At 35.3% G+C, this 72089-nt stretch overlaps 1 pseudogene; it reads right to left on the bottom strand.

The window, feature by feature from the left end:
• Nucleotides 1-43907: 43907 nt before the first annotated feature.
• On the bottom strand, nucleotides 43908-71798 carry LOC105034112 (large ribosomal subunit protein uL29-like; annotated as a pseudogene).
• Nucleotides 71799-72089: the final 291 nt, after the last annotated feature.

The following is a 72089-nucleotide window of genomic DNA, read 5'->3' as shown; positions in this document are numbered from 1 at the left end:
CCCAACTGAATCTAATTCAATTGGACTTGATCCAAAAATAATTACTTAATCAAATTGAGTTAATTAGTGATCAAATCACTAATTAAATCTCTCATAAATACTGAGTCTAAATCTGATGGGCAATCGGGCATCAAAGTCCATCAATATGAAACCTTGATCGAAGAGTCCCAAACCAGTGGGACTCTTGACCCCGATACCCAAAATGTGTGGAACTCATGATCAGAGAATCTTGATTCTTGATCACAGAGTCTCAGACATGTAGGACTCAGAGTTCTTGAGCATTAGGACTCTTGGTTGAAGAGTTCCAGTCCAGTGGGGCTCTTCACTGGCCATCAGATCAGATAGGAACCTCTAATGTGTGTGACCCCGCAGGTTCGAACCTAAGTCGGTAGCACAGGAACCAATTTCTGTACTAATCGAAGTGATCATCTAGTAATGGTACCCGATATTCAGATAGATCGAATAGTCGCAATCGCAACACTCAGAACCTATGCGAATATGGTTACTGTAAAATTCATCCCTTTTGACCCCTGTGTATAGGACGACTCAGGGTTAAACTGTCAACCCTGATCAGATCATCCGAATTGTGCTCAACTCAAATAGTCCTGTGACTTCTCACTAAGACTACTTTGGCCAAGATTTTACTAAATTGAAATACGACTGTACACAGCTCTTGAACTGGAGTGGTCAATCTCATCTTGACACACGCACCGACAAGTCAAGTACTTGACTACACCAGCAGTCTTCCATCACTGAATTAGAAATTCACATAGTCCAGTGCCTAAGTGCAGTGAGTTGCTTGCAAGTCAATGTGGCAGTCTCAGGTTGGAGGGACAGTTATACCCATATCCCATCGGAGCAAATCTTGACAGCAGAAAATGCTCCGGAGTCAGTCACGTTCAGTGCAGATGTACTCTTACATCTCATCTGTATGCCATACCAGTGTCTCCACACTCTTTGGTTAAGAGGACAACCAACCCATATGGCACACAATGACCTATGCTTGATAAACATTGTTATCCTTGGTAACAACGTATCATTTGATCACGAACAGGTTTAAGGACTAAACAACAAATCCTCCTTTGTCGAGTCTAAATAGTCCTAAGGACTTCACCACAACACAGGAGTTCATTAGAAGATGAAACAATTTATGATGAAAAATACCAAAATAACTTTTATTAATTTATAATTTATATACTAATACAAGAAAGAGCACAACCATCAACAGACTGACGATTGGCTTTGGGATACTATTCCCAACAATCTCTCACTTGGCCTAAAGTCAATCGGTGTAGTATCTAATACCCATCTTCGATTTGAAGTCGTCGAACTCCTTCACCGCAATGGCTTTAGTGAATGGGTCGGCCAGGTTCTCCTTCCCATCGATCTTCTGAAGGTCGACGTCACCTCTATCCATGATTTTTCGGATAAGATGGTAGCGGCGCAGAATATATTTCATCCACTGGTGTGCCTTCGGTTCCTTCGCCTGAGCAATGGCTCCAGAGCTATCACAGTAGAACAGAACTGGACCAACAAGGAAGGGTGCTACTCCGAGCTCGGTGAAAAATTTTCTCAGCCACATCGCTTCGTTGGCAGCATCTGATGCAGTGACATACTCTGCCTCGCAAACTGAATCAGCCACAGTGTGCTGTTTGAAACTCTTCCAGCAGATAGTCCCACCATTAAGGGTAAAAATAAATCCCGACACACTCTTGCTGTCATCATGATCAGACTGGAAACTGGAGTTTGTAAACCCTATAAGTCTCAAGTCTGATTCACCATAAATAAGGTACTGGTCCTTAGTATTTCTTAAATACTTCATGATGGTTTTAACAACCTTCCAGTGATTTTTTCCAGGATCAGATTGGTATCTACTCACTACCCCTAGTGAGTATGCCACATCTGATTGTGTACATGTCATGATGTACATGATAGATCTCACTGTCGAAGCATATAAAATTCTATCCATATGCTCTCTCTCTTGAGGTGTTGTCGGACTATCCCTCTTCGAGAGAGAAATTTTATGGCCTATCGGTAGATAGCCTTTCTTGGAATTCTCCATGCTGAATCTCTTCAGCATAGTATCAATATACGTAAACTGGGATAAGCCAAGCAACCTTTTAAATCTATCCCTATAGATCCTCATCCCTAGGATGTAGGAAGCTTCTCCCAAATCCTTCATGGAGAACTGTGACGACAGTCAAATCTTTATTTTCTGTAATGCAGGGACATCATTCTCGATTAAGAGAATGTCATCCACATACAATACAAGAAATACCACTACTGGACCATTAGCCCACTTATAAATGCAGGGCTCTTCTCCGTTCTTAACGAAGTCATACATTTTGATCATCCTATCAAAATATATATTTCAACTCCGGGATGCCTGCTTAAGTCCATAAATGGACCTTTGTAGCCTGCACACCTTAGACTCATCTGTGGATGTGAACCCTTCAGGTTGTATCATATACACCTCTTCGTCCAGCCCTCCGTTTAGGAAGGTTTCTTCACATCCATCTGCCAGATTTCATAGTCCAGATGGACAGCTATCGCAAGCATAATCCGAATGGATTTGAGCATTGCCACGGAAGAAAATGTCTCGTTATAGTCTATACCATAACATTGATGATATCCCTTGACAACCAGACGAGCTTTATAGGTCTTCACCTTTCCATCTGTGCCCCTCGTCCTCTTGAAGACCCACTTACACCCTATGGGTTTTACTCCTTCGGGTGGGGCAACCAATGTCCACACATTGTTGACCTTTGTTGCTCCTAGATTGATTTTGATGATTACAAAGCAGATTGAAGGGATACAAACAATTGAAAAAGTCCTTATGCTCTTCAAGGGCAAAATCGTAATTTCACTAAAATCTGATTTGATAGTACCATTTGGTAGAACAAATGATTTGAAATCTATTGGTGAAAATTTATTGTGTTTGGACTTATATTTTTGAAATTATGAAGGTTTGAAGTGCATGAGTCGACTCATGAGTCAACTCATGGCACTATGAGCTGAATGGCACGCAAAAAATTCCCATGGCATACTGGATTTTTGGCTTGGCACGACCTGTGAGTCGACTCATGAGTCGACCCACAAGGCATGAGTCGACTCATGAGTCGACCTCTGCTGATTTGGGCCAAAAAATCCAGAAATCCAAGTTTCTGGTCTTTGCAACAGAAGTCGACTCATGAGTCGACTCCTGATGCATGAGTCGACTCATGAGTCGACCCCTGCGACGGGAAATGTCAGCAACGGCTATTTTTTTGCCCGTTTTAATTGCCATTTATGCTTCCTAAAAATCTCTAACGGCTCTTTATCTGCCTAAATTGTTTTCTCTTGCTACTAATGTCATAAAATGCTTAAAATGGTGAAAGGAAATTGCAGATTAAATAGCAGATCAAATTGCAAAGAAAAAGTGTGGAAATCGGGAGATCAAACGTGAGATCAAAAGAGAAGAGAGGATCCTAAATCTGAGATCAACGAAATATTCAAGAAAAAGAGAGAGGATTCACAATATTCAAGAGAGTTTGTGAAAAAGAAAAGCAAGAGCATTCAAAGAGAGAATCTTTCAAGTCGATTGTTTTCAACCTTGATCTAGAGATCGTTCAAAGCTTTCAAGAGATCTTCAATCAACAATCAACCTCTTCTCAAGCGTTCAACCGTTCATTCATCTTGAGAAAATCTGAAAAAGGGGTTCTTCATTTGAGTAAAGCTTTTATTGTTATATTTGCTCATTTAAGGAGCTGTTATTGTATTCATCTGTGCTCTAAATATTCTTACTCTTTGTGAGTTTTTGCTCTTGTTTTTGGAGGATTTCCAAAACAAGGAAAGGTTGATCCGAACCTGAAATCGGAGTGTTTTGGGTTTGCTTGTACCCGGGAAACAAGTGTTCTAGCTTGGGATAGCTAGGGTCGGAGTTTCCGACGTCTTGTATTCTAGCTTGGGATAGCTAGTGTCGGAGTTTTCGACGTTTTGTATTCGGGTTGAATACAAAGGATAGTGGATTAAAATTCCCAAGTGGGATCTTGGGGAGTGGACGTAGGTGCAAGGTTAGCACCGAACCACTATAAATCCTTGTGTTTGTGGTGTGCTTTATCGCTTTATCTTATTTCTTTATTATATCCTTGCAATACTGCTTTAGTTAATTAATATTGATTTAAAGCCATTGTTTTGTTCTTCATAAGTTATCTGTTGGGCTTAAAATTTTTAGAAACCCAATTCACCCCCCTCTTGGGTTGCATAGCTGGGCAACAAGTGGTATCAGAGCCAGTGCTCTAGCCCTTCTTTGATCTAACAATCAAAGAGCCAAAGATCTATGGCAACCCATGTTGGAACTTCTCTAGCTGAGGGGCAATCAACAAACCGACCTCCACTTTTCAATGGGTCTAATTACACCTATTGGAAAGCTCGGATGAAGATTTTATACAAGCACTCGACTATGATATGTGGATATCATAGTGAATGGTCCTCACACACCCACCAAGATTATAGATGGTGAGGAGTCAACCAAACCCGAGAAAGAATGGGATGAGGTTGACAAGAAATTGGCACAATTAAATGCCAAAGCTATGAATGTTCTTTATTGTGCACTAGATGCTAGTGAATTTAATCGCATTTCTACTTGTGCATCTGCTAAAGAAATATGAATAGGTTAGAAGTCACCCATGAGGGAACAAATCAAGTAAAAGAGTCTAAAATAAACATGCTTGTACATAAATATGAATTGTTCAAAATAGAGCATGATGAGTCCATAACTGCTATGTTTACTCGTTTTACTGATATAATCAATGGTTTAAAGAGTCTTGGCAAATCTTATACTAACAGTGAACTTGTAAGGAAGATTCTCAGGTCACTGCCAAGAACTTGGGAAGCCAAGGTGACTGCCATCCAAGAAGCAAAGGACTTGAACACTCTACCTCTAGAAGAGCTTCTTGGATCCTTGATGACTCATGAACTTAGCATGATGCAACATCAAGAGGATGAAATCAAAAAGAAAAGAACCATTGCCCTCAAATCCACAACTTCACCTGATTATGAAACAGATGACTCTGAAGATGAAGATCAGGATGAGGAGATGGCTCTCATCACCCGAAATTCAAGAAGTTTCTAAGAAAAAGGAAACAGGGGATAGAAAGAAATTTACAAAAGGGGATCAAAGCATAGAAAAGGAGAAAGATCAAACCCCTATATGCTACGAGTGCAAGAAGCCAGGACATTTCAGATCCGAATGTCCTCAATTGAAGAAAGGTCCAAAGAAATTCAAAAAGAAGGCAATGATGGCGACCTGGAGTGCGAGTGATGACTCAAGCTCCGACGAGGAAACCTCAACCGAACAAGCCAATCTGTGCCTGATGGCACATGAAAATGAGGTAACTTCTGAATCACTAGTGAATTTACTTTTGAAGAATTGCATGAAGCTTTCTATGATTCAATTGATGAATTAAAGAAACTAGGGAAGAAAAACAAAGAGCTGAAATTGAAAAATCAGTCCTTAGTGAAACAAGCTGAAATTCTTTCAATTAAAAATTCACATTGATTCAAGAAAATCAAAACTTTAAGGATGAAATTAACAGGCTGAAATCTATAGTAGATAAGTTCACCTTAAGTTCAAACAAGCTAAATATGATCCTTGATAATCAGAAAGCTATATATGATAAGGCTGGACTTGGTTATAAACCCCTGAAGAAACAAAAATTTTTGAAGATATTTATGCAAATTATTCAAGCAAAAACCTACAAATATTACTTTTTTAAATGTGGAAGAATAGGACATAAATCATACACATGTCTTATTAACAAATATGCAAACACAAAGAAAATATGGGTTCCAAAAGGAACCATTCTGACTAACCTGAAAGGACCCAAGAAAGCTTGGGTACCTAAGACAGAAACTTGATCTGTGCTTGCAGGTGTGTCTAGCATCCCAAGAAGGAAACAGGAAATGGTATCTTGACAGCGGATGCTCGAGACACATGACTGGTGATGAATCATAATTCATCACGCTTGATGCTAAGGATGGAGGGATGGTCACCTTTGGAGATAATGGCAAAGGAAAGATCATCGGGATAGGTAACATTGGTATCACTCCCTCCAAATACATTGAGAATGTTTTACTTGTTAAAGGTTTAAAGCATAACTTACTTAGCATTAGTCAATTCTGTGATAAAGGGTATAAAGTAAGTTTTGAATCATCTGTATGCATTGTGACGAGTCCTATTAACGATGACATTAAATTTATAGGACATAGGCATGGCAATGTTTATATGGTAGACTTGAATGATTTAACTAAATTAGACATGCAATGCCTAGTTTCCTTAAATGCTAAAATAAATGAGACTAGTTGGCTGTGGCATCGTAGACTTGCACATATTAGCATGCATTCTCTTTCAAAATTAATCAAAAAGGATTTAGTTCTCGGTTTGCCAAAATTGAATTTTGAAAAGAATAGAATTTGTGATGCATGCCAATTAGGTAAACAAACTAGAGTATCATTTAAATCCAAAAATACTATTTCAACTTCTAGACCTTTAGAGCTCTTACATATGGATTTATTTGGACCAACTAAAACCACTAGTCTAGGAGGAAAACGATATGGATTTGTATTAATTGATGATTACTCTCGTTTTACTTGGATTTTCTTTTTAGCTCACAAAAATGAAACTTTTCAAATTTTCACGAAATTTCATCGAAAAGTCACTAATGAAAAAGGGTTTTAATTCAAAATATTAGAAGTGATCATGGAACAGAATTTGAAAATCATGACTTTAAAATTTTTGTGATGAAAATGGAATTGGCCACAACTTCTCTGCTCCTAGGACACCCCAACAGAATGGGGTAGTTGAAAGGAAAAATAGAACCTTAGAAGAAATGGCCCGTACCATGCTCTGTGAAAGCAACCTTCCAAAATATTTTTGGGCGGAAGCTATTAACACAGCATGTTACATTTTAAATCGTGCTTTAATAAGACAATTTTTAAAGAAAACCCCCTATGAACTTTGGAAAGGAAGAAAACCAAATATTGCCTATTTTCATGTTTTTGGTTGCCGATGTTTTGTATTAAATAATGGCAAAGAAAAACTTGGTAAATTTGATGCAAAATCAGATGAAGCAATCCTTCTAGGTTACTCCTCCACTAGTAAAGCATTTAGAGTGTTCAACAAAAGAACCTTAGTAGTTGAGGAGTCCATACATGTTGTCTTTGATGAATCTAACGATCTTCCTTCAAGGAAGAATGAGGGTGTTGATGATGCAGATCCACTAATAGAAGGTATGAAGGAGATCACTCTAAAAGATTCAGCAACTCCAGAAGACAAGGATCAAGAAGATGAACAAAATGAGAAAGGTGAAGAAATTCAAGAACAACCTCAAGGTACAAATGACTTACCCAAGGAATGGAGGTATGTTCACAACCACCCTAAGGAATTAATTATCGGTGATCCTATGCATGGGGTAAAAATACGTTCTTCACTTAGAGATGTACTTAATCATTGTGCTTTTGTATCTCAACTTGAACCTAAAACTTTTGAAGAAGCTGAAAATGATCATAACTGGATTAATGCTATGCAAGAAGAACTCAGTCAATTTGAAAGAAATAATGTTTGGACCTTAGTGAAAAGACCTAAAGATTATTCAATAATTGGCACAAAATGGGTCTTTAGAAACAAATTAGATGAGCATGGAAATGTAATTAGAAATAAAGCAAGACTGGTTGCTAAGGGATATAATCAAGAAGAAGGAATTGATTTTGATGAAACCTTTGCACCTGTTGCTAGATTAGAAGCCATTAGACTTCTACTTGCCTATGCTTGCTTTATGAAATTCAAACTATTTCAAATGGATGTTAAAAGTGCATTTTTAAATGGATATATTTCTGAAGAAGTATATGTAGAACAACCCCCTGGATTTGAAAATCATGCTTTTCCCAATCATGTCTTTAGATTAAATAAAGCTTTATATGGTCTAAAACAAGCATCTAGAGCATGGTATGAAAGGCTAAGCAAATTTCTACTAAATAATGGTTTCTCAAGAGGCAATGTAGACACAACCCTATTTATTAGAAGAAACCAAAATGATATGCTAATTATACAAATTTATGTTGATGACATAATTTTTGGGTCTACTAATGAATCCCTTTGTCAAGACTTTGCTAAGCTTATGCAGGAAGAGTTCGAGATGAGCATGATGGGAGAACTCACTTTCTTTCTCGGACTCCAAATCAAACAATCAAAAGAGGGAATCTCCATCACCCAAAGCAAGTACACCAAGGAACTACTCAAAAGATTTGGAATGGAGAACTGCAAACCTATTGGCACACCAATGAGTCCCTCAAGTAAGCTTGACAAGGATGATGAAGGTAAAAGCGTAGACTTAAAATACTATAGAGGTATGATTGGCTCATTATTATATTTAACTGCAAGTAGGCCTGATATCATGTTTAGTGTTTGCTTATGTGCAAGATATCAATCTAATCCTAAGGAATCTCATTTGAATGCTGTTAAAAGAATCCTTAGATACTTAAATGGTACACAAACTATAGGGTTATGGTACTCTAAGGACTCACAAATTAATTTGTTAGGATATTCTGATGCTGATTTTGCTGGATGTAAATTAGATAGAAAAAGCACAAGTGGAACTTGCCAATTTCTTGGAGTTAACCTAATCTCATGGTTTAGCAAGAAACAAAATTCGGTGGCACTGTCTACGGCTGAGGCCGAATACATTGCAGCCGGAAGTTGTTGTGCTCAAATCTTGTGGATTAAGCAACAACTCGAAGATTTTGGAATCAAACTTAATGAAACACCAATAAAATGTGATAATACAAGTGCTATAAATCTATCTAAAAATTCAATACAATACTCAAGATCTAAACATATTGAGATAAGACATCATTTCATAAGAGAACATGTTCAAAATAAAAATATAATTCTTGAATATGTTTGCACTGAAAATCAATTAGCCGATATCTTTACAAAGGCCCTTAGTGAGGATAGATTCTGTTAAATTAGGAGAAATCTAGGAATTCTAGATCCATTTGCCTAAACTTCTCTTAATTATTATCAAATATTCTTAGAGCTCAATTTCCAACAATTATCCTGGTTCCAAAAGCTCAGTTTTATCACTCTAAAAACTTATCATTGAGCAAAATTCTTTCTCCCAAAATTTTGAATTTTTTTGGAATTTATTTGCATTTTTCCTGATTTTCTGAACTTCATGAGTCGACTCAATGGCAAACTTGTAAATCCCACCAACTTCCATCGGGTTCATTGTTTTTAAAACGGGAAACCTTGTTTATGAGACGACTCATCTTCTCGTCGTCTTCCTTCCGAAAGCCGTCCTCTCCAACTCTTTTTGCTCCAAATCCAAGGATCAATTCTGAGGCAATTCTCCCTCCTCCTCTCCACCAAAAATCGCCTCCTTGAAAAGGATTTTTCTGTGCTTTCTCGCAGTGTTAGGCGCGGGTGGAACGTGCCCTAGAACTTCACCGTTCATTCAAAATCCACTTCTTTTCTCCACCAAAATTCTTCTTTACTCTTTTGTGATCCCTCCTCCACTGAATTCAAGTCTTCTTGTCTGCTACCTTATTGGATATGGCTCCAAAGATGAAACTTCCCCAAAGAAGGAAATCAATCCGAGAGCCTGAGGAAATTGTTCGAAAGAAAAGGCATGCTCAGTCTTCCACTGTTCCCAATCCAGTTTCAGTACCTGCTCAAGGTCCCTCTCAATCCTCCATAAGCCCCAGTGTAAATCTTCTTTCTGATAGAAAAGTAGAAACCGGGAAAAATATAGATTTTCGGTTCTTTGAGAAAGAAGGCTTTACTTTTGCTACCAAGATCAAAAATCAAGGATGGGAACTTTATTGCTCTCTTAAGGAAGTCACCTATGTTGATCTAGTCAGAGAGTTCTACCAGAACCTAAATTATGGAAACGGGTCTGTGACTTCAACTGTAAAGGAGATTGACATCTGTTTGGATTCTAGGATATTGGGAGAGATACTTCAGTTGCCTAGTGAAGGATACTCATATATGGAACTCCCAATTAAAGAAGAAGGGATCAGAATTATCTTAGGAGAAGATTTTTCAGGAAGTTTAAACAAATTAGAAGCAAAGCTACTGTCCATTGAGATGAGGGTCCTGCATCAGATTGTGACAAAACTATTCTTTCCTAGGAGTGGTAGACATGACTTACTATCTGGCAGAGATGTATGTGTCATGTTTCATATCATCACTCAGACCCCCCTAAACCTCCCTACACTTATGATAGAGGCCATGAGAGAAACTTTGAACAGATCCAAGGCACACTTGCCTTATGGTATGGCCCTTACTAGAGTTTTTAGGAGGTTTGGAGTTAGCTGTGAGGGGGAGACACCTACCAAGCTCTCACATGTGGACACTTTCAACCAACACAGCCTACACCGAATGGGAATTACAAAGACTGTTGGTGGTTGGATCAAGGGCTCTGAAGAAAGAGCTGAGGAGAGAGCTGAGGAAAGAGCTGAAGACAGAACTGAAGGCAGAGTAGAAGAAGAAGAAGGTCCATCTTCTCCTGTACATGATTTCAGGGCAGCTTCACCAGATACCCAGTTCATTCATGATACTGAGGCTGGCCCTTTTGAGTTTACTAGGATGCCCACACCAGTGTATCAGCCAGAGAGCAGAGCACCTCATTCAGAGTTCAGACTGGCTGACGATCAGATCGAGCATATATCTCAGCGTGTGGCTTCTTTGTTGTCTAGCCAGTGGAGTAGTACTTCTTTTGCACCTGGAGCTACTTCTTCTGATCAGACCATTACTCCCCACATCTCCACTATATTTCAGATGATTTCAGATCAGTCCGTCAGGATACAGCAGCTTGAGGATACAGTCTGGAGACTTACTGGCAGAGTTCTTGACTTGCAGGGGCAAGTCCTTGCATTGGCCCATCCGCAGCCACAGGAGTCTACCATTGAGGTCACAGACCTCACTGCAGAGGCTGGCAGGCTCAGAGGAGCACTAGAAGGTGGATATGAGCTACTGAGGAAAGAGATCCGAGGATCGAATGAGCATGCTACCACCCAGTTCACTGCTCTACTTCAATCTGTTTCCAGAGCACTGAACGTACTTGATTCTATCAGACTCATGATATCAGCCCTAGTATCTCAGCGTTCTCAGCCTCCCAGTTCATCTCGTTCTCCTACTCGTGGCAGAGGCAGAAGGGGTAGAGGATGCACTTCTGATCCATCATCTTCTCATACTATATCTGATGACTCTGATCATTGACTTATCTAGATCTTAGGAGTTAGTATCTTGTTCTAAGATCTATACCTTGGGGCCATTTAGCTGGTTGAATTTTATGTTTTGAAACAATTATGATATTAATGGAATCATCTTTCTACCTCTTTGTAATGATTATATTTTGGTTATATTTCAATCTCCAATACATCTGTTGAAATATTATCTTCTCCTTATTGTTGTTTGCTATTGATAATTGCTATATTAAGGGGGAGCAAACATCTGTGAAAAACTCTAAAGAGGAAGAAATTAAAGAATATTTTCAGAAAAGGAAAAGAAAGAGTTAACTATGTTTGATGATGTCAAAAAGGGGGAGAAATTAAAATTAAATAAAAATTGAAATTAGACAAAAAGCAAAACCCTAAATTATGAGAAAAAGGGGGAGAAATTAAATTAAAACAAATATTGAAGAAATTAAATAAATATTGGAGAAATTAGACAAAAACAAGGATTGAAAGATTAAACAAAACTTTGAGAAATTTTGGTATCGAAATTTGGTATCAGACAGAGAAATTTGGTATCAGACAGAACTTTAATCCATCAAAAGCAAAATCATGAGTACAATGCAAATAAGTATTTTTTATATATATGCTCTGATATTCAAACTTGCTTTTGAAATTTTACTCACCTTGAGACATCAATAAGAAATTTGTTTTACTCTGATACATCCTACAATTTCTTTCAACTTGATCTGATACATGATAACATTTGATCCGATACAGTGTGAAGGTTTCTCTAAAATATTATAACATTTGCTCGGATACTGTATGAAATTTTCTCTGATACATTAAAAATTTTCTTGCTCTGATTCATTATAAAATCTTTTCTGATATCATTGTAAAAATTATTTTTGCTCTGATACATAGAAAAAGTTATTTATCTTCTCTTGCTCTGAAATATCTTGAACTCAAAATGATCTAATACCCTTTTCAAATCTTTAAGAAAATGGACAAACTATTTTTGCATTTATATTACATGCCAAAAGAATCATACTCTTTTCAAGCATATACACCCATAATGGATTCTTTTGAAATTAATGCATTAACATAAATATTTTTATTCATATGTTTTGTCATCATCAAAAAGGGGGAGATTGTTGCTCCTAGATTGATTTTGATGATTACAAAGCAGATTGAAGGGATACAAACAATTGAAAAAGTCCTTATGCTCTTCAAGGGCAAAATCATAATTTCACTAAAATCCTGATTTGATAGTACCATTTGGTAGAACAAATGATTTGAAATCTATTGGTGAAAATTTCATTGTATTTGGACTAATATTTTTGAAGTTATGAAGGTTTGAAGTGCATGAGTCGACTCATGAGTCAACTCATGGCACTATGAGCTGAATGGCACGAAAAAAAATTCCCATGGCACGCTGGATTTTTGGCTTGGCACGACCTGTGAGTCGACTCATGAGTCGACCCACAAGGCATGAGTCGACTCATGAGTCGACCTCTGCTGATTTGGGCCAAAAAATCCAGAAATCCAAGTTTCTGGTCTTTGCAACAGAAGTCGACTCATGAGTCGACTCCTGATGCATGAGTCGACTCATGAGTCGACCACTGCGACGGAAAATGTCAGCAACGGCTATTTTTTTGCCCGTTTTAATTGCCATTTATGCTTCCTAAAAATCCTCTAACGGCTCTTTATCTGCCTAAATTGTTTTCTCTTGCTACTAATGCCATAAAATGCTTAAAATGGTGAAAGGAAATTGCAGATTAAATAGCAGATCAAATTGTAAAGAAAAGGTGTGGAAATCGGGAGATCAAACGTGAGATCAAAAGAGAAGAGAGGATCCTAAATCTGAGATCAACGAAATATTCAAGAAGAAGAGAGAGGATCCACAATATTCAAGAGAGTTTGTGAAAAAGAAAAGCAAGAGCATTCAAAGAGAGAATCTTTCAAGTCGATTGTTTTCAACCTTGATCTAGAGATCGTTCAAAGCTTTCAAGAGATCTTCAATCAACAATCAACCTCTTCTCAAGCGTTCAACCGTTCATTCATCTTGAGAAAATCTGAAAAAGGGGTTCTTCATTTGAGTAAAGCTTTTATTGTTATATTTGCTCATTTAAGGAGCTGTTATTGTATTCATCTGTGCTCTAAATATTCTTACTCTTTGTGAGTTTTTGCTCTTATTTTTGGAGGATTTCCAAAACAAGGAAAGGTTGATCCGAACCTGAAATCGGAGTGTTTTGGGTTTGCTTGTACCCGGAAAATAAGTGTTCTAGCTTGGGATAGCTAGGGTCGGAGTTTCCGACATCTTGTATTCTAGCTTGGGATAGCTAGTGTCGGAGTTTCCGACATTTTGTATTCGGGTTGAATACAAAGGATAGTGGATTAAAATTCCCAAGTGGGATCTTGGGGAGTGGACGTAGGTGCAAGGTTAGCACCGAACCACTATAAATTCTTGTGTTTGTGGTGTGCTTTATCGCTTTATCTTATTTCTTTATTATATCCTTGCAATACTGCTTTAGTTAATTAATATTGATTTAAAGCCATTGTTTTGTTCTTCATAAGTTATCTGTTGGGCTTAAAATTTTTAGAAACCCAATTCACCCCCCCTCTTGGGTTGCATAGCTGGGCAACAACACTAGACTTGGACTCTATCTTTAATGAAGAATTAATTAAGTAATTAGATCACTAATTAGCTCAATTTTATTGAGCATCAAAGTCTAGATCAAGTCTGATTGAATTTGATTCAATCAGATCAAGTCTGATTAGGTTATGAGATGACCTAATCGATAAGAAAGAAATGATCCTGATTTAATCGGATCTATGACTCAATTAATTTATTAATTTAATAAAATTTAATTAAGATTATAAGAGTCTAATTAGATTAGATTCATCATATTTTATTTGGATCCAATTGGATTGGATTTGAAATAAATCCAATTAGTTAAACCCTAGAGTCCCAAATGAGTAGGACTCTATCCCTTGCGCCACCTAAATTATCTCATGCCTTTTCTCACTGCACAAAATCAGTTTGTATGTAAGAAAATTAAAAAATAATTCTTTTTTTGTCTCTCATTAAGGATAAGAATTGGTTGGTTTTGATTTCAATTCAAATTAGTTTGAATTTCAACTTAAAACCTTATCCATATCCTTCCACATGTTGGCTGCTTTTGAAGGGATCTATTGTGTATGAGAAAAGGAGGTCTTTCCAACTGATTTTTATGCCTAATTTTCTTTGGTAATTCTCTCTTTAAGTTAGATAAGGGTGAGAAAAAATTGGAGCCAAATTGAAATTCAAAAGAGTTTGAATAGTAACAAACTCCAGCCCTTATCCTGTTTTATCTGGTTTATGCGACAATCATAAAAAGGCCACAAGTTTGTGTGCCAAAAGATGAGAGCTCTTCACCATGAGATACCAAAGAGAAATAAGGTTAAAAATACTTCTTTGGGATGTAAGGATTGGGTGGGTTTCCTTCCTCCTTGGTATGAACAAAAAAGGAGACCGCTCTCCTCTTGGGTGAGAGACCTAAAACTGTTCTAGATTTTTGGGTGAAAAAAAAATCAAAGAGAAGAGAGTCTTCATCTAAATTTTCTCCATCATTCAGAATCTTTCTCTAATTTATCTTCAACATCAAAAAGATTCGAGATGTTTAAAGAAGGAGATCAAGTCAGATCTACCATCAAAAGCCGACTACGTGAGCTAGTACTCCCACGGAGGACTGATCGATCTGAGGAGCTTCATGTGGACCATCCATAGAGGTCGGATACTTGTGCAGTTGCTTGGCATTAGTGAGAGCTTCATACCATACTTACTAGTAGCAGAGATCATCAACCTATGAAAAGATGATGAGTTCTGAACTCTACTGATATAATCTAAAGGTTAGATCAAATTCAGGATATCGATGTGATCGATGTAGTTTTCTATTTTATTTCAGATTTTATATATAATTTTTTTATGTCATAAATTCTTAATGATAGTTTAGATCTGATCTAAGATATATTTAGAAGATTAAAATATTTAATCTTTTATTATTTCACTGTAAAATTTTAAAAATACATGCTTTGAACTACCCATTTTTTCTTCACCTGATGTGTATGTCTTGCTTGAGACCCGCCTCTCAAGGATGAGTCTTGTTCATGCCAGATGGTAGATTTCGATAATGTGGAGCACTTACATGGTAGAATCTAAGGGCCTATTGGGAGGGATCCTAATGATGTGGAGGTACGGTTCGATCAGGATGGATTCCTTCCACAGATGCGAGCATTAGGTGGCTCTAATCATCTCAAAGTAGATCAAAGGATCATGGCTTCTATCTGGGTGTACACAAGCACCATATTAGAAAATATGTCCTAAAGCCAATCATTGAGGTTATAGATGATTGTGCTCTATATAAGTATATGAATTATAAAATGATAAATATTATCTAACAGATTCATCATAAGAAATATATCTTCTTAGAACTCATATATTATGATGAAGTCCTTAGAACTACTATTAAAATGATAAAGAAGAATTTATCATGTGGTTCTTAAATCTTGCTCATGACCAAATGATACAATTATCACAAGGACGATAATTGTATCGAGTGTAGGTCGTTGTATGCCATATTAGTTGGTTGTCCTCTTAACCAAGATATGTGGTGACACGGGTATAGTATATGGGTGATATGTAGGAGTATATTTCACTGAGCGTGACCACTTCTGGAGCATTCTACTATCAAGGACTGCTCTGATGGGATATGGGTATATGTGTCCCTTAGATCTAAAGCTGCCTCGATGACTTGCAAGCAACTCACTGTGCTTTGATGTCAGACTATCTGAATTTTTAATTCGATGACAGAAGGTTTCTGGGTATAGTTAAGAACTTATGAAGTCTGAGTGCGAGTCAAGATGGGATTGACCACTCCAAGTAAAATTAGAGATGATGCATCATTGTATTTCAATTCAGCAAAATTTTGACCAAAGTAATCTTAGTGAGGAGTCATAGAATTTTTGAGGTTGAGACACAATGTGGACCACTCATCCTGGATTGACAGTTTAATCTAAAGTCATCTTTGAGTATTGAGTGTCAAAGGGATGAATTATATGGTAACTATATCCATATGGGATCTAGAGTATTGCTGGATATACATTTGGCCTATTCGAATATTGAGTCCCATTGCTAGATGGTTACATCAATTAGTACAGAAATTATTCTTATACTATCGATTTAAATTTGAATCTATGAGGTCACACACATATAGAAGTACCTGTCTAATCAAATAGTTGATCGACGATTATGAATCATTGAAGGATTTAATTATCAATTTGATTGATGATTAATTCTATACAAAGGTTACAATAAATATTTATTAATAATTAGTAAATTAGAAAAATAATTAATTAACATCATGATTATTAATTGGCTCAATTTGATTGAGTAATAGAGATTAGATTAGATCTAATTAAATTAGATTCAACTGATTGGCTTTGGATTAATTGGATGCAGTCTTACTGAATAACATGACTTATTCCAATTGATCTCAGAAATACATGAATTTAAAATTATTTTATATAAGCTTGGATTGAATCTAACCCTATTTGATAATAGGCTTTAATTTGATCAAATGCCATTTGATAATAGGCTTGATTGAATCAAGCCCTATTATTAAAAAACTTTCCTGATATCCATTGAAAATTAATTCTTAGATCAATGAGATTTTAATCTAACTAATTCTCAATTGAATTGGAACCTAATTAGGTTAGGATCTAATTAGTTAGTTTATTATAACTAATTCTTAAATTGGTTAGGATTGGATCCAAAAATTAGTTAGAATTTGATCAAGATCTTGAATCCTATTTGGAATAGGACTTAACCAACTTGGAACCAACCCTTGTGCTATTAATTCTCCATGCCTCAAATTCTTTTAACATGAGATCCCACACCCCAAAAGAGATGTGCGCCTCCTTATTTCTTCCATGAGAAAGAAGGATGTCTCCCCTTCTTTTCTTGTCGCCAAAACAAGGAGGGGGCGTCCAAGAGTTGGAAGCCCCAATATCCACATGCCAACCCCTCCTCTCCTTCCCATCTTGATATGTTTTGGAGATCCTTTCTTATTTATTTTTGGGTATCAAAAAGAGGCTTCTCTGTTAGTTATACAGTAGAAAATTGAAAAAGAAAAGTTCTTCCCAAAGAGAGAAAGACAAGGAAGAAGATGGGTCTTCTTTCTTGTGCGCAGCCTTGAAGAAGAAGGAGTTCTTCTTTCAGATTTTTTTTTAATTTTTTTTAAGATAAAAATTAGATTAGATCTAATTTTTAATATATGAATTTAAAAAATAAATATCAAAAAAATCTAGTTGGAGTTTGGGGCTTCTTGAAGTTTTAGATCAAGGAAGAAGATGGATCTTCTTTCTTGTGCACAGCCTTAAAGAAGGAGTTCTTCTTTCAAATTTTTTTTTATTTTTTTTCAAGATAAAATTTAGATTAGATCTAATTTTTAATATAAAAATTTAGAGAAGAAATATGAAAAAAAATTTGATTGGGTATTTGGGGATCTCTAGAGTTCTAGATCAAGAAGAAAAGGGAGATGAAGAGAGAAGAATGGTTCTTCTCTTGGATCCCTCTTTTGAATTTTTCTAGATTTCAAAATTTTATGTGATTTTTAGCATAAAAAATTAAATTAGATCTAATTTTTATCATAAAAAATTAAAAAAAAAATTCTTCTTAAGGACGTAAAAGAAAGAGAGAAAGATTCTCTCTTATGCATGAGAAATTGAGAATAAAGGGTTGTTCTCTTGATCTCTATCATATAGATCGGATGTATGGATCCAGAAAGAAAAAGAGAGGGTCTTCTTATTCTTTATTTTCAGCATATTTCTCTAAAATCAGTCAATGGATGGTGTCTTCACAAGCTAGCACTCTCGAGGAGATCGATCAATACGAGGACTTTGTGTGGATACCCATAGAGGTCGGATGCATGTGCAGCTGCCAAGCATCAAGAAGAATCATCTACTATGGATTTTGAATGCGATGATCTGCTATCCATGCTCAGGTATGAAGTTTTATATTCAATTAATATTTAGATATGATCTAAATATAGATTAGATATGTCCTGTACTTGTTGAATTTTAAATTTCAGATGTGCATACATGTATATTAGTTTATATCATAGATCCTGTATGGTGATTTAGATTTGATCTATGCATGCATTATAGATTAAATTATTTAATCTATGTATATTTTACTATAAAAATTTTTGAAAATGTATGTACATCACCCACCATGCTTCCCTTCAAATAGTATCAGAGCCAGATTTGTTATGACATAAACATATATGCATGTAGAGTTGAAATCTAGATTTAGCAATGCATAAGATGTGTTATGATCTAATTTTACATATGATCTAATATAAAATCAGATCTAATATAATTTAGATTTGATTTAAATTTTTGCATATATGATATGTGAATAAGATTAGATCTCACTACAAGAAAATAAGTTATTAGCTACGAAAAATTTTCATCGCTAATAAGTCAAATTCATCGCTAATAATAATTAGCGACAAAAATTTTATCGCTAAAATTATATCATAAAAAATATCATCATTGATAATATTTTATGATAAAAAATCTATTTTCATCATAAATAATCTTAATTTGTAATGAAATATTTTAGTCATAAAAAATAAAAAATAAAAAAAATTATTCATAAAAAAATAATTTATGATGAAAATAACAGTCGCTAATAATAATTAATAGTGATGAAAATATATTCATCATTATTATTCACTTTTAACAATGAAAATTTTCTAATATAAAAAATTTAATTTAATAAAAAAATAATAAAAAAAAACTTTAGCAACTAATATTTACGTCATAAATAAATATTTTTTCGATGAAACTTTACATCGCTAATAAGTATTTACGATAAAAAAATTTTATCACTATTAATTATATATTTTTAAAAAAATTAAATCATTTTTGTAAATTTTTTATGATGAAGATTTCATCGGTAATAATTTCATCACTATTTTTTTTTTAATTTTAGATATATTTTTTTAAGTTATATTTATAATATTTTTTATAAATTAAAAAATTTGAATAAAAAATTTACACAATAAAATGATAAATAAATTTTATTATTTTATTATATTAAATTAAAATTATAAGAGTTTTAAAAAAAATACATCAAAGAGCCGTCACATATTGGCATGTGGAGAATGAGGTGGAGATGGGAAATGTTCGATGGAGCTCAGACCGATCTGCTGCTGTCTCAGCATCTGGATCGTCTGCTCCATCTGCACCATCCGATCTATCATTTGGATCTGAAACTATGGATACTGGTCAATGCATTCAGTCAGCTCCTGAGCTCGCTGCTCAGCCTACTGTCGATTCTCGACAGTCTGCTGTCGATCCTCGACAGCCTACCTCTACACCCCCATCAATCGAGCCTGGCACATAGAATGGATCTCAGTCCTAGATGATTGTAAAGATGAAGGAGCAGTGATTCCATATCCTAAACCCCTAACATAATAGGATCTCGTACTGAGCACCTGATCACAGATCTCATCATCTATGGGTGCGGTCGAGTCCTCAGGGGTAGGCTGGGATCTCATGTCAGTCATACGATCCTGAAAATAAAAATTAAAGTTATTTTAATTTTTTAATAAAGATCAAATTATGAATAAAAAATTAATTAAAAAACTTACAAAGAGCTCCTGGCTCTCCGTCGTCCGCTCCCCCGACCGTCGTTGGTGGGTCCACTGGTAGATATCGATCCTACCAAGAAGCTCGCCACTCTCAGTATCTCTCTGTAATTTGAGAATTATTTAAAAAAATTTTAAATAATTAAAAAATATATCATAATTAAAAATTTAAAAAATATGTACTATATGCTCCTTGTGGTGAGCAAATGATCTCAAACTCCCACAATGCGGCACGATCTGTGTCGCCCGGTTCATCGTATTTTGGATACATCGTCTCTGTAAAATTAGCAACAAAATTAGTAGATAACAAATATAATTTAAGAATAAATGATTAAGTCATTAAAATCTAAAAAAAATTTAGATGTGTAACCTGATATGTCGGATCCTCGTAATGCCGGCATATGGTAGTCCAATTGTCGATGGTGATGCTGTTGTAGGGCTGCAGCTATGCTGCCTCCTGCCCATCAGCCTGCACCACCCGGTACCAATGCTGATGCATGTGACCACGATAATCTTTGAAGCACAAGGATAGATGGATATTGATCGCTCGCCTCACACGATCATCCTCAAAATCGATGATGTCAAATACACCCTGCCAATAACAAACATTAAAAGAATACTATGCAAATTAAATATTCGTAATATAATTTATTTTATCTGTAAGTGGGTGTAAAAAATCTGTCTTTGAGCTGGGACAACATGATGCCAATCGAAGAGCATCATCAGGGCATAGTTGCGGCATATGATGCCCAGCTCGGTCTATCATGGCTCACACCATCCCCTAATGGGTCTGGTGTAGCTGGCCGGTATCTCTATCCGAAGATGCTGTCCTGGGTGCTCACATCTCCAACACACTAAAGCGAGGTTCTTCGATGGATCTTGCCCTCGCCTAACCACCGATGTAGGCTGACCTAAAACAATAATAAATAAATCATTAGTATGATCCAAATAAAAGAATCAAATTTGATTATATATAAAGTGTAATGATTAATACCACTGGGACCAGACTCACTAGGATTCACCTCACTGGGACCCGACTCAATCGTAGTCGGCTCACTGGGACCTACCAGTGCAGGACCCTCTGACACTGGAGCCGGTAAGGCCATGGAGATCAGTGAAGGCACCTTAACCTCCGAGCTGTCTGCAGGTAACTGTGAACGTGACCATCGTCATCTATCTCCTGGTGCCATATCCGTAAGAATTGAGATGTAAATAAATATAATATTATATATAATAATAATAATAATAATAATAATAATCGAATAACATTCTAATGAATACAATTATATCGCATACCATTCTTGCAACATAAAATTGAACGAAGAATAAAGATCTACTCATCAATATTCATATCTTCCTCAATATTCGTATCCACCTCATTCGGATCACCCTCCCTATGCCATGTCCAACAAGTATACTTCTTATCAATACCATATTGTAGCTAATGCTCCTCAACAAGTGTTATGTGATGATATACCATATTGACACATCTCTTACATGGACACTTTATCCGACTAGCACTATCAGCCTTATGCCGTACAAAGTCAATAAAATCTCAAACTCCTTTTCGATATTTAGGCAAAAAAATTTCTCTAGCATTCATCCAACTTTTGTTGATATTCATCTAATAATAAACACAAAATCATTAACAACAAAAAAAAATTTTATGGTATTAAGGATCCCGATTTGAATTTCGGACTGAATCGCATTCTGAATTCTAAGCAAAATTTTGATCCAGATCCAGATCTGGATCACTTCATATAAAATAACACATATTAAAAAAAATATACAGACTGAACATTAACATAGAAAATGTGTGGTCCTATCCCTTTATGAAGTAAAAGTGCATGATCCTATCTTTTTCAAATTATTACTAACAGGTGTGACCCTATTCCTTTCAAAAAAATAATAATCTTATTATTGTTATTAGTGAATATTTCATCTCATTTTTATGAAAATTTTGACAGCATCTCCCCATGGCTCTCCAAGTATATGATGTGGATATGGTGCCCACGTACCCTATCCACCACATACCCGGAGAACAATGGACAGATGACTACTAAATATCACAAAATGAAATAAAATATCAACTATTAACAAAATAATAATATTATTTTTTTAAAAAGCTCGAATACGGGATATCCAAGTTTTGATCTCGATGAAGATCGAAACTTGAATGAAAATCTACGGCTCAATGTAATTTAAGTACCATCTTTGAACGTGCATTCGAAGATGGATTTCTAATTTATCAAAAAGGAATAACTTCATATTGAAATTTTTTAATCAAAAATTTTAATAGAATTTTCTCTAAAATAGAAATATTTTTTTATTTATAATTTTAGCAACATACAAAACAGCACATAAAATAATTTAAATGTAACAAGTAACAGCAATGTGCATTGTGTTAGTGAAAAAATAATCAGTCAAATAATTAACTAACTTCAGTAGTAACACTAAAAAATAATATGCAATAATTATAATAATATAAAATAATTATAATAATTTGAGTGCCCTAGCCCGGCCCGGCACTCCTCGGACCTGACCCGACCTGGCACGGATCGGACCCGACCCGACCCGACCCACCCCGGCTCCACCCGATCTGCCCCGACCCGATCCAACCCAGCTCCACCCGACACGCCCCAGGCCAACCTGACTTGGCCCGACCCACCTCATCCCGGCCTGACCCAGAACTGACCCAGCCCAGACCCTACCATCCTGACCCGACACGGACTGGACCCGACCAGACCCAACCCGACCCGCCCTAGCTCCACTCAACCCACCCCAGTCTGACCCGACCCGACTCCACCCAACTCACCCCAGCCCGACCCGACCCACGCTGGCTCCACCCGACCTACCCCGACCCAACCTGACCCGGCTCCACCTGACTCGCCCCAGCCTAACTCGATCCGGCCCGACCCACCTCATCCCGACCCGATTCGAAACTGACCCAGCCCACACCTTACCATCCCCGACCCGACATGGACCAGACCCGACCTGACCCACCCTAGCTCCACCCGACTCATCCCAGCCTGACCCGACCTGGCTCCACCTGACTCGCCCCAGCCCGACTCAACCTGGCCCGACCCACCTCATCCCGGCCCGATCCAGAACCGACCCGACCTAGACCCTACCATCCCTGACTCGATACGGATCGGACCTAACCCGACCCGACCCGACCCGCCCTAGCTCCACCTGACCCGCCCCAACCAGAACCGACTCGACTCCACCCGACTTGCCCCAGCCCATCCCGATCGAACCCGACTCCACCCAACTCTCCCCAGCCTGACCTGACCCGACCCGACCCGACCTGCCCCATCCCGACCCGACTTGGCCCAACCCGGCCTGACCCAACTCCACCCGACCAGCCCCAGCCTGATCCGACCCGATCCAGCCCGACCCACCCCACCCCAGCCCCAGGCACCGGCATGCATGCTGACCGCTGCATGCCGGCCACGGCATGCTGGCACCGTGCTTGGCACGTCGGTCCTGGCATGCAGGCCCCAGCATGTAGGCACGCAGGCCCGCCGTCCCAGCCAAGGCGACCATCTCCGGCACACCGACCGCAGAACGCTGCCACCATGTGGCCCCGACCCATAGGCCCACAGGCCCCACGCTGTCGCGGGCCGCCATCCCGACCCAGGCGGCCATCCTCGGCACGCCGGCACTATGCCCGGCATGCCGGTCCCAGCACGCAGGCCTGCAGGCCCCGGCACACAGGCACGCAGGACCGCCGTCCTGACCTAGGCGACCGTCAATGGCACACCGATCACGGCATGCCGACCGTCGTGTGGCCGCGGCCCGCAGGCCCGCATGCCCGCTGGCCCCATGCGATCGCGAACCACCATCCCGGCCCAAGCAACCGTCCCCGACAAGCCGGCACTGTGCCCGACATGCTGGCCTCGCACCGTTCCCCATCCCAGTCCCCGGCCCGAACACGATCCAAAAAAAAAAAAGCTCAACATGACTCACCTTGACGGCGGCGGCGAAAGAGTTCGAGACGGCGGAGGAAGTCGGAGGGGATGCGGGAGGTTGGGAGAAGAACATGGGAGGTAGGGAGAAGAATGTGGGAGGCCGAATGCCGGGGGGGGAAGAGGAAAAAAAATGGGTTTCTGATGGGACGTGAAGGGATGCGAGGTATTAGCGACGTAATTTTTCATTACCAATAATTAATTTTCATCATAAATAAATTGAATAAAAAAAAATATTTATGATAAAAAATATATTTTTATCTCTAATAATATTATTAGCGACAAAAAAAATTTTCTATCGCTAATAATTTCCACCATAAAAAAATTTTCCACTGAAAAAATTCACGCTTCGAAAAAATATTATTTACGATGAAAATAAGTTATTTCATCGCTATTTATATAATTAGCGATAAAAATTTTATTCCATCGCTAATAATCATTCAAAAAAAAAATAATTTAGATAATGCAATGATATATATATATATATGTATGTATGTATGTATGTATAAGTGTATGTATATGTGTGTGTCTATATATATATGTGTGTGTATGTATGTATATATGTATATATATACACATATTAAGTTGGTAAAGTCTTTGGTTGTTGGATCAACTGAAATGGGATCAAATCTTACCTCTACTTTTGGGGGTCTAGGGGTATTTTGGAGAGGGCAACCTCAAAACACAAAATGGACTAATCAAACAAAGATAGGAAAAGATGTTAATCGACATACTCATTTTACTCCAAACCAATATTATATATTGATTTATATATACAAAATTATATGTTACTTTATATAATATAAATAGAACAATATTTTATATCTTGCACTAAATAAATTGATATTTATCTATCTTATTTCTGGATCAAAACTAAAGGTTGAAAATATAACTTTTGAATGTAAACAATTAGAGACTCGAGAAAGGCATATTAGAATGATAAAATCTATAAAAAAATATCATAATAAAAAGTAAGAATAGAAATAAAAGTAATCACCTCGAGCATGCCTTCATCAACCCCATCCACTTCGACCCTCCCATGCCTCAATATTTGCGACAACATAATTTTCATAGACCATGATCTTTCACGTGCTTTTTATATATATGTATCTTAATATTTTATATAACTTTATTTTGCACATATTATTTTTTAAAACTATTTTATATTTTTTTTAAATATAATAATATTTATTATAATATATATCCTTCAATATGAAAGCTTTTTTAAATTTTTAAAATTTTTTAACCATTAGCAATGAAATATTTCATCGTTAAAACTCATTCTAACGACAGAAAAAATTTATTACATCACTAATAGTTTAGTTTTTAAAATTTAAAATTATTTTTTTTAAATATGAGTGATGAAAATAATTCATCGTTAATAATCAAAGATTTATGATGATAATACAATTTATCATTGTAAATAGTTCATTATTTATGATAAAAATATTCTATCATAAATTTTTTTTATTTTTAAATTTTTAAAATTTAAATATTTATAATGAAAAATATTTTTTTATCACTAATATTCATATTAGTGATGAAAATATTTTCATCATTAAGAAAATAACTAGTTTTTTGTTTAAAAATTATTTCCATCTAAAAATTTATCATAAAAAAAAGCTTATTACCGTCACATATAACTTACATTTTAAAATTTTATATTTTTTAATTTCTCAATTATTAGCAATGAAATATTTCATCGTAAATATCTCATATTTTTTGATAAAAATTTTATTTTTCATCATAAATATTTTGTTATCTACGATGTTATATTTTCATCGCAACTAATTATTCTATTTTAAATTTTTAATTTATCTAACTTTTAAACTATTAATGATAAAATTATTCATCATTAATATTTTTAATTTATGATAAAAATCTTAATTGATAGCAAATAGTTAAATTATTTACGACTAAAATTTACATCATAAATAATTAAAAATATCTAATTTTTAATTTTTTTGACTTATTAGTGATGAAAAAAATTATCATAAATAATTTTATTGATGATGCAAAATCTAATTTCATCAAAAAAAATTTAAGATTTTTGATGAAAATAATTTCATCGATAATATCTCTATATTTTTTGTTTAAAAAATATTTTCTTATTTATGATAAAAAATTTTATCACAAATATTCTGTTTATTACGACGCAAGTAATTTTTTCATCGCTAATTATTTTTATTTAAGATGAAAAAGCTTATTCATCATAAATATTTTTTTATTATTGATGAAATTTTTTTACTATCATTGACATTATTATTGGTGATGGAAATTCTATCCATCGTAAATAATTTCATCACTAAAAATCTCTTCCCTTGTAGTGTGTTCTGAATAGCAAAATACTCAAATTCGGTAATCACCAGGCCGTTCGATCATAGGAGCAAGTATGATTACATGATCCTCTCTTTCTATTCAATGGGGTGCTCTTCATATTGTGTAGGGGTGCCACTGTAAGATCCCATGAAGAAGAAAGCGAAAAGAGAAAATTTACTTTCTTACAAAACTCTAGATCTTGAAACCCTAGGTATCGTTGTGTGTGATACAAGTTGCAAAGAAACTACTTACATCTAATCTCGATTCATCAAAATTATTTTGATTGAAAATCATGAAAATTTAGATTTGATCTAAAAGATTTTATGATTTAATGTAAAAGGTATACATAAAAAATTATTTCATAACCTTAACCTATATTGATGCTATACTTAATTAAAAATTAAAAAATATATTTTAGATCTAGAATTATGATTAAAGATCTAATGACATTGCATAAAACATGGGGCATGGGATAACTCAAATCAAGTCTTTTTAATTATTTTAGACCTAAGGTTAGAATCAAAGACTTAATGGACTAAAAAGAGTAGTTGATCCAATCTAACCAATAGTTGATTTAAATTAGATTAAGGGTACTCTAGATCAAAAATAATAGTTGTAGTTGATTGAGTCTATATCTTTGATCAAACCAAATAGATCTTGATTCAGACTCAAAGATTGAGTCTGAGTCATTAGGTTGATTAAATCGTTAGGTGACTCAAGTTGACCCATGTTGTTAAAGTTAATTAGTATGACTAATTTAAGTACCCTGGACCCACTTGTCTCTAATCCTTCTCATGACTTGGTAAAGTCAGTGGAAGGATGTACGACATGCCGATTAGACTCACTAATCACTAATCCTTCTCATGACTTGGTGAAATCAGTGGGAGGATTATGACTTGTAGGTCGACTGATGTCCTCTAAGATATATTAACTAAATCTTCTAAATTATTAGGTTTATAAAATGAGCTAGTTATGGGGATAACTAGATCATAGCCTCCTATTAAGGTGTGTGATAATGAGTCCAATATCTCAAATAGTCATTGGAGACCCCATGCACCTGGTGTCTATTACATATTGGAATTATCATTCATTATATGACCATCTTATTATACCTTCAAACCAATGCTCAGGTTGGTCGAGCCACACTCAAACCTGGATATCTATTTTGTTGGATACACTTTATGTTGTCATGTTAATGGTTGGACCCAATCAGGATTTTCAGTGGAGGCACCACACGCCTGCTGAAGGGATGCCTGGGGCAAAATCTGATTGTTAAAAATTATTTGAAGAAATAATTAGTTGTGAACCTACCCATGAATGCACTAGGATTGGTTGAGCCACGCTCAGGTCAGAATGCAATCTGTGTAGATTCTAGCACCCGCTAAGGAATTAAAGTAATTCCTCGGATTGGAGGTAGAGGCTACCAATTCATATAAAATAGTGAAAGAATCTTTAGACTAAAGTCCAAATCTTTAGGCTTAAAATAATTTATATACTAATAGATCAATTATTCTCTTTTTTAGAAATAGCTAAAAAATAATCGCTCTCTTCACTGCTAGACAGTAAAAATGTTATCAGACCTAACTTCAATAGCCAGTATCAGAAGTTGAATATAGTTTTTGAGCAAATTAATCAAGAAATCTCAGTTTAACCCAAACAGGCTTTAAAAAAATCAATAAATGGTTTTTGATCAAGATAGTTATATGATAATTCTTTGAAGTTTCTCTATTGATAATCCTACTATCGGGGTATAGGATACCGATAGTATAAGTCATGTTTGTAAATAGTTGTAAAAGACTTCAGGATAGTAGAAGATTTGAAAATGGCAAGAGACTTCTGAATGCAAGACATGGAAGTCTGTTCCAGTCTTAACATTAGGAATCATCGAACTTATTTTCAACCCTAAAGATGTCATTTTAAATGATTGTCACTTTTATCCAATCTTATTGATGGTGTCAATAAGTATAATTATTGTAATATCATTGTGAATGATACTACAATAATGAGTAAACAATTGAAAATGACATAAACTCAGTACTATAGTCTGTTAGTGTAGTGTACATATCTGACTAGCACCCTAGATTAGATAATATCACTAAAGTCTGCTTTTGACATAGTTAACTTAGTCATCTTTTATTGAAAAAGATGAATGAGCCAGCGATGTTCTAAGTTTAGTACATATTGATGCATTTACACTAATGAATATTAGTGCCAAAAGAAGGGTTTAATACTTCATTAAATCTCTGATGACCTATCTTGGTATGGTTGTATCTTGCTTATGAAGCATAAATCCGAATCAATTAAAATATTCAAATGATTGTATAATGAGGTAGAAAAATAAATTGCAAAGAGTATTAAAATTCATCAGTTTGACTGATTAAGTGAATATCTTTACAGTAAGTTTTGACATATCTTGGAGAAAATTAGATTCTCTCTTAATGAACCTCTCTTGAAACATCACTATTTAAAAAGATATCTGAAAAGAGAAATTGAATCTTGTTAGACATGGTTTGATCCACTGTAGGGTTTGTTGGTCTGTCTGAGATCATGTTTTAGAGACTACTTGATATGTGCTCGAGAACGTTCCGAGCAAATCGATCACCAAAACTCCATATGAGATATGGACTTGGATAATTCAATACTCTCTTACCTTAGAGTTTAGGGTGTCAAATTTGTGTGAAATATTCATAAATCGATTAGCCTGGATCTTGGTCTGATAAAAATTATTTAAGGATATTTCTTCTACCTTCCTAATGGATATGAGATGTTCATGAATCTAAAGGTATTCTTTTTGAAAAAAAAAATTCTTTGTGAAAGAATTGATACTAGTAAGAGCAAGCTTGGTGAAGCTTGATAGGTAGAAGAACCAACTCTGACACAAACCAATAGAACTGGTGTTGATTAGATCAAATTCGAAATTCGATGTAAAGATATCCTTGAATAGATACAGTAGAGTACCGTATCAGTTGAACAGATACTTCGATTTTTAGATTCGAGATAAAAATTTGATCTCCCATACGGATGCAATACAGGAATCTAATCTTGAGTAGTGGCTTAGAGCCATTAAATCTGAAATGAAGTCCATAAAAATCAATGGTGTATGGACATTCATTGGATCACCTGAAGGGGTAAGACCCATAAGGTGTGAGTGGATTTTAGATGGATAAGAGGCACAGATGGAAAGGTGAAGATCTATTAATTCTATCTAATTGCCAAAAGATTTTATCCAAGCTATAGTGTTGACTATGACGAGACGATTTTCTTATGGCAATCCTCAAGTCCATTCAGATTGAATCAAGCTTCTCAGAGTTAGAATATATATTTTGAATATATAGCTTTGTTAAGAATGAAGCAGAATTCTGTATGTACAAATGGGCTAATAGTTCTGTAAAATCATTCTTTGTATTGTTTGGATGAAATTCTCTTAATCAGAAATGACATTCCTACATTACAGAGAATAAAAGCTTGGTTGTCATCTCTGTTCTTCATAAAGATTTGGAAGGTTATGAGAACTATCCTTAAATATTTATAAAATACTAAGGATCAATGGCTCGTTTATGGAGAATCTGATTTAAAACCTGTGGAATACTGATTCTAATTTTTAGTCGAATGGAAATGATAAAATTGTATCGATTATATTTTTATCCTAAAAGGGGAGTGACACTACAAAGATTCCATATAATAGTCAGTAGCAAATTTTATTTACGATATGGAGTTCTTTACGGCATTTAATGCTAGTAAAGAAGTTATTTGGTTACGAAAGTTCATTAGCGAGCTTGGAGAGGCACCTTCCATTGATCGTCCAATTTTGTTGTATTGATAGCAATACTGGAGCTATAGCTCAAGCTGAAGAATTGATGCTCTATCTGTGAACCAAACACTTTCTGCATTGCAATCAACTTTTTCGATAAGATTGAAATAAAGCCGACCTTAGGAAGATTGATCGAAAGAAAAACTTGACCGACCCATTGACTAGAGCAATCGGATCTAAAGAGTTTAATGATTTAAAATTGAAGATAGGTATTTGATACTGATCTGATTGGCTTTAGTCCAAATAGGAGTTGTTGAAAAATATGTCCTAAAGCCAATCATCAAGGTTATACATGTTTGTGCTCCATATAAGTATATGAATTATAAAATAATAAATATTATCTGATAGATTCATCATAAAAAATATATCTTCTTAGAACTCATATGTTATGATGAAGTCCTTAGAACAACTACCAAAATGATAAAGGAGGATTTATCATGTGGTTCTTAAATCTTGCTTGCAACCAAATGATATAATTATCACAAGGACGATAATTGTATCGAGTGTAGGTCATTGTATGCTATATTAGTTGGTTGTCCTCTTAACCAAAATGTGTGGTGACATTGGTATGGCATACGAGTGATATGTAGGAGTATATTTCATTGAGCGTGACCACTTTCAGAGTACTCTACTGTCAAGGGCTACTCTGATGGGATATGGGTATATGTGTCCCTCGGACCTGAGACTGCCTTGGTGACTTGCAAACAAGTCACTATGCTTTGATGCTGGACTACTCAAATTTTTAATTCAATGATGAAAGATTTTTAGATACAGTCAAGTACTTGTGAAGTCTGAGTGCGAGTCAAGATGGGATTGATTACTTCAAGTAAAATTTTAGATGATGCATCATTGTGTTTTAATTTAGCAAAATTTTGATCAAAATAATCCTAGTGAGGAGGCATAGGATTTTTGAGATTGAGACACAATGTGGACCACTCATCCTAGGTTGATAGTTTAACCCAAAGTCATCTTTGAGCATCGAGTGTCAAAGGGATGAATTATACAGTAACTATATCTATATGGATTCTAGAGTGTTACTGGGTATACATTCGGCCTATTCGAACATCGAGTCCCATTACTAGATAGTTATATCGATTAGTACAGAAATTATTCTTGTGTTATCGATTTAGGTTCGAACCTATGGGGTCACACACATAGAAGTACCTATCTGATCAAATGGTTGAACGACGATTATGAATCGTTGAAGGATTTAATTATCAATTTGATTGATGATTAATCTTATGCAAAGATTGTAATAAATATTTACTAATGGTTGATAAATTAGATGAATAATTAATTAATAATATGATTATTAATTGGCTCAATTTGATTGAGCAATGGAGATTGGATTAGATCTAATTGAATTGGATTCAATTAGATTGACTTTGGATTAATTTGATGCAGCCCTATTGAACAGCAGAGCTTATTCCAATTGATCTCAGAGATGCATAAATTTAAAATTATTTTATATAAGCTTGGATTGGATCTAATCCTATTGGATAATAAGCTTTGATTTGATCAAATGCCATTTGATAATAGGTTTGATAGGATCAAGCCCTATTATTAAAAAACTTTTCTGATATCCATTAAAAATCAATTCTTGGATCAATGAGATTTTAATCTAACTAATTCTCAATTGGATTTGACCCTAATTGGACTAGGATCTAATTAGTTAGTTTATTATAACTAATTTCTAAATTGATTAGGATTGCATCTAAAAATTAGTTAGAATTTGATCAAGATCTTGAATCCTATTTGGAATAGGACTTAACCAACTTGGAACCAACCCAAGTGCTATTAATTCTTCATGCCTCAAATCCTTTTATCATGAGATCCCACACTCCAAAAGAGATGTGTGCCTCCTTATTTCTTCTGTGAGAAAGAAGGGTGTCTCCCCTTCTTTTCTTGTCGCCAAAACAAAGAGGGGGCGTCCAAGAGTTGGACGCCCCAATATCCACACGCCAACCCCTCCTCTCCTTCTCATTTTGGTATATTTTTGAGATCCTTTCTTGTTAATTTTTGGGCATCAAAAAGAGGCTTCTCTATTGGTTATACAGCAGAAAATTGAAGAAGAAAAATTCTTTTCAATGAGAGAAAGATAAGGAAGAATATGGGTCTTCTTTCTTATGCGCAGCCTTGAAGAAGAAGGAGTTCTTCTTCCAAATTTTTTTTATTTTTTTAAAATAAAAATTAGATTAGATTTAATTTTTAACATATAAATTTAGAGAATAAATATCAAAAAAAAATCTGATTGGGGTTTGGAGCTTGTTTCAGTTTTAGATCAAGAAAGAAGATGGATCTTCTTTCAAGTGCACAGCCTTGAAGGAGTTCTTCTTTCAGATTTTTTTTTATTTTTTTTTAAGATAAAATTTTAATTATATCTAATTTTTAATATAAAAAATTAGAGAAAAAATATTAAAAAAATTATATTGGATGTTTGGGGATCTCTAGAGTTCTAGATCAAGAAGAAAAGGGAGAAGAAGAGAGAAGAATAGTTCTTCTCTTGGATTCCTCTTTTAGATTTTTTTATATCTCAAGATTTTATGTGATTTTTAATATGAGAAATCAGATTAGATCTAATTTTTATCATAAAAAATTAAAAAAGAAAAGTTCTTCTTAAGGGCGTGAAAGGAAGAGAGAAAGATTCTCTCTTATGCATGGGAAATTGAGAAGAAAGAGTTCTTCTCTTGATCTTTATTCTAGAGATCAGATGCATGAATCTAGAAAGAAAAGGAGAAGGTCTTCTTATTCTTCATTTCTATCATATTCCTCTCAAATCAGCCAATGGATGGTGTCTTCATGAGCTAGCACTCTCAGAGAGATCGATCAGCATGAGGACTTCGTGTGGATACTCGTAGAGGCCGGACGCGTGTGCGGCTACAAGCATCAAGAAGAACCATCGACCATAAATTTTGAATGCGGTGATCTACTATCCGCATCCAGGTATGAAGTTTTATATTCAATTAATATTTAGATATGATCTAAATATAGATTAGATATGTCCTGTACTTGCTGAATTTTAGATTTCAGATGTGTATACATATATATTAGTTCATATCATAGATCCTGTAAGGTGATTTAGATTTGATCTTTGCATGCATTATAGATTAAATTATTTAATTTATGTATATTTTACTGTAAAAATTTTTAAAAATACATGCACATCACCCACCATGCTTCCCTCACATCAAGCACAAGGGACAAAAGGAGCTTTGGTCCGAGATCTCCAGAATGGTGTCACAGAGCTTGCCCTCCCTTATCGTTAGGGACTTCAACTGCATTATGGGGCCCCATAAGATGATAGGCGGTTGGTAGTATGCGGATAGCATTAACTCTAAAGAGTTCAAGGAGTTCATCGGCAATATGAACCTGATTGATCTTGGCTACTCTGGACCTAAATTCACCTAGTGTAACAATCGGTAGGGGACAGCTAGGGTTTGGAAGAGGATTAATCGAGCTCTTGCCACTGTTGACTGGCTCTAGTACTTTTTGGGGCATCAGGTCTAGCATCTTTTAAGGATTGCATCGGATCACTATTTGATTCTCATTACCACTGATGGTCCGCTCATGCCTAGGGGCCCATTCAGGTTTGAAAAGTTCTGGACCTTGTATCTAAGATCGTGGGATCTAATTAGAAAGGTATAGAGGATGCCAGTTTGAGGGGATGTGCAGTACTAGGTGTCCTAGATATCGGAGTTAGCCAAACACAAACTCCTCCAGTGGAATAGGCTTAAGGTTGGTGACATTTTCAAGCAGATTGAGGGGGTGGAGGTGGACATTATGAAGCTGCAAAAGAGAGAGGATCTGGAGGGGGGCCTCCAAGAGCATGACTTGAGAGAGCTTCATCGCAAGCTCTTGGTGCATCATTTTTTGTTGAGACAGTAGGAGATGCTATGGAGGCAAAAGTTAAGGGTGTAGTGGATCAAGAATGATAATAAAAATATTAGATTCTTTTATCAATCTACTATAATTTGGAGGTTTGCTAATCACATCAAGTAGCCGAGGGAGAGCAATGGTAGAGTGGTGGATGATAGTAAGAAGATCAAGGGGCAGATCTTCTAATTCTTCAAATTGCAATAGATGGTGCCTTTGGGTGAGTGATAAGTGGTATATTTTTATATTTATTGTAGATATTTTTTATAATTTATGGTGCTAACTATTCTTAAAAACCCTAATTTCATGAATTTATTGAATTTTCTTAAAAAATAAGTGATTTTAAAAAAAATATGAAATTAGATATATTTATAAAAAAATAGATATTAATTTAATTGAGCAATTTAAATACCAAATGAAAAAAAAATTTGAGAAATTTAATATATTTTTTTTCAATTTTTTAGGTGAAAATCGAAGCAAAAATAAAGCCAAAATATCCTAAAAATAAAAAATATTACTTCCGATGCATGGTGGACCGGTTGGTCGGTCCATAGAGCCAGGATGCGGTTCACAGAAAACTTCATGTGGTCCACAGGCGCGGCTCACAGTGAGAGAGGGATTTTTGCACAATTCGACGGCCCAAAAGTGATCCATCATACGATCGGACAACTGAGAACGCTTCCGATTGCATTAAGGAGTAAACTGCATGATCTGACAGCCCAGAACCAATCCCAAGCATGATCGGATGGCTATGGTTCGATTCAATTTTGATAAAGATTAAAATGGCTAATTTTTTATCAGATCTGAGCTGTCCAAGCTCCATCCGACGGTCAGAAATATTTCTAAAGAGATTAATATAATTTTTAAGGGTTTTAGGACTCCTTTTTCTATCAAAAAATTATGAAAAATTCATCTATAAATAGAGGGTCCAGGAATAAGCTTTGTGAGTAAAAAAATTGAGTAAAAAGTATAGAAAAAAATAGAAAAAAAATTAAATAACTTTAGAGACCCAAGGAAAAGAAAAAAAGAAGTCAGTTCGCTTTACGGAGTACGATGGAAGATGGAGAAGTCATCAACCATCTTTTCGACGAGGCTTGGCTAATCAACTTCAAATCTTTGTTATAGTTTTATTTTTATTTTATTTTATTATTTTTTTAAAATTTGTTATACTTGAATTTTAATTTCAATTAATGCAAAATTTATTTTTCTCCATTTTAAATTCCTGTCTTTTATTTTTTGCACGTAGATGCTAGGATCTAATTAGTAGATCTTAGTACCAATTTATTTTTATATTTTTTAAATTTTTATTATTTATTTTTATTGCAAGTAGATGATAGGATTTAGTTAGTAGATCTTAGTATCCAATTTATTTTTTATACTTTTAATTTTTATTTTTCGACTTAAATTACTTTCTCTAAAATTTTATTTTCTTTTTATAAAATCAAAGATTTCAAATCAAAATTCTGTCTTCTCTGTAGATTTGACCAGACTCACTACTTTCTACATATTTTTAATTTTTATTAAAATCAAAATTTGATTGATAATCACGATGTCCAAACGACAGCATCTTGACCCTATCAAATTTTTGGCACCGTTGTCGGAGAAGGCACCAATTTTAATATTTGATTGCTTTGATTTTCTTATGACTATTGCTTACTATTTTTTTTATCTTTTTACAGAAAAAATTCAAAAATTCAAAAAAAAAAGGAAGATAGAAAGCTTCCAAGTGATGAGATCAATTCTAACCCTAGCCTTAACTATTTTTTTTAGTATTAATTATTATTTTTTTAATTAACCTAAAATTCATCCACATAAACCTAATAAAAATTGCATGACAAGAGTAGAAACTTAATTTTTAGGAGCATTCATCATTGTAGATTTATTTTTGATGATCGCTGGAGATAAGGTAAGCTTTCAAGTTTTATTAGTTTCATGCATCTAATTTAGTTGCATAAAATCCCTTGTTTGAAATTGGTTGTGCATATTCATCTCAAATCAATTTAAGGGCAACACCCATAACAAGATAAGGTGAGAATTTCATCACCCTTTCTTGGCCCAAAAATAACCAACCAGCATCCCATATTAATCCTAGCCTAACTAAAATCAAGTAGACATTGGCCCCTAGTATTAATCGAGTTTAGTTCTGAGTATTGTGGTCAAGTCAAGTGCAAAGTAAGTCTGGACTCACTCCTGAAACTGGTGTCTAAGGTTAGAGATTATAAAGGCTCAGCCTAAGTAGATTTGTGGTTATTTAATTAATTCCGTTAGCTTATCTGGCCAATTCAATTGGTGTCTAAGGCAAGCAACAGGGGGACCCCCATGATCTCACCTCTTATTTAGCTAGTTGAAGAAAGTGAGAATAAATCCAATTTATATTTAAGCTAAGCCACTCTACATCGAACTATTAAGTCTAAAAAATCCATAGGTGTCTAGGTTTAATTGTTTGCTAACTTGATTATAATTAACACTAAATCACAACTAATTCTTCCCACCTTACGTATCTAGGTCTAGGGCTCTTTCTTTCTTCTCTCTCTTTTTTCTCTTAAAAAAAACATAAAATAAAAACAAAACTTGAATCATACATTAGAGTTTGCACTGGTATATGCAAGGTAGAAGATCTCTCTATCCTGACCTAGTTGAACCCAATTCTGAGATTGAATGTTTGATTCATATTAAATCTGAAAATCAGATGGCTGGAGATCCTAGAGAACTACCTAGGCAGATGAAGGAATATTTTATTCCTTCCACCTAAACCCATCGACTTGTATCCACTTACCTGATATCCCTGCAAGCTACTATGAGATCAAGTCGACCACGATCCAGATGCTCCCATCTTTTTATGGGAATACTAATGAAGATCCTTACAAGCATCTGGATGAGTTCTTAGAAATTTGTTCCATGATGAAAATTCAAAATTTTACTGATGATGCACTTAGATTGACCTTATTCTCCTTCTCACTTAAAGACAAAGCCAAGTACTGGCTTGGCACAATAGGGAGACCAATCCAAACTTGGGCTGAAATGTAGCACGAGTTTCTTAAGAAATTCTATCTCATAGGTCGAACCAACACCATGAGGCGAGCCATCATTGGATTTGCCCAGCTTTCAGGAGAACAAATTCATGAATCATGGGAAAGACTTAAGAAACTTCTTAGAAAATGTCCACACCATGGTCTATCTAAGTGGCAAATTGTTCAAGCTTTTTATGAGGATTTAGGTGACCAATACAGACAGATAGTAGATGCATCTTGTAGGGGTGCATTCATGAGTAAAAGTGAGGATGAAGCCTACACTTTATTTGAAACTTTGAGTGAAAATTTAATCAATCATGCTTCATTATCCTCCTACGAAAGATCAATCCCTCACCAAAAGCAGACAGAAATTTTTGAGATCAAGCAAACAGACTCTAGTCCTAAGGCCGATCTGAACCTAATAGCCCAAAGATTAGATAAAGTCGACCTTCTTGCTCAGAAATTTGATCAGTTCCTAGCATTAGGTCAACAATCTTCTGCACAATACACACCACCACCTAATTATCAGAAGATTTATTCTATCTATGCTAGCTCGGCCCATCATGTGAGCAAATATCCCATGGCTGCACAATTTTCACCTTTCATTCTAGAACAAGTTCAAGCTGCCCAAGGTTACTCCAAACCTGTCAATGATCCATTCTCTAACACATATAATTCAGGCTGGAGGAACCATCCTAATTTTTCTTGGAGACCCCAACAAACTGAGGCTCAGACCCAAATTTTTTCTATGCAGAACTTTCAAAATAGGCCCCAATACCAAAATTATGTCTATAATAGTGGTCAGCCTATCCAGCCATCCTATTACAATCAGCCGTTATACCTACCTCCTCAACAGATCAATCTAGCTGACGATAGATTTAGCCAACTTCAATAAATGATCATGACCCAACAACAATCCCTTGTTAGGCTAGAAGCACAAATAGATCAATTAACTGAATCTACCATGAAGAGAGAACTAGGTCAATTGCCAAACGAATCAATATCGAATTTTGAAAATAACTTAACCATCCACCAACTATCTGGACCTAGTCAACAATCCAATGTCCAACCTAAGAATCCTTAATTTGAAAATGACAAAGTAATCTTTAAGCTTAGAAGTAATAGAATTCTTAAGGACCCATATTAAGTCCAAGTGAGTGAGGCTAGTACTGATGCTAGCCAAAAAGAGAATTTAGAAGAGGAGATTAGTACTGAGACTAGCCCAATAGAAGAACCTGAGCCCAATACTGATATTGATCTAAGTGATAAAGAGAAGAGAATGGATAAGTTACCCAAGATATATTCACCAAAAGTTTCATTTTCTTTAGCTCCAGAAGCCGGCTCTTCTATTTTAAAATTACCTCCTGCAGAACTAAAATTGCCCTTGGTCACATCTGAGTATACATGTTTAAAATCAACCGACACTCTTTCAGCACCCATTACTTCAAACTCAACTCCTAACCTAAAAACTCAATTCATGATCATTTTAGAAGAACAAATAGGAGAAATTCTCGACAAACAAGAGTTTATGAATGGGTTTGTGAATTATCTTTCTAAAATTAAAAATAGAGATATAAAATACTTTTTGAAGATTGATAATAAAATATTAAAATTTATCAAAGGCCATCTTCTTGGGATTGGCAATCCAAAATTATTAGAATTTGTCAATCCAATATTCAACATGGGATAGGTGAGAGAATCAGCATGGTCTGACTGAAGACAGTAAACTTAGCACTTCTTGAGAGGCAATCTAGTTTTTAATTTTTAATTTTATACTTTTTGCTATCTTTTATATTTTGTTTAGATCAATCAAATCTTACTTAGTATCTTTTGTAGGGATCTGAAGATAATCTTGACTAAGTTGGGGGGAGAATCAATTTTGAAAAGACTTCTGGATCAGATGACATCTCTTATTTTCTTTTTCTTTGCATACACCCTTCATTTTTTCTACTCCATTGAAGACAATATCGATTAAGTTGGGGGAGATAATAAAAATTTTTAAATTTTTAAATCCTCAAGTAAGTTAGTATTTAGTATTTAAGCATCTGACTATACTTAAGAATCAAGTTAAATCAAATATTTTTAAAAAAAAAATTGATGTACAGATCAGAGAGTTTGTGAGATATTGAGGGATCAAGTATTAAGAAAACTCAATAAAGAATTAAGTTTAGAACTTAAATAATTTTTTTTGAGCATTTCTAAATTTTTCTACCAACATCAAATAAGAGTTTACTTCTTATGGGCTTGTGTAAAATAACTATATGTTTCTTCATATATTCAAAAAAAAAAATTTTAAGTACATCATACTGAGTAACCAGGTCTCTTTGTCTAAGCAAGCATTGAGTTTCGCATCAAAAGGTATGAAGGGCAAAGAAGCTTTGTTGTAAAGCTAGTTTTAACTCATAGCCTGTTTGATTCGAGCAAGTAGGATCGAGGGGTATTTTATACCTAGTGCTCTAAAGTCATCTAGTTTGGGAGTCATTGACTGAAAACTCGCTACATGGGTCAAACAGAAAGCTTAAGGGGTTAAGACACTCAATAGCAGTACAACGTTAAAAAAAAAGAGAAAAAAAAATCAATCAATAACTGAAGGACGGAAGTAACAATATACTTATCCATATGAAAATGAATGATTTGGAGATAAAGGTAGGGATAATTTGAAAAAATTCAGAAAAAGTTTAGTATTCTTAGTTTAACTCTCATATTGACTAGTATTAATACCCCAATGACATACCTCATTTACACTTTACTGAATATCAATGGTTTTTTGAAAATTATTTGATGAAATTCGAAACTTTAAGTTAAATGGTACTTAATTCTAAATTCTTTCTTTACTCGAGGATGAACAAAGTTCAAGTTGGAGAGTGTGATAAGTGATATATTTTTATATTTATTGTAGGTATTTTTGATAATTTATGGTGCTAATATCTTCTTAAAAATCTTAATTTCATGAATTTATTGAATTTTCTTAAAAAATAAGTGATTTTAAAAAAGATGAAATTAGATATATTTATAAAAAAATAGATGTTAATTTAATTGAATAATTTAAATATCAAAATAAAAAAAAAATTTGAGAAATTTAATGCATATTTTTTTTCAATTTTTCAGATGAAAATCGAAGCAAAAATGGAGCCAAAATATCCTAAAAAATAAAAAATATTACCTCCGATGCACGGTGGATCGATTGGTCGGTCCACAGAGCCAGGATGCAATCCACAGAAAACTTCACGCAGTCCACAGGCATGGCTCACAGCGAGAGAGGGGTTTTTGCACGATCCGACGGCCCAAAAGTGATCCATCATGCGATCGGACGGTTCAGAATGCTCCCGACTGTGTTAAGGAGTAAACTGCACGATCCGATGGCCCAGAACCAATCCCAGGTATGATCAGACGACTGTGGTTCGATCCAACTTTGATAAGAATTAAAACGACTGATTTTTTATCAGATCTGAGCTGTCCAAGCTCCATCCGACAGCCAGGAATATTCCTAAGGAGATTAATATGATTTCTAAGGGTTTTAGGACTCCTTTTCCTACCAAAAAATTATGAAAAATTCATCTATAAATAGGAGGTCTGAGAATAAGCTTTGTGAACAAAAAAATTGAGTAGAAAGTATAAAAAAATAAAAATTAAATAGCTTTAGGGATCCAAGGAAAAGAAGGAGAGAAATCGGTTCGCTCTATGGAGTACGATAGAAGATGGCAAAATCATCAACCATCTTCCCGATGAGGCTTGGCTGATCAACTTCAGATCCTTATTACAGTTTTATTTTTATTTTATTTTATTATTCCTTTGAAATTTTTTTATACTTGAACTTCAATTTTAATTAATGTAAAATTTATTTTTCTGCACTTTAAATTTTTATCTTTTATTTTTTATACGTAGATGCTAGGATCTAATTAGTAAATCTTAGTACCAATTTATTTTTATATTTTTTAAATTTTTATTATTTATTTTTATTGTAAGTAGATGCTAGGATCTAGTTAGTAGATCTTAGTATCCGATTTATTTTTCGTACTTTTAATTTTTATTTTCTGACTTAAATTGCTTTCTCCAAAATTTTATTTTCTTTTTGTAAAATTAAAGATTTCAAATTAAAATCCTGTCTTCTCTGTGGATTCGACCCAACTCACTACTTTATATATATTTTTAATTTTTATTAAAGTCAAAATTTGATTGATAATCATGGTGTCCTAACGACAGCATCTTGACCCTATCAGTGAGGATACCCCCTTTAGAGATCCTAATATATGACCCATATCTTGGATCAGGAGAATGGAGCCCTGACTCTCCAAGTGTCTACTGAGGAGGTATGGAGGGTCCTCTGATCTCTTGGGGAGTATAAGGCCTAGAAGCCAGATGGGTTCCCCCCTTCTTCCATCGGTATTGGTCTATCATCTAGGAAAGGTGGTGGAGGCTATGCAGTTGGTCTTCACTTCCAGAGGTATCTTAGAGGAGTAGAAGAAGACTCTGATCACTCCATCTTGAAGCATCCTGATACATCTATCCTAGAGCACTTCAGTAAAGTGTGTGCCAGGAATTTAGTCGGGTGGCTAAAGATTATCCCTTCACTAATTAGTCTAAAGTACGATGCCTTTGTTAACAGCCAATATATCATCGATAATGTCTTGCTCGCCTAGGAGTTTATGCATAATATACGGCATGCTCTCATTCACCAAAGTCTTATGGCGATCGAGCTAGACATGGAGTGGGCGTATGAGCAGATGAGCTGGTGCTTCTTGCATCGGATGCTTCAGGAGCTTCAATTCGAGGATAGGTAGATCTGTTGGATCATGGATTGTGTGGAGTGCCCAAGTTTCACCATTCTGATCAACGATGCTCCGACAAAGTTCTTTCGCTCGATGGTTCAGCTACGCCAAGGTTAACCTTTATCTCCTTATCTATTAATTTTATGTGCTGATTCTCTATCTCGGACATTGAGGGCGGCAGTTCAAGGGTTGGAGCTGGAGTCCTACTAGCTGATCCCTGGGGTCCAACCTCTCTCACACCTACTTTTTGTAGATCACTACATTCTAAGCCTCGATCCAGAATGAAAGTTGCTTTGCATCCATCATCAAGACCTAGTATCGGACTTCAAGCTAGCTGGTGAATTTGCAAAAGTTCATGGTCATCTTTAGCCCCAAGATGAAGATCCAGGTGAAGTAGGTGATATGAGAGAGGCTGGAGATCTAAGAGCAGATTGGGGCATGGATTTATCTAGGGGTTTCTATTAAAGGTTGGCATCTATAGAGGATTGATTGTAGGCTCATGAAGCAGTGGATTCAGGATCATCTCGAGAATTGGCAAGCCAACACCCTCTCCATGATGGGTAGGATAATGCTTGTGAGATAGGTCCTAAGCTCCATTCCAGTCTACCTCTTAGTGAACATGATTGTGTCGAGCTCTTCTCTTAGGTGGTTGGAGTAGCTTTTCAAAATTTCCTATGTTGCTCAAGGCACGACAGTCGTGGGCTCCACTTGCTATCTTGAGAGGTGCTTTGCCAACCTATGGAAGATAGAGGCCTTGGGATTCAGTCCCATTTTGTCAGGAGAAAAGCCTCGATCACCAAGCATGCTGTCAAATTTCTTATCCAGTGGGATTATTTGTGGAGCAAGATCATAAGGGCTTGGTATGGGGCGTCGAGTAAGGGTCTGAGGTCTGGCCTATTTGGTGCTGCTTATTTATTCAAAAAGAGATTTGTGCCCGCACCCCAGTAACTTTGGCCTAGGTCAGATGGTTGATTGGGGATGGAAGGTCAGTGGAGGTGAGTCAGGATGCCTGAATTTCTAGTTTGCCTCTTGCCCATTGGCCAACCACATCAGCACGGAGGTAGATGATCAGCTTCGAGTCTATGATTTGCTCACTACCGATGATAGGGTTTGGAGAGTACTAAAGATCATCCATCTTTTTGATGGTTCGCTCGTCGATCGGATTCTCACCATCTCAATTCCTATCCATCGAAGCCAGGACTTAAGGGTGTGAGACTGTTCATGCTACCAAAGAGCTCTCATGAGAGATCTGTTAGAGATATAAAGGTTTGTGATGAGTACCATGATTGAGGCAGCTTGTATATGGAGAATGGCTGCTCATCCTAGGGTGAGGCTCTTTCTTTAGAAAGTTGTCTGAAACCGACTTCCGACATGTACGTTACTCAAGAACAGATATATGGAGCTTGTGGTTTCTTATCCACTCTATGGGTTGGAGGATGAGTCGAAGAGCATGTCCTCCTGTGATGTCCGAGAGTGAGGTTGATTTGGAGGAGAGCCAATGGTCAGCCATGAGAGGTGAGCAGTAGCTTTTGGCTAGACACCTTCTTGGATACAATTCATCGAGTATTGCTGAGGGGTCGACCTATATCTAGGGGAAGGATGGCATATGTCATCTACTAGATTTGGCTCTTCAGGAGCAACTTAATCTTCGAAGTAGAGGTGGTACCCCCTCATCGGATGCTGAAAAGAGCCTTTTGCTTGACCGCGTAGTACAACCGCTTTGACATTGCCGGCCCACTCTTTGACGCTTCCGATTTCTGGGGCTACCATGCTGCTCTTATAGCAACTTAAATGGTTATCTTTATTTTCTGGAGAGCTCTCTTTTGGCATTTGTCAAGATTAATTTCGATGGCAACGTCAGGGATGACAGGGATGGTGCTAGCTTTGTCATTCAAGGACCAGACACTAGATTGTTAGTGGTAGGAGGTTCACATCTCTTTAAGCCATTTATGTCGAGAGCTGAACTTCACGCCACCTAAGCAGGCATTATCTATGCTCGACAGAAGCTGTAGGTAAAGAGAATCCTCTAAGAAAGATTCTACCATCGTGATAGACTAAATTCGGAATAACATGATGTAGTTGGAGATCCATCTACTTTTTTATGACATTCGAATCCACCTTCGTGACTTTGTTGCAGTGTCTGCTTAGCATATCTTATAGAAGAAGAATAAGACCGTTGATTGGATCATCTCTTATGTAACGAGTACACTAATGACTGAATCTGATATCAGGATCAGACATATCCACGAGCCTTACAAGATATTTTATTTTTTTATCTTTTGAAATATACTTATACTAGAAGTGCTCCCACCCAAAGAGAGAGAGAGAGAGAGAGTGCGTGTGAGTGTGAGTGTGTGCGTGTACGGCAAACGTTGGCCTCTCATTTAATCAATTGCCGACCGCGTTCTCTTTAAAACAGAACCCCGAGGCAAATTAAATTCTTCTCTCCTGGATTCTTAAGAGGCACTGATAATACTTGTGATTGTTGTCACATTTGCCAATTTACTTCCCCAAACCGCACAATGCATTTTCAAAAAATAACACAGGATTCTCCTCTTCTGGTGCTAAAAGGGGGCAAAAGCAGCAAGAATAAAGCTTTAATGCCTGAGCATTCGGATATTTGATTAGATAATACTGCTTCATGCAGCAACTGCAGTGAAAATATCTCGGATATTTGAAGTTAGTATCCAGCAGAAATGTCTGTCCGACATGTCAAAACCAAAGTGAGTGTGCTACCACCCAGAAAATTAAGGCCAGCAAAGGAAGATGAAGCCAGAGAATCAAACATCCAATTTACCTGAATTTCGGAACAGACTAGCATTTTCTATGCCATAAAATGTCATAAACCCAAATTGTAGAGCTAAACAGGATTGCTAACCGATAAAACATGTGACAAAATTAAGATGCCAGGGGCAGTCACTTGAACAAAAGGGAGGAAAGTCTAGATAATATCCTGATCTATGCCTTAATGGCATACTTTCTCTCAGTGGGAAGTACATCTCCTTTTTCTTCTCACGTTCGTTCTTCAATGAAGCCTGTAGTTAGAAGGACAGAACTGTTAATGCATGGATGTAGATGTTCACCATATAAATGATCATTAATCCACAAAATGAAAAAAACACTAGAACAAGAGAGACAAGATTCTTAGTTCTACCATCACTTTTAGGTCTGGAGAACATTTACACAATGGCATAAGTCACATAATTAGAATGCCTCAACAATGTTAACTAGGTCAAGTGCATTTCAAATGTCATGGAATATATGCTAGTTCTCTTTTAATGGCATGGAATATATGCTATGTGTGAGCAGCTGAAATGTGCGTGACCATGCTTCTGAATCTGCGGGATTACAGAACAAGCTATAAAACATCATCTTAAGCAAGATATGATTACCATGGTACTTCATCTTTTTGTTTAAAAAAAAAATTAAGGAGCTCTACTGAACATGGATGTTCCATAGTCTATAACGATACAACATGCATTTTTATAACAATTATAAAATATTATAACAAATGACTCATGTTATTTTTATTGCGATATCATTCATATACATGTCAATAAAGATGTTTAAATTTATGGTCATAGAATCTAACTAGGATTTTTGATTCGAGTTCAACTCTTGACCCAAAGTTCAATTTTAAGTCAATCATTTATCATCCATTTGAGTTGGATTGATCAATTCTTAGGTTAACCCTAATCTAATTAGATTAGCATAGATTCGGTCAATCATGACTCAAACCCTAATCAAATTAGATAAATAATAATTTGATTATCCTCAATTAAACATAATTTCTAATCAAAATAGAACCACGAATTTGATTTAATCTATAATCGTTAATTCTAATCACATTAGAACAATGAATTATAGTTAAAAAAAATTCATCGACAAAAATCCTAATCCATGTCTGATGTATCCTTTCCATGATCAAATTTTTTCTGACCCCACACATATCTCGGGTAACAACCAAGATGGAAGACCCACAATGGTGAGTGACCAATAACATAGTGGTCAGCCCTTGGATCTTATGTGAATGCATCAAATGCAAAAATCTTAAGTCTCGGTAATGTACATCCATATGTAGCATTCTAAGGCTCCGCGTATCACATGCATTGAATTTCAATTTTATCAAAAATTAGATTATTGGATCTAATCTTAAACTTATCTCACAAATCAAAAGATCATGAAATTTCATATCCAAAATTCGATCATGGATTGATATCATTTATCATTTACAAAAATGCATCAAGAACAAAACATCAATCAGAAAATCTGATTTTGACATAGTTTGAACTGAATCTAATCCATATCACAAAAATAACATGAAATTTGATTGAATCAATCAAAGATAGCTCTGATATCACTGTTGGATTTCGATGACGTAGTGAAATATAAATTTTAAAATTTTAACATGTATTCAACAACTGAAAACAGAGTTTAATAATTAAACTAGACCATCGGAACATAAAATCCAAGGAACCCCTTGATGATTACAATCAAATATCAAAAACATACATATCAGGAAGAGATCGGAAGCCATATACCAATGAGAAGACCATGATCTGGTAATCTTGAGACCTCCATGAGACTCTAAAGTAAAATCTCTTCAACGGTGATCCACATGGGACTGATCAGGGCCCTTCCCAATTCATCATGGTGCTGCAGTCTTCTTTGCAAGCTCGCTGCCAATCATCCTTCGCAAGAACTAGTTGCACCACAGTTTGTATACCTTCATGACCTCTACTAAGACCTCTTTAGGAATCCTTTCACAAAAGATCACACTACATAAAAATTAAATCAAATATTCAACACTTGAATAATCTAATTTTAAGACAAGCATCTCATGCTTTCCTTTTTCTCTCATCCCTTCCTTTCCACTTTTCCTCTCTCTTTTTCTTTATCTTTTTTCAAATTTTTTTCTATCAATTTCTTCTCATTCCAACACCAACACTCAGCCAAAATTAGCATGTAAACCTGGTTGTAGCGCCCCCTTTAAATAGGAAACAAGGGGGGATACCATGGGACACCAACTTTTGGCGTCCCTTAATTCTTACACGCTTTCATTTAATTTTAACATGTAAACCAAAGAGATGGCATAGAATAAAAGGTGATTGACCAGCAGAAGAACTCTTTCTCTACCTGAAAAAATTAAGATGCCAACTCTTGGCATGTGGGATAAGGAGAAGGGCGTGAAACAAAGAGTCCTTAACAATAAAGGCTCTTCCATATTCAATGCACAATAGGAGGCGACCCATTTAATTTTATGGCGTGTGGTTTCCTTGCCAGAGAAGGACTCTTCCTTCTCTTCTGTGCCTATAATTCCAAGGGTCATCAGATGACATGATGAAATAAAAGAAATGCATAGAAATAATGAAAAAAATTAAGGGTCCAACATGAAATGGACCCTTCCATTACAATGCACAAAAATATGGGCACCCCTTATTTATTTTGGCATGGAGTTCCTTCTTAGAGAAGGACTCCTTCTCCTCTTCCATACCCACATTATCCCAAGATGCCATCTGATGGTGCATAAATCAATGGGATGTGTGAAACATGGTAAGAAAATTAAGAGACGTTGTTAAGAATGACTCTTCCTTCTTAGTGCCATAAATTAAATGGGCATGACATATTTTGTGCGTGTGGATATGATGTGGAGGAGGTTTATTCACATGAAACTCTTTCATTAAAAACCAGATAAACCACCTATTAATTAGATGGTTCAAACCCAATCACATTAGGTTAAGGCAACAAGATAAGATTTAGCACAAACACATTTGCACTGAATCCAATTGAAAAATTGGGTTAATTCATGTGCTAACAATTCAATTAACCCATTAGATTTATAATAAATCTAAATAGATTAGATCAAGATCAAATTCCTATTGTGTGTAACCTATTGGATTTCAAATCTAGCCAGTAGTGGACCCAAACTCATGACATAATCCTAATCCGATTAGATTAGGTCAGTTCAAGAGTCTCAATCAACTAGGATCCTTCCTAATTGATTCTTAAATTAAACTCTTTTAATTTTGACCAGTTCATAAGTCAAGATTGGCGTCTAGCAACTGAAAAAAAAAATAGATAGTTCAAAGCATGTATTTTAAAATTTTTACAGTGAAATAATAAAAGATTAAATATTTTAATCTTCTAAACATACCTTAGATCAGATCTAAACTATCTTTAAGGATCTATGATATAAAAAATTTACATAAAAAATCAAAAATAAAATCAAAAACTGTATCGATCACATCGATGCCCTGAATTTGATCTAACCTTTAGATTATGTCAGTAGAGTTCAGAACTCATCACCTTTTCATGGGTTGATGATCTCTGCTGTTGATAAGTATGATATGAAACTCTCACTAATGTCGAATAGCCACACAAGCGTCTGGCCTCTACGGATAGTCCACATGAAGCTCCTTGGATCAATCAGCCCTCCGCGGGAGTGCTAGCTCGCGCAGTCGGCTTCTGTTGGTAGACTAACTTGATCTCCTTCTTCGATAATCTTGAATCTTTCTGATGTCGAAGATGGATCAGAGAAGGATGTTGGATGGTGGAGAAAATTAGATGAAGACTCTCTTCTCTTTAGTTTTTTCCTCATCCAAAAATCTAGAACAGTTCTAGGTCTCTCACCCAAGAGGAGAACGGTCTCCTCTTTTGTTCACGCCAAAGAGGAATGAAACCCACCCAATCCTCACATCCCAAAGGAGTGTTTTTGACCCTCTTTCTCTTTGATATTTCATGGAAAAAGGCTCTCCTCTTTTTGTCCATGAATTTATGGCCTTTTTATGGTTGTCGCACAAACCTGATAAAATAAGATAAGGGCTGGAGTTTGTTACAATTCAAACTCTTTTGAATTTCAATTCAACTCTAACTTTTTCTCACCCATATCAAATTTAAAGGACTTACCAAAAAAAATTAGGTATGAAAATCAGTTAGAAAGACCTCCTTATCTCGTACACAATAGACCCCTTCAAAAGCAACCAACGTGTGGAAGGATATGGATAAGGTTTTAAGTTGAAATTCAAACTAATTTGAATTCAAATCAAAACCAACCAATTTCTATCCTTAATAGGAGATAAAAGAAGGATTATTTTTTGATTTTTTTCATATACAAATTGATTTTATGCTGTGAGAAAAGTCGTGAGACAATTTAGGTGGCACAAGGGATAGAGTCCTACTCATTTGGGACTCTAGGGTTTAACCACTTGGATTTCTTTCAAACCCAATCCAATTAGATCCAAATAAAATATGGTAAACCTAATATAATTAGACTCTTATAATCTTAATTAAATTTTATCAAATCAATAAATTAATTGAGCTATAGATCCGATCAAATTAGGATTATTTCTCCCTTACCGATTGGGTCATCTCATAACCTAATCAGATTTGACCAGATTGAATCAAATTCAATCAGACTTGATCCAAACTTTAATGCTCAATCAAATTGAGCTAATTAGTAATCTAATCACTAACTAATCTTTCATAAATGATAGAGTCCAAGTCTAGTGGGATTTTTCTCTAAAGTCTCCATCCAGTGAGACTCTTCAGTAGAGTTCCCATCTAGTGGGACTCTTCAGTAGAGTTTTCATTGACTGAAACTCTTTAGATTAGCCATATGATCAGAGAGAAACTTTTAATATGTATGACCCCATAGGTTTGAACCTAGATCGATAGCACAGGAACTGATTCTTGTACCAATCAGAGTAACCATCTAGCAATGGTACCTGATGTCCGGATAGGCCGAATGTATGCTAAGCAATACTCAAGAACCTATTTGAATATAGTTATCGTATAATTCATCTCTTTGACCCAAATGCTCAAGGTGACTTAGGGTTTAACTGCCAATCCTGATATGGTCATCCACATTGTATTTCAATTTTTAAAATCCATCACGTGGATTATCCCAGTCAATATTTTACTAAATTGAAACACACTGTTACATTAATTCTTACTTATTTGGAGGGATCAATTTCATCTTGATTTACACACCGATTTTACAAGTACTTGACTATGTCCAGAAATCTTTTATTGCTAAATTAAAAATTTAAATAATCCGGCACCAAAGCATAGTGAGTTGCTTGTAAGTCACCATGGTGATCTTAGGTCGGAGGGATACTTATACCTATATTCCTTCGGAGTGACTCTTGACAGCAGAGGCTCCAAAGTTGGTCATGTTCTGTAAACTGTACTCTTATATTTCACCTGCATGCCATACCAGCATCTTCATGCTCTTTGGTTAAGAGGACAACCAACCTATATGGCACACAGCGACCTATACTTGATATGTCTATCGTCCTAGTAATAGTATATCATTTGGTCACAAACTCATTTAAGGACTAAACGATATATCCTCCTATATCGAATCAAATAGTCCTAAGGACTTCATCACATAATAGGAGTTCAAAATGAGATGTACACAGTGATAAAAAATCAAATAATATTTATGAATTTAATAATTCATATACAATTACAATGATAAGCACAACCGTCAACAGACTGACGATTGACTTTGGGATACAATTCCTAACAACTCCCACTTGGACTAAAACCAATCGGTGCAAAATTGTATACCCATCTTTGATTTGTAGTCTTCGAACTCCTTGACATTGAGGGTTTTAGTAAATAGGTCGGCTAGGTTCTCTTTTCCGACGATCTTCTGAAGCTTGAATCACCTCGATCTATGATCTCTCGGATCAGATGGTAGTGGCGCAGAATGTGCTTTGTCTGCTGATGTGACTTTGGTTCCTTCGCTTGAGCAATGGCACCAGTACTGTCGCAGTACAACAAGACAGGACCATCAAGGGAGGGTGCCACTCCGAGCTCATTGATGAACTTTCGCAGCCACACAGCTTTCTTCGCAGCATCAGATGTCACGATATATTTCACTTCACAAGTAGAGTTGGCCACAGTGTGCTACTTGAAACTTTTCGAGCAGATTGCTCCACCGTTCAGAGTATAAATATATCCCGACATATTTTTTCTGTCATCATGATCTGACTGAAAATTGAAGTCTGTAAATCCCACAAGTTTTAGATCGAATTCTCCATAGATAAGCTACTGATCTTTAGTATTTCTCAAATACTTAAGGATGGTCTTTACGACCTTCCAGTGATTCTCACCTGGATCAGACTGATATCTGCTCACTACTCCTAATGAGTATGCCACATCCGATCATGTATATGTCATGGCGTACATAATAGATCTCACTACCGAAGCATATAGAATTCTACTCATATGCTCTCTTTCTTAAGGAGTTGTCGGATAATCACTCTTCGAGAGAGAAATTCCTTGGCCTATTAGAAGATAGCCTTTTTTGAAATTCTCCATACTGAACCTTTTTAGCATAGTATCAATGTACGTCGACTGGGATAATCCAAATAATCTTTTAGATTTATCTCTATAGATCTTCATCTCAAGGATGAAGGATGCTTCTCCCAAATCTTTCATAGAGAACTGTGATGACAATCAAACTTTTATTCCCTGTAACGTAGGGATGTCATTCCTGATTAAGAGAATGTTATCGATATACCAAACAAGAAATATAACCACAGAGTTATTAATCTATTTGTATATGCAGGGTTCCTCTCCATTCTTAATGAAGCCATACGTTCTGATCATTCTATCAAAACACATGTTCCAACTCCAAAATACCTACTTAAGTCCATAGATGGATCTTTGAAGCTTGCACACCTTAGACTCATCTATGGATGTAAACCTTCAGGTTGTATCATATACACCTTTTCTTCTAGCTCTCTATTTAGGAAGACTATTTTCACATCCATTTGTCAGATTTCATAGTCTAAATATGCTGCTATCACAAGCATAATCCGAATAGACTTGAGCATTACCATAGGAGAAAATATCTCATCATAGTCAATACCATAACGCTTACAGTAACTCTTGGTAACTAGATGGACTTTATAGGTTTCCACCTTTTCATCTGTGCCTCTCTTCTTTTTGAAGATCCACTTACACCCTATAAATTTTATCCCTTCAGGTGGATCAACCAATGTCCATACATTATTGATTTTCATGGACTTCATTTCGGATTTCATGGCTTCCAGCCACTTATCAGAGTCAAACCTCTGCATCGCATCCATATAGGTGATCGAATTTCATTGTTCTCATCAAGTTCAACTGGATCCCCATTTCGGACTAAAAAATCATAGTATCTATCCGGTTGATACGGTACTCTACCAGATCTCCTTAAAGATGTTTCTACAATGGGTTTCAGAGTTGATCTAATCAAATCCAACTTTATGGGTTTACTACATGTGTTGGTTCTTCTACCGATCGAACTTTATCAAGTTTAATCTTTGAGGCATTAGTTTCTTCACCAAGAAATTTTTTTCTAAAAAGAAAGCCCTATTGCTGATGAACACCTTCTGTTTGTCAGCAAGATAGAAGTAATATCCCTTGGTCTCTTTTGGATATCCTACAAATAAATATTTGTCAGACCTAGGTCCAAGCTTGTCAGTTTTCAAATGTTTGACATAAGTCGGACATCCCCAAATCCTCAGGTGAGAGAGTGCTAGCTTACGTCCTGTCCACATCTCATGTAGTATTTTTCTTATTGATTTACTCAAAACTTTATTTAAAATATAACAAACCGACTCGAGTGTATATCCCCTAAAAAAAATCTGTAAACTTACAAAGCCCATCATGGACCGAATCATGTCTAACAAGGTTCGATTCCTCCTTTTTGATACACCATTATGCTGTAGTATTCTAGGAGGGGTCCATTATGAGAGAATTTTATTCTCTTCTAAGTATGTCAAAAACTCACTAGAGAGGTATTCTCCTCCTCGATCAGATCGAAGAGTTTTAATACTCTTTTCAGTTTGTTTCTCTACTTCATTACGAAATCGTTTGAATATTTCAAATGATTCTGAATTATGTGTCATTAAGTAAACATATCCATACCTCGATAGGTCATCTATAAATATAATAAAATAATAATATCCACCTCTGACACTAGTGTTCATAGGTCTATATACATCAGTATGTATCAGACTTAGAACTTTACTGGCTCGCTCACCTTTTTCAATAAAAGGTGATTTGATCATTTTTTCAAGAAGACAGGACTCACAGATTGGGAGTGATTCATAATCATTGACTTCGAGGACTCCCTCTTGTATCAACCTATTTATTTTGTTCTTGTTAACATGACCTAACCTATAATGCCAAAAGTAGATATCAAAGACATCACTAATTCTAGGGCGTTTGTTGAATATGTACATTGCACTTACAAGTTATGATAATATGTAAATATCATTGTTCATTTGTCCATTCAACACATCAACATCATTCATAATGATATTAAAATTATTTTTATTTATTAAAATTTCATAACCGTATATGGTCAAAAGGCCTACAGAAGTAATATTCAATAAAAAGGAAGGTCAAAAGTGACATTCACTTAGAATAATTATATTAGACTTGAATACAAGCTCAATAGTCTCCAATGCTAGAACTAAAACTGATCTTCCATCTCCAACATTAAGGAACCTTTCACCTTCTTCAAATCTCTTACTGACCTGTAGACCCTGCAATGAATTGCAAATATTAAAAGGGCTTTCGGTATCTAATACTCAGATAGTAGATTCATAAATTGAAAAATTATAAGGTATTATCATATAATTATCTTATCAGATCAGATCCAGGAAGACAATGTATTGAGGATAATTTTTTTTCAGTGCTCCTGCTTCTTGCAGTAAAAGTATTCTGCCTGACTCTGGTCAGACTTGAGTTTCTTGATCTGACTAAGCTTAGTTGCTCCAGCACTTTGCACCTTTTTCTTGTTCTTCTTGTTCTTTTTTTTCTTTCTTAAAAGATCGACGTCCAGAAGAAGACCCTCCCACAACATTCACCGACTCAGTTTGGAGCTGGTGATCCTTCTCAAAGTTTTGCAGTAACCCCAGCAAACTGTGGAGCTTTGTCATTCAAAAATGAGTAAGAAAAGGGAGGTAGGACTTGGGCAGAGAGTTTAGAATAGCATCTTTTCTCAACTGCTCATATAGGAAAAAGTGAGCTTGCTTAGGCACTCAATCATCTCAATCATATACAATACATGATCAGTGACTGATGCTCCTTCCCTCATTCGAACATTAAAGATGGAACAACTAGTCTTGTGCCTCTCAACATCATCGGGTGTGCTAAAGGACTCGTTCAAATTTGTAACAAATCCTATGGCTGAGCATTTTCGAAACAATGGCTGAACACATCATTCATCACCGCCAGCATAATACAACGAACTGTAGTTCGATCGTTGAGCCACTTCTGATAAGTATCTTTGACCATGCTACGCGCATTCAGAGCGGGCTCCTCGGGTACTGGATCTATCAATACATACAAGATCCGTTCGTACTCTAGGACTATTTTGAGCTTTCGATACCAGCTATCGAAATTTGATCCCATCAATTTATCACTATCTAATAGTGATCGGAGCGACAAGGTGGTGACCATAACTGCAAAAGAAAAATCAAAACTTCATTAGTATATGAATTGATTAATCCTAAAGATATAGATTTTAGTCTAAAAGTTCTTCCACTATTTTATTCGAATTGATAGCCTCTACCTTTAATTCAAAAAATTTCACTAATTCTTTAATGGGTACTAGAATCCACATGGACTGCACATGGGTCCGAGTGTAGCTCGGCCAACCCTTGTGTACCCACAGATAGGCTCTTAACTAATTATTTCATCAAATAATTTTTAGTATTCAATTTTGTCCCATACACCTCTTCAGCAGGCATGTGGCGCCTCCACTGAAGGTTCTGATTTGGTCCAACTATTAACATGTCAGAATTTAGTGTATCTAACAAATGAGTGACCAGGTCCGAGTGTGGCTTGGCCAACCTAACCATCATCAGAAAGACACAACTAAAACAATATATTATGAATGATAATTCCAACAGCCAGATGAGCATCAAGCGTGTGGTGCCTCCAATGATCATCTAAACCATTAGACTCATTATCACCCAACTTAATGGGAGGCTATGATTTAGTTATCACCATAACTATTTCATTTTAGGGACCTAACAATTTTAGAGGATTTAATTAGTTGAATTGAGAGATGAGATGAGACTTGATCAGTTAATCATAATCCTTTCACTGACTTCATCAAGTTAGATTTAAGAAGATCAGGCATAAGCTGGTCCAGCTAACCAGTCATGAATCCTCCTACTGGCTTCACCAAGTCATAAAGAGGACTCAAGACAAGTTGAACTAGGGATACCTAAATCAGTCATACTGATTTTCTAGTTAGCATGGGTCAACTCCAATCATTAAGTGATCTAATCAAAACATGATTCACCATGTTGGCCAGGTAAGTGAGATCGATGGGAGGAATATGTCATTAACTTGACATAGACTCAATCTATGCGAGTAGCTCTCAATTAATGACCATCGATCAAAGCTATCAAACTTATCTTAGACACCAACTGATTAGTCATTTTCAATTAGATCAACTTATAGACTTGGATTCGATCATGGAGCTACGATCAAAATTCATATTGGTCTAATCAAAAATATGGACTGGACCAACTACAACTATTGAAATTGATCAAGATAAAAAATTGATCAAATTAGAATTAACTTTTAATTAGATTTGATCAATTACTAACATAGTATATTATCAATGATTTCTAATCCTAGGTCTAACCCAGTTAAATGGACTTGACTCAAGCTAACCCATTAACCCATGAGTTATGAAATTAATGCCTTAGATCTTTGATTCTCAAATGTAGATCGCTTAATTCTCAATTAAGTTTTGGGCTGATATGGGTTCAGGTTTGGTGTTTGAAAATAATTTTTAATTTTATAAAATATTTTTACAATCAATCATCTAATGATCAAAATTTTAATTTTAAATTTAATATATATTATTTTAGATTTAAAATAAAATTTTAAAAATTTTTTTATTATTCATCATCATGGAAAAGATCGTGCAGCATCCCTACACACCATAGGAGATCCCATCGAATGGATAAATAGGATAGTGAAATCCTGATTTTTTCTATGATCGAACGGCTATGAGGATCTATCCAGTCAGATTACTATGCTACTCAGATTCAAAATTAACTATTTAGATCTGATCTAAATAATTAAAATCATATTATATATAAAAATTCATGTCATAAGAAATCCGACTCTGATACCAATTGAAGGAAAAAATAGATAGTTCAAAGCATATATTTTAAAATTTTTATAGTGAAACAATAAAAGATTAAACAGTTTAATCTTCTAAACCAACCTTAGATCAGATCTAAACTATCTTTAAGAATCTATGACATAAAAAATTTGCATAAAAATCAAAAATAAAATCAAAAATTGCATCAATCACATCGATGCCTTGAATTTGATCTAACCTTTAGATTATGTCGGTAGAGTTCAGAATTCATCATCTTTTTATGAGTTGATGATCTTCACTATTGGTAAGTATGGTATAAAGCTCTCGCTGATGTTGAGTAGCCACACAAGCATCTGACCTCTACGGATAGTCCATACGAAGCCATTCGGACTGATCAGCCCTCCGCGGGAGTGCTAGCTCGCATAATCGGCTTTTGTTGGCAGATCTGACTTGATCTCCTTCTTTGATCATCTTGAACCTTTTTGATATCGAATATAGATCAGAGAAAGATACTGGATGATGGAGAAAATCAAATGAAGAATCTCTTCTCTTTAGTTTTTCCCTCACCCAAAAACCTAGAACAGTTCTACGTCTCTCACCCAAGAGGAGAACGATCTCCTCTTTTGTTCATGCCAAAGAGGAATGAAACCCACCCAATCCTCATATCCCAAAGGAGTGTTTTTGACCCTCTTTCTCTCTAGTATCTCATGGAAGAAGGCTCTCCTCTTTTTGGCCATGAATTTATGGCTTTTTTATGGTTGTTGCACAAACCTGATAAAATGGGATAAGGGCTGGAGTTTGTTGCAATTCAAACTCTTCTGAGTTTCAATTCAACTCCAACTTTTTCTCACCCTTATCAGACTTAAAGAGAGACTTATCAGAGAAAATTGGGTATGAAAATCAGTTAGGAAGACCTCCTTATCTCATACACAATAAATCCCTTAAAATATAGCCAACATGTGGAAGGATATGGATAAGGTTTTAAGTTAAAATTCAAACTAATTTGAATTCAAATCAAAACTAACCAATTTCTATCCTTAATGAGTGATAAAAGAAAATTTATTTTTTTGATTTTCTCATATACAAACTGATTTTTTGTGGTGAAAAAAGATGTGAGACAATTTAGATGGAGCAGGGGATAGAGTCCTACTCATTTGGGACTCTAGGGTTTAACCTATTGGATTTCTTTCAAACCTAATCCAATTAGATCCAAATAAAATATGATGAACCTAATCTAATTAGGCTCTTATAATCTTAATTAAATTTGATTAATTAATAAATTAATTGAGCCATAGATCTGATCAAATCAGAATCATTTCTCCCTTACCGATTGGATCATCTCATAACCTAATCAGACTTGATCAGATTGAATCAAATTTAATCAGACTTGATCCAGACTTTAATGCTCAATTAAATTGAGCTAATTAGTAATCTAATCACTAATTAATCTTCCATAAATGATAGAGTCCAAGTCTAGTGGGACTCTTCTCTAGAGTCCCCATCCAGTGGGACTCTTCAGTAGAGTCCCCGTCAAGTGGGACTCTTCACCAGAGTCTCTGTTGATTGGGACTCTTTAGATTAGCCATATGATCAGAGAAAAATTTTTAATATGTGTGATCCCATAGGTTCGAACCTAGGTCGGTAGTACAGAAACTGATTTTTGTACCAATCAGAGTAACCATCTAGCAATGATACTTGATGTCCGGATAAGCTAAATGTATGCTAAGCAATACTCAAGAACCTATTTGAATATAATTACCGTATAATTCATCTCTTTAACCCAAATGTTAAAGTTGACCTAGGGTTTAACTGCCAACCCTGATATGGTCATCCATATTGTATTTCAATTTTCAAAATTCATCACATGGATTACCCCGGCCAAGATTTTATTAAATTAAAATATACTGATATATTAACTCCTACTTATTCAGAGGGGTCAATTCCATCTTGATTCACACACCAACTTCACAAGTACTTGATTATGCCCAAAAATCTTTCATCGTTGAATTAGAAATTCAGGTAGTCCGACACCAAAGCATAGTGAGTTGCTTGTAAGTCGCCGTGATGATCTCAGGTCAGAGGAATACTTATACCTATATCCCTTTGGAGTGACTCTTGATAGCAGAGTACTCCAGAGTTGGTCACGTTCAGTGAAATGTACTCCTATATTTCATCTGCATGCCATACCAGCATCTCCACGCTCTTTGGTTAAGAGGACAACCAACCTATATAGCACACAGTGACCTACACTTGATATGTCTATCATCCTAGTAATAGTATATCATTTGATCATGAATTCATTTAAGGACTAAACGATATATCCTCCTATATCGAATCAAATAGTCCTAAAGACTTCATCACATAACAGGAGTTCAAAATGAGATGTACACAGTGATAAAAAATTAAATAATATTTATTAATTTAACAATTCATATACAATTATAATGATAAGCATAACCGTCAATAGACTGACGATTGATTTTGGAACATAATTTCCAACAGCAACATATCATGACTATCCGAAAGATTTGAAATTTGATGAAAATATCAAAATTATCTTTCCGTAGTGAGTTATCGTGTAATTCAATCCTTCGATCACACAACATCCCGAAAAGACCATGGGTATGAAAATATATCAAGCCCAAATACCTATCTATATGTATCTCGATCCGATGATGATGACTCGATTGATGAACTAATAAAAAATTTTTTTACTGTTCATCTCTGCTTTGATCAGAGACTCTCAGAGTCATCATCCTATGAGATCACATAGGATGTTCTCTCCTCCTATAAAGAGTGATCGATTTCTTATTGACCACTCACAATCTTCATGCACACTTCATCATATCTAGAATATCCCATATATATCTTAAAATAGTGTGCCAAGGAATAAACCAAAGTAAGGATCCACGTACACAAGGTACCATGGTGATCTCAGGTCAAAGGATCACATGCACCACTCTCACTGAAGAACTATTTGTTGACATGATGTAAGGCTCTATCAGATGTTCTTTCTGTGGGTCAGTTCAGTGAACTCATTCTCTAATGAGCACTTACATTCTTATATTAGTGTCATCACACAAGTGATTATGAGATCAACCATCCTCTCCATCGAGCATACATAGAATGTACCAGTCTTATTGGTATCATCGATCTCCGACTCGATGATCCAATAACTGAGAATATTTTAGATTGAAACTATCAAGATTTTAGGTCTCACTGACATGATCTCATCATGATCCTAAAATCATTGCCTTTATTTATAAGATTTATCATAATCATAAAAATATAATGCAGCAAATGATAAAACACAATACCTCATGAATAAAATAACTAATGTCATGCAAATGAGCAGGAAGATAACACAAAAAAGTTTCTATCACATCCTCATGTGATTGGCTTGTAGGATACTATTCTTTCAATCTCTCACTTGCACTAGAGCCAATCGCCCCTGTACCTGATGTCCATGCAATCAGGATAGCGAACACACTGCTGCTGTGTAAGGCTTAGTGAACTGATCCTATTATACTATTTTTTATATGAACTCATTTTATCATCAAATCGTGAATGAGATGAAAGTATCTAGGATGTGCTTGGGTACCTAGTGAGATCACATCCAACTCAGTGATGAACCTTTCATCTGGCAACTTTTCTTAGCAATCTTTACTAACAGCAATTAATTGAGTCAAACACAGTTTACTGTTTGAAACTCTTTCAATTCGCTGCCTCTCTAGTACTTCTCAAGTACTTTGAGAAAACTTTTCACAATTTTCAAAAGATCCTATCATGGATCTGTCTGAAATCAATGATTATGCACAAAACATAAATCACATCAGGCTTGGTACACTGAATATATGGGTAAGTAAACTCTTTTACACCCATTCATGTTGAACACCTTCAACATAAAATTCATGTACCTAGACTAGGACAAGCCAAACATCCACTTACATCTATCACTATAGATGCCAAGTATATTGGATACTTAACCCAAGTCTTTTCCATGAAAATATTTGTACGTCACTGATCGAGTACAATATTGGGACTACCTTCCCAATATGCTGTATGTCAACCACATACATAACAAAAATTAATGACTCCCACTTATCTTTTTGCACACACACATGGTTGATCTATACTTGATAAAGTCAAATATTTTGACTATCTAATCAAAAATAGAAGTATCTACTCCTCAATGCCTGCTTTAAGTCCATAAATATATTTACCCTCCCACTAAAGATAAATTTTTTAGATGGTGTGTGGCAATAGCAAAAATTCATATTGACATCCCTGATAGTAACCTATTCAGTCATATCCATAGGTGCTTCAATCATAGTCTATATTTGATTGATGTACAGAGAGTCCATTTCAGATATCATGGTTTCAAGCCATCTGTCAGAGTTTCTACTCATGATGATTTTCAAATAGATCCAACAAACATCATTCTCAATGACATATGGTGTATAGTCATTTTCAATGACAAATTCATATTTGAGTGATATATTACGCACTTAGATTGACCTTCAGTGAGGAGGTGTATATCATGGTTGTGCCTCATCAATGAGCATATCTGGTCGAGGATCAACTTGTGGACACTCCACAAGTTAGGATAGTTCATAGGTTTTGAACTTCTCAAGTTCAATTATCCTCCTATTGTCCCCTTCTTAGAAAAATTTTTTTCCTAAAAGGTGGCATACCTACTGATAAAACACTTTTTATCCAGTAGGATGGAAGAAATAGTATCACATACTACTTCTTTTAGGATAACTTATAAACATATATAAACCTATTTTAGTATAAAACTTATGTACATCAACTCTTTTCACATAAGTTGGGCAACCTACCTCTTCCATATCTCATATAGAGTGCTAGTTATAGATTTAGATGATATCTAATTCAAAAAAAAAATATACAGTAATTTCTAGAGCATTTCCCCAGAATGAGAATCAAAATTTATGAAGTATATCAAAGAACACACCATATCTTATATGGGGTGTCTATCTCTGGATCGAGATATTATTAGTCTTCGAACATCCATATCTTCAAAACTTAATACCTTGCTTGCCCTGAAATATGTAACCATCACATATTTATTTTTTATTCTCATCAATATGAAGAACAGCATCATTGAGTGATAGAAACATGAGACCATTATTATTAATCTATAGCCATAAAATTTATCAGAAAGAGAGTAACATTTACTCTTTATATTAATTTCAAAACTATGCTGCAAAAGCAAAGATTTGAAATAATATTTTTAATAAATTTAGACATATTACAATGATCTACTAGTTTCTAAACCTTTCTAGAAGGTTATATATAGGTTCCTATAGTCTCAGTATGAATGGACTATCCATTAGTGCCAAAAGGCAAGTAATCACCCTATTTCAGCTTTATAGGTTCAGCAATACATTGCCTAAGTAGAACCTATATAAGGTATCACATATCCAAAATTTTAAAACTGAAATACTCAATGATAATTAGTTTGTATCATATACAAATTATTAGCAGATGCAACTTTTGTATTCTGCTATTGCTTCATATTTGCAAGATAGTTCTTACAATTAATTTCTAATAATCATCATTTCTGTAATAATAATAGATATCATAGTGAAGACATTCTTCATCTTCTTTTTTTCAACCATTCCATGATATTCAGTTAATTTTAAAAACAAATTCATGCAATGATGGTGAAAATGTAAATGTGTATATAAGAACATACAAGGACTATCCATGATGATATGCACAATTTAGGTGAGAATTTTATCTAATTGTATCTTCCACTATTTTAGCGAATTTCATAGTCCTCAAATATAAAAATAAAAAATCTATCATCAAGTTTCTTAGTAGGATTGAGATCTCAATTCTTCATAAAAAATCTTGTGGATATCACAACAAGCTCCTATGAGTTCAAAGATAAATAATTCTTTACTAATTTCATCTCACACAACTCTCAACATAACTTTTGCGTCTAAAATACTTATAGCCTTGTGGATAGCACAACAAACTATAGTATTTTAGTTAAGTCGTACACTTTAACTCTATATAATCATATCTGAATAATACTACCCTTGTGAATAGCACAACAAGGTAGTACTACCAAAATATGCCATCAGCATCACTAAATCAACATCATATCAAATTCTATAGCAAATTTTGTGGATAGTACAACAAACTCACTACAGTTTTTAACATACTCTATTGACTTAGTATGAGCTAACTACCATTAGCTTCATTATGCACCAAGATAGTATCAAATCAGTCCCCACAGCAAGCCTTGTGGATAGCACAACAAACCTACCATGGTTCTTGACATAATACTAGCTTAGCATGAAGGCATAGGTAGTGTTCTTAACACTTCATCATTTTGACTTGATATTATTTAAATAAAGGACTTAGGTCTCATGCACATCCAAAATATATATAATAAAATATATCATATATAATTTTAAATCTAACTACCAGCATATAAAAGCATAAAAAGAAAATTTAATAGTTATAAACTTTAAAAAAAATTATTCGAGCCACAAGATGATCTAAAGGTCTAACCCTAGGTGCATCATAGATTGAACCATCTCATAGTCAATCTTAATGTACCTCTGCTCTCCAATTGCCTGGTAGTCTAATCTTTATTTCCATGAAGTCTATTATGAATGCTTGATCTTTATTTGAAAATAGAAAGAAATAATTTTTATCTATTCTCAAATAATTTTTTTTTATTATTTTACATCAACATGTAAAAATCCCAATCAATAGTTAAAAATATACAAAAAAAAAGTACAACTGATAATACAATGCATCAGGGGCTCCCAGCTTCTTTTGCAACTCTTGTAGATGCATTTATATAATCAGCTAATAGGAAAGCATTCATGCATACATCCATCACATGGATATTCCATAGTCCCTAACTATACAATATGTATTTTTATAATAATTATAAAATATTATAATAAACTACTCATATTTTTTCATTGCGATATTATTCATCCACATGTCAATAAAGATATTTAAATTTATGGTCATAAGATCCAACTAGGATTTTTTATTCGAATTCAACTCTTGACCCAAAGTTCAATTTTAAGTCAATCATTTATCATCCATTTGAGTTGGATTGACCAATTCTTAGGTTAATCCTAATCCAATTAGGTTAGCATAAATTCGGTCAATCATGACTCAAATCCTAATCAAATTAGATAAATGATAATTTTATTAATCTAAATTAAATATAATTTTTAATTAAAATAAAAATTATGAATTTGATTTAATCTATAATTATTAATTTTAATCACATTAGAATAATGAATTATAGTTTTAAAAAAAATCCATCAGCAAAAATCCTAATCTATGTCTGATGCATCTTTTCATGATCAAATTTTTTTCAGCCCTACACATACCTCGGGCAACAACCAAGATGGAAGACCCATAATGGTGAGTGCCCAATAACATGATGGTCGGCCCTTAGATCTTAGGTGAATGCATCAAATACAAAAATCCTAAGTCTTGACAATATACATCCATATGTAGCATTCCAAGGCTCTGCGCATCACATGCACCAGATTTCAATTCCATCAAAAATTAGATTATGGAATCTAATCTTAAACTTGTCTCACAAGTTAAAAGACCATGAAATTTTATATCCAAAATTTGATCATGAATTGATATCATTTATCATTTACAAAAATACATCAAGAACAAAACATCAATCAGAAAAACTGATTTGACATAGTTTGAACTGGATCTAATCCATATCACAAAAATAATATGAAATTTGATTGAATCAATCAACAGTGGCTTTGATACCACTGTTGGATTTTGATGATACAGTAAAATATAAATTTTAAAATTTTAACATGTATTCAACAATTGAAAACAGAGTTTAACAATTAAACTAGACCACCGGAACACAAAATCGTAGGAACCCCTTGATGATTACAATCAAATATCAAAAATATACGTATCAAAAAAAGATCAGAAGCTATATACCAATGAGAAGACTATGATCTAATAATTTTGAGACCTTCATGAGACTTCAAAGTAGAAGTCCTCCAATGGTGATCCAAATGGGACTAATCAGGGTCCTTCCAATTCGTCATGGTGTTGTAACCTTCTTTGCAAGCTCGCTGTCGATCGTCTTTTGCAAGAACTGATTGCACCACAGTTTGTATGCCTTCATGACCTCTACTAGGATCTCTTTAGAAATTTTTTCCCAAAAGATCATACCATACAAAAATTAAATTAGATATTTAACACTTGAACAATCTGATTTTAGGATAAACATCTCATGCTTTTCTTTTTCTCTCATCCCTTCCTTTCCACTTTTCCTCTCTCTTTTTTTTATCTTTTTTTAGATTTTTTTCCATCAATTTTTTCTCATTCCAACACCAACACTCAGCGAAAATTGGCACATAAACCTAGTTGTAGCACCCCCTTTAAATAGGAAACAAGAGGGGATACCATGGGATGCCAACTCTTGGCGTCCCTTAATTCTTACATGCTTTCATTTAATTTTAACGTGTAAACCAAAGAGATAGCATGGAATAAAAGGTGATTGACTAGTAAAAGGACTCTTCCTCTATCTGAAAAAATTAAGACGCCAACTCTTGGCGCATGGGATAAGGAGAAGGGCATGAAACAAAGAGTCCTTAATAATAAAGGCTCTTCCATATTCAATGCACAATAGGAGGCGACCCATTTAATTTTATGGCATGTGGTTTTCTTGCCAGAGAAAGATTCTTCCTTCTCTTCTGTGCTTATAATTCCAAGAGTCATCAGATGACATGATAAAATAAAAGAAATACATAGAAATAATGGAAGAAATTAAGAGTCCAACATGAAATGGACTCTTCCATTTCAATGCACAAAAATATGGGCATCCCTTATTTATTTTGGCATGGAGTTCCTTCTTAGAGAAGGACTCCTTCTCCTCTTCCATACCCACATTATCCCAAGGTGCCATCTGATTGCACACAAATTAATGGGATGTGTGAAACATGGTAAAAAAATTAAGAGACTTTATTAAGAAGGACTCTTCCTTCTTAACGCCATAAATTAAATGGGCATGACATATTTTGTGTGTGTGGATATGGTGTGAAGGAGGTTTATTCACATGAAACTCTTTCATTAAAAATCAGATAAACTACCTATTAATTAGATGGTTCAAACCCAATCACATTAGGTCAAGGCAATAAAACAAAGTTTAGCACAAATACATTTGCACTGAATTCAATTGGAAACTTGGGTTAATTCATGTGCTAGCAATTCAATTAATCCATTGGATTTATAATAAATCTAAATAGATTGAATCAAGATCAAATTTTTATTGTGTGTGACCCATTGGGTTCCAAATCTAGCCAACAGTGGATCCAAACTCATGACATAACCTTAATCAGATTAGATTAGATCAGTTCAAGAGTCCCAATCAACTAGGACTCTTCCTAACTGATTCTTAAATTAAACTCTTTTAATTTCGATGAGTCCACAAGTCAAGATTAACGTCTAGTAATATGTCATGACTATCTGAAAGATTTAGAATTTGATGAAAATATCAAAATTATCTTTTCATGGTGAGTTATCGTGTAATTCAATTCTTCGATCATACAATATCCCAGAAAAGCTATGGATATGAAAATATGTCAAGTCCAAATACCTATCCATATATATCTCGATCCGATGATGATGATTTGATTGATGAATCAGTAGAAATTTTTTTTACTATTCATCCCTACATTGATCAGAGACTCTCAGAGTCATTATCTTATGAGATCACATAGAATGTTCTCTCCTCCTACAAAGAGTGATCGATTTCTTATTGACCACTCACAACCTTCATGTATACTTCACCATACCCAGAATATCTCACACACATCTTAAAGTGGTGTGCTAGGGAATAAACCAAAGTAAGGATCCATGTACACAAGATACCATGATGATCTCAGGTCAAAGAAACACATGCACCACTCTCACTGAAGAACTATCTGTTGACATGCTGTAAGGCTCCATCAAATATTCTTTCTGCGGGTCAGTTCAGTGAACTCATTCTCTAATGAGCACCTACATCTTTGTATTAGTATTACCACATAAGTGATTATGAGATCAATCACCCTCTCCATCAAGCATACATAGGATGTATCAGTCTTACTGGTATCATCGATCTCCGACTCGATAATGCAACGACTGAAAATATTTTAGATTGGAGCTATCAAGATTTTAGATCTCACTGGCATGTTCTCATCATGACCTTAAAATCATTGCCCTAATCTATGGAGTTTATCATAATCATAAAAATATGATGCAGCAAATGATAAAATACAATATCTCATAAATAAAATAACTAATATCATGCAAATGAGTAGAAAGATAACACAAAAAGTTCCTATCGCATCCCTATGCGATTGGCTTGTAGGGTACTATTCTTTCAGATCCTAACTAGATACACCAAATAAATTGATATCAAGTAATATTATTTCGTCTAATAGATAATTACAAGTGCTTCTCTCATTCTATGACCTAGCATATGTTTAGTTGATTCCCCTTATCGCAAAAAAGTGTGAATAAAATGACGCATATCTGGGAAGCATGCATACTTCAAATCATATGTCATGTCCAAGTTGGATACTGAAACCTGCTAGATACTGCTTGGGTATACGTCTGATACTTGTGGAAAGTAGAATATTTTTCAGCATTAGAAAAACACCGTGGATCCTTCCTAGATACACTTGAGATACTCCCCTTTACCTCCAAATATGAGAGGGAAATGCTGAATGTGTCAATTTTGTAGTCTATGACTTCAATATTTTACTATGAACAATAGAATGCAGTCTATGAATTTTTCTGATTAACTGATGAGCCTATAAAAGTTGATATCCATTAAAGTGTGGAGTTTGTATTATTTTGATAACTTACTATGCTTTATAAATGACTTTTACATACATACATATGTATATATGCAGGTCAGGCAGTGATAGATCAGCGAGTTCAGTATGGGATATATATAAAAATATTATAGGAGATTGACTGATACTTACATATGCATGCAAGCAAACACACATGCATTAATCAAGGAAAATGTTAACAGATGTCCTTGATGCAACTGTTAGGGCACTATCTTTGTTACAATCAATAACACCTTTACTATAATTAAGCACTAAAAAATTCACTCATGCATATAAACATCATGCTATATTATTTCTCCATCAACCAACTACCTACATCTCAAAGTCAATCACTACCTGATCACATATCTCACTTCACCTAATGCTTCGCATTATGCAGCTAGGTAACATACATTTGGGGAATAATAGCTGGCAAATTTGAACATTGAGCCAATCACAAACTAACCCCATATAGCCCACATACTTTTGGTTCTTCCAAAAGGGATAAGTAATCACAAATAACTGATGCCAAAAGAAGGTGTGAGATATCAAGTACTTGAGAATGTTTTAAGCATAAATATTCTTTAAGGAACAGAAAAAACTAACATTTCAAACACCTAACGATCAAGGAATCTTATTTAGCCAAGCCAATAACAAGAAAAGGGGAATCATGGCTTGATAAATAAATTCTTCCATGTGTCCAATGACAAGAAAACACAACACTCAATGGGCTTAAGTTTTGATCTATAAGAAAATGCTACTTGAGAAATAAAACAGCAAGCGATATTACCATTACAGGATAGCTATAATGCCAGATTTGTACTCACCAAGCCTAAACCCCTCACCTTTTCGACCCAACACCATCGACCCCCTAGTGATTATCCAATTATTTCATCAAAACTCGATGCAAAGCAAAACTATACATGCCATAAAATTTAACAAAAAAATCTCGCTAACTGGTAAATAATATTGGTAAGAACTATGGAGGAAAAAGGTATCCAAGCAAGAACTTATATAGAACTAAAAAGGGATCTTTTCCCCCTCTTTACATAACATTTGAAAGGAAGGGAGAATTCAGATCTGAAAGGAAGATAGAAGATAGGTGATGACCTGGTGCTTGGTGAGGCGGCGACGAATGGCGCGAGTCTTCTTAGACCGGAGATCGAGAAGCTGGTACTTCTTCTTCTTGTTTGCCTCCCTCAGCACCTGCTTCTGCTTTTGAGAGATCATTGTCAGCACCCACACGATCGAAAGCCTCACCACCTTACTGCCAAACTCAAAAAAGAAACACTGTGAGTGTCATCGCATGATGCAAATCAAATGCTGAGATGAAAAGGTCTCGAAAGATTACATCTTGGAGAGCTTGTTGGGGGTGCCATCGGTGACCTTCGCAATACAGAGGAGGGCGAGCTCCACCTTGACATCCTTCGACTAGGTTAGGAGCTCCATCTTGGACTTTCCCTAAAGCTCATGGACCTTAATCCTCACTGTCATAAGAAGGAGATAAGATAGAATGTGAGAGAAATGAAAATTGAAAGGAATTGGAATGGGAGATAGCAGAATGAATTCTTACCTATTGGAAGTAGATCGAGACCTCTTCTTCTTTCCCCCTGGTCGAGCTCTCCCTCTCATGGCTCGGATGAGACAAACCTTAGAAACGATGGCACAGGTCCAAAAGAGCGGAATGAGAGCTCTTAAACTGCAAGGAAACCTCAGAAATATCATTAAATATGAGTAATTCTTTGTGCACTACCAGTGGTGTAGAAAATCTGACATGGAGTGCTCCGCTTCCTTCGATTGGACTACGTAGCTACCGCTTCCTAATGCATATTTAATACATGCAAGTTAGTATTTTCATTTAAAAATTTTATATAATAAAAATATCTCTGTCCAAAATTATGACATCCCTTCACAGAAAGCCTTTTATTACTTTCTGATATTTTGTATGATTTTCTGTGAGTGACTTTCTGTGAATATATATGACTTTCTATGAATATATATTATTTTTTATGAATATATATGATTTTTTATGAATATATATAATTTTCTGTAAATTTCTGTAAATATATATAACTTTCTGTGATTTCATGTGAACATATATGACTTCCTGTGAATATATATGACTTTCTGTGAATATATATGATTTTCTATAAGTATACATGACTTCTTGTGAATATATATAATTTTTTATAAATATATATGACTTTCTGTGAATATATATAATTTTTTTGTGAATATATATGACTTTTTGTAAATAAATATGACTTTCTGTGAATATATATGACTTTTTGTGAATATATATATATTCATAAGAAGTCATGTATATTCATAGGAAATCATATATATTGACAGTAAGTCATATATATTCATAGAAAGTCATATATATTCATAAAAAATCATATATATTCATAGAAATTATATATATTTATAGAAAGTCATGTGACAAGAAGTCATATATATTCACATGAAAATATATAACAAAAAATCATATATATTTATAGAAAGTCATATATATTTACAAGAAGTCATATGATGGAAAGTCATATAAGATATCAGAAAGTTATGAAGGATATTTTCATCATATAAAATTTTTAAACGAAAATACTAACCTGTAGGCATTAAATGTGCATCGGGAAGTGGTGGCTACGTGGTCCAATCGAAGGAAGCAGTGCACTCCATGTCGGATTTTCTACACTGCAAACGATGTACAAAGAATTTCTCCATTAAATATAGCTGATCATGGGCCGGCCCTCGGTCCTAAATTATGTTCATTTGTGGTCGGCCTTCAGCCCAAGCCTATTTAAAACTCAGAAAAATTCTTTGTACACCACGGGTAGTATAAAAAATTCAATATAGAGCACACCGTCTTATCTGATTGGTCCATATAGCTATCACTTTTCAATATACATTTAATGCTTACAGTTTTATTTTTTTGTTTGAAATTTTAAATGATAAAAATACTCATACTCTTTAAAAAAAATTATAACATCTTATGTCATATTATGACATCCTGCGTGCAGGAAGTCATAATTTGACATAGGATGTCATAATATGCTATAAGATATCATAATTTTTTTTAAAAAATACAGATATTTTTATCATTCAAAATTTTTTAACGAAAAAATAAAACTACAGATATTAAATACATATTAAAAAGTGATTGGACAAAAATCCCCTCCTATGTTATGATATCTTGGGTCATATTATAACATTTTACGTGCAGAAAGTCATAATTTGACATAGGATGTCATAATTTTTTGAGCCATATTATGACATCCTGCATGCAAAAATTCATAATTTGATATAAGATGTCATAATATGCTGTAGACTATTATAATTTTTTTAAAAGAGAAGGGGTATTTTCGTCATTCAAAATTTCAAACGAAAAAATAAAACTGTAAATATTAAATATGCGTTGAAAAGTGATGGCTACGTGGATCAATCACGTAAAATAGTATACTTTATGTCGGATTTTCTACACTGCCCGTGGTGCACAAAGAATTTGTGTTAAAACTTAATATTTTCTGCACCTAAATTCGGCCCATGATCAGCTTGAATCAGAAACCCTAATTTCTATGATGGGCTTGGGCTTGAGGTGGGCTTTTTGCTAGGTACTTCGAGAGAGGTGAGTGAGTTGAGATCATTGACATCTAGCCATGCACACGAAAGGAAAATGGATGGATGTGATTCATCTAATCAAAAACTATTTTTACTATTTATTGATGAATGGAGCTCGTAGGAACAAACACGTGTGATAGGTATGGTGCACCGGTGCATGGTGCATAGTGCATGCAGCTGAATAGGGTATAATTTGTCCTAATACAGACACCATGCTAGTCCCAAGACCTGTCAAAATATATTTTTTGATGAATACGGATTGAGGGGTAAGACATAGCAGTAATCCTCAGCACTAATGGAGCCCTAGAGACCCAGAAGAGAGCACTGGGTATTGGAAGCCGAGAATTGCTACTCGGATGTTCTTAATAGAAGAGGATCAAGTTCCATGGAAGGTATGCAAGTTCCTGTAATATGAATATCACATGCTCTACAGCAAATAAACCATAAAAGGATATATCCTCATGGAGTCCATGAAACCATGCACCGGAATTGTCAAAAATAAGAGCGCATCACCCTAAGATTGTAGTTGCTGCACCTGATAGAATAAAGAAGACCAATTAAACATCCTGCATAGCTGGGCAAACCTTAAAACCCTCCTATATCGTATCATTCAATGATAACTTTTCTCTTGCTCTCTAGTCCCTGAAATTTTTAGGGAGTGCTTGGTTCGCAACCGGAATCAGAATAGAAATGGAAATTAGAATGATTTGGAATCGAAATCGAAATGACTAAATTTTTTGAAGTGTTTGATTCGTGAGCAGAATCAAAATCGGAATCGAAATTGAAATAAAAATTTGAATTCATAGAGGAGAGTAGGGATTGAGTTCTATATAGATTGAGTCATTTCCATTCCATTCTAGAATCGAAATCAGAATGGGACTCATTTCAACCAATGGTTACAATGGAAGTCACCTATTCTGATTCTGATTCCAGACCTCTACTCCCCCCAACCAAATATCCCCTTAGTTCCACACTATCCTCTTCTTGTTAGAATTAATTTTGTTGGAAGGATTGAACCTAATTAGAAAAATTGTCTAAATAAGGATCCAGGGATATTATGCCTTAGCATATTCTTCGTATTTCTTGATATTCCTTGGCATATTCTAGTTATTCCCTGACTATATTTGGGTCTACATACCTGTATTTATAGGCCCCTTGTATGCACTCTTAAAAGTATGAAAAAAATAAGAAAAATATTTTTTCTCTTTATTTTCATCATGGTATCAGAGCACTCAGGTTCTGATCCATTTCCCCTTCCTTCCCTATCATAGTTTTTTTTTTTTTGGAACCACCTCCCTCTTAATCCAAATCATTGTCGTCTCTTCCCTTCCGTTCTGTCCCCTTCCGTCACCCTCATCACCCAGTAGATCAGCCCCACCGCCGCCATCCAAACCGTTCTTCATCTTCCCCTTCTTCATCTTCCCAACGAACCCTGCCGCATGCTTCGCCGCTCCGCTACAATCCGATGCCGGGGTAACCTGTGCACTCCGACGCACACCTCGATGCCGCCTCTCTGCCTCCATTTTTGCCTCCAGCCTCCTCTGTCTCATCCACGGCCGCCTCTCTACCTCATCTTGATGCCGCTCGACTGCAATCCGATGATGCACACCCCGACGCAGCCTCCATCTGTGCTTCGATCTCTAGAACTGCCGCACGACCCACCGCATGCACCAGATTTGCCACCTCACTGTCGCACTCCGATGCTGGAACCCACAATCTGACACCACCGCACTCCATTCGTCGGAACCCGCCGCACGAACCATGACATCGACCGTCGTCTTCTCCCATCCCGTGGTTCACGGGTGATGGGTGTC

Source organism: Elaeis guineensis, chromosome 10 (genome assembly GCF_000442705.2).
Source record: "Elaeis guineensis isolate ETL-2024a chromosome 10, EG11, whole genome shotgun sequence".
Lineage (NCBI taxonomy): Eukaryota > Viridiplantae > Streptophyta > Magnoliopsida > Arecales > Arecaceae > Elaeis > Elaeis guineensis.
Note: the sequence above shows the minus strand (reverse complement) of the source record. Positions and strands in the feature narration are given on the sequence as shown.